Here is a 72,089-nt window from a genome sequence, read left to right on the forward strand (position 1 = left end):
AGCCAGTGGGTCTTTTTCCATCTATGCACTTTCCTCTTTGGCTTATGTATGCAACTGTATAACTGTATAACTGTATGAAAACCTTATAACTGTGTTTTTCTGTGGCATAGATTTATATCACCATATTGTTCTGTGATTTAGGAATTAGCTAATAGGCTTGACTTTTATCTTAAAGAACTCTGAATAAAAGTTCTGCTTTTTATTTAGCTAAAAAATGTTAAAGGGCCAGGTACAGTGGCTCACACCTGTAATCCCAGCACTTTGGGAGGCCGGGGCAGGTGGATCACTTGAGATCAGGAGTTTGAGACCAGCCTGGCCAACATGGTAAAACACTGTTTCTACAAAAAAATACAAAAACTAGCCAGGCATGGCAGCATGCACCTGTAGTCTCAGCTAGTTGGGAGGCTGAGGTGGGAGAATCATTTGAACTCAGGAGGCAGAGGCTGCAGTGAGCAGAGATCACACCACTGCACTCCAGCCTGGGTGACAGAGTAAGACCCTGTCTCAAAAAACAAAACAACAAAAATAAAAAGTTAAAGGGTGAGTGTAAAAGGAAAGTATGGGTGTTTATAGGGAATCAAATAGAAAATAAGGAAATTGTCTAACACCTCACTGGCAAGTCTACAAATAAAAATGAGACTGTTTCTTCTGTTTCTTTCCACCTTTTTATTGTCCTTAGGTTCCTCTCTGAAGGCAGAAATGTCAAAATGCTTTGCTAAAACCCAAAAAGTTTCTATGCAACCTACATTTAAAATTATTTCTTCCTACCTAGAATCCCGGGGATCTATAATTCTGCCATCTAAGAGGGAAACATGCCATGTCAGAAAAAAGGAGAATATGACAGCAGATATCGGAATCAGTTGTCAATGTAGTTTTCTAGCTTGTCATGGCTCCTTACACACTATTTGAACAAACCTCACAAATGGAACTAATTTACCATAAAAATGTGCCTAATTTCCATTAAATCTCATTTATTGCTTTACTGAGGCACTGAAGTTACCAATGCAACACTGGTTGACCCTGCAGGGCTCTCTCTAGGTTATGTTACTCCAGAAAACGAATTGTTTATAAAAGAGGCCTTGGAGGAAGGTGTTTTATTCGCATCAGTTGTTTTGCACATTGCTTAAACTAGAGATGTTAGTAGCTTCTGAAAAAGAGCAGTGTTAGCCAGACCCTTAGGGGCAATAGTGAGACATGGAAGTTATTCTGTCATACGCTTGATAGAAGCATCTCGGTTGAGACACATTTCTATCTTGCATAGGACAGGATATAAGAAATCTGTTTTCAGAGGCCTCATGGGATGAAGGAAGGCTTAAGAGCCCTTCATACCTCAGTTAAAATCCCAGAGCTGCTATTTGCTCATTGCATGACCTTGATGAAGCTAACATTCAAAACTCATTTCCTTCTTCTAGAATAGGCATAAACTAACTAACTCAAGGTGTTATTATGAGAATTAATTTTATTTTTCTTTTTTTTTTTTAGCCACTCTTGTCGCCCAGGCTGGAGTGCAATGGTGTGATCTCAGCTCGCGGCAACCTCTACCTCCTGGGTTCAAGCGATTCTCCTGCCTCAGCCTCCCAAGTAGCTGGGATTACAGACACGTGCCACCACATTCAGCTAATTTTGCATTTTTAGTAGAGACAGGGTTTCTCCACATTCATCAGGCTGGTCTCAAACTCCCTCCCGGGTGATCCATCTGCCTTGGCCTCCCAAAAAGCTGGGATTACAGGCATGAGCCACTGCACCCAGCCTGAGAATTAAATTTTAAAATCATATGTAAGGTGCTCATCCCAGATGTGGTCATCAGTATGTAGATAATCAATGCCAGCAATCTTTATGATTACAGTGATGATGATGATGATTATTCTAATTGAAGCACTGCAATTTACCAGCAGTGTGTCTTGAAAGCACATTTTCTTCAATTGGAAAATGAGGATAATAATATTTACTTTGCAGAGTTGTTCTCAGGACTAGCAATGCTGTATGGAAAGTAGCCACAGTATCTAGCCTAGCACAGGTAGAGTCTTGATAACTTGTTGTTCCTGCTATTTTCACTGCCACCTATTATTTACATAACAATCTGTTTAAACTTGGGAGGAGCCATGTTTCATATAAAGGCTGGCTTTTCTTGATATGAAAAGTTTATACACTGTTCTATTTGATAAATGTTCACTCAAGAGATAGATTAGATTTCCCTTTGTCTCTGTTCAAGCTACCCTAGGGATAATTCGCAAAAGAAAGTTGTGGCTAAAATCAAACCAATGTCCACTACTAACAGCAGGACTTATTTGCACTACTGTGAAAAAGACACACAAAAAATTCTCCAGCTAACTGAGATACGTACCGTCAGCAGTTGGTCAAAGCAGGAAATCAGCTAGGGTTAGAGGGCCTAGGGAGCATTTTATTCTCTTTGGCCTCAACCTTCTAAACATCTTATTGCCACATACAGTTTAGTCATAGAAGAATAGGCTTTATTGGAGTAACATTTTGCAGAAGCTGTTAGCCATCTGGTCTGCCACATTAGACACCAGATTCTTGATTCAATTATCAGTTGGAGCCACACGGTTCCAGTATATCTCTTAATGCCAAAATACATCCTTTTCAACTGAGAAAAAGAAAGGAAGTTAGTGGAAAATGCAGAGCTGGCAATATGGGAGAAAAACACGTAGGTGCTTTGGAAGTCCAAAGTTCCGCCTTATTTTGACTCTGCTCTATCAGTCCACCTTTCCCTACCAATTCAACGTCCCAGGCATCAGTGGCTTCATAATTCCTTCACCAGAATTAATGATGTCCTTCTGCAGATCTCTCCAGGCTCTAGAATTCGAAAGACATTCTCTTCAACTTGGCCATTTTTTTCTCAACCAGACATGTTTCTAAAGATTTTCGAATTGATTGATATAAAGTTAAACCTCCTCTTCAGGGAAGTTAGGCCTCTTTATCAACTGTTCTCTGATATATCAGTTTCATTTCCCTGTCTTAGCCTGGGTCTCCTGAGACAAGGTGAGAGGAATTTAGGGGCAGTAATCCTAAATAACAAGAGTAACAGACTTTGTAGAAAGAAATTGAGGAGGCCAGGGGTAGTGGCTCACGCCTGTAATCATCCAAGCACTTTGGAAGGCTAAGGCGGGCTGGGCCAGGCTAAGATAATCTCAGGTGGGCTCAGTCCTATGTCCTTGGTCATCTTATGGATTGGCCAGGTCTGACCGCTTTAAATTGGTGTTGTCTGGGATGAATGGGACTCCTAGAGCCCCTTTCCACGTAGTGTCTACAGCAAGCTAGTAAGGGTTTGTTCCCACAGTAATCTGAGGGTTCCAAGAAAGTAGACAGAATGATGGAAACTTACTGAGCCTTTGGCTCAGAATTCATACTATGCCTTATCTCCCACAGTCTGTTGGCCTAAATGAGTCACAGGGTGTATTAGTCCATTCTCACGCTGCTAATATAGACATACCTAAGACTGAATAATTTATAAAGATAAGAGGCTTAATGAACTCACATTTCCACATGGCCATAGAGGCCTCACAATTATGATGGAAGATGAAGGAAGAGCAAAGGGACTTCTTACATGGCAGCAGGCAAGAGAGAACTTGTGCAAGGGAACTCCCATTTAGAAAACCATCAGATTTCATGAGGCTTACTCACTACTACAAGAACAGTATGGGGGTAACCACCCCCAATGATTCAGTTACCTCCACCTGGTCCCACCATTGACACATGGGGATTATTACAATTCAAGGTGAGATTTTAGTGGGAACACAGCCAAACCATGTCACATGGCCAGTCCAGATTCAAGAATTACAGAGATAGACTGCACTTCTTAGTGGAAGGGAAAGAATGTGGTCATTTTTTTGCAACTTGCCATAATGTTGTAATAACTTAAAAAGATAAAACAAGAACTGGAAACTAATCAAGGAAGAAGCCTGATATGGTTTGTCTGTGTCCACACCCAAATCTCATCTTGCACTGTAGCTCTCATAATTTCCACATGTTGTGGGAGGGACCTGGTGGGAGATAATTGAATCATGGGGGAGGTTTCCCCATAATGTTTTCATGGTAGTGAATAAATCTCACAGGATCTGATGGTTTTATAAGGGGAAACCCCTTTCACTTGGCTCTTATTCTCTCTTGTCTGCCTCCATGTAAGATGTGCCTTTCGCCTTCCATCATGACTGTGAGGCCTCCCCATCCACATGGAACTGAGTCCATTCAACCTCTTTTTCTTTGTAAATTACCCAGTCTCGGGTGTGTCCTTATCAACAGCATGAAAACAGACTAATCCAAGGCCAGTATGCAGAAACAGCAGGAAAATTAGATAAAAAAAAAAAAAGAAGAATCTTTCTCAAGTGTCAAAATAGAAAAGAAGGTATCTAAATACCTCATCCATCATTAAAGCTCTTCCCTATACTCAAGTCTCTCTCTGTCCCAGTTTCCAGAACTATCTTCTTTCTACTCCATGTGTTAGCCAAAACATCTCACTCTCCACAGATGCTTTTGCTTCTAAGTTTCCTTCTGTCCAGAATATATCTTTCTACCAAACTGCTCAATATTTCAATATTTCCTTTCAAATTTCAATTTATGCATGTTCTTCACATGTACCCCAAAACCTAAAATGCAATTCAAAAAATTCAATTTATTCCAAGTAATTTCTCTTCCATGGAAATTAAAAATAGAAGTAATAGTATTTATGATTAGTTCATGATTATAGTACTTATGATTCTTTATCATGTTTCAGCTACTGTTCTAAGTGTTTTGTATGAATTATGTTACCTATTCCTACAACACCTTCTCAAGGTAAATACCATTAAAGATCCATTTTCAGAAGGGGAAAAAATTCCATATCTTCCTGACTCATACTTTTCACAGTCTGCATGTTAACTTCCACTCTAAAGTATCATTTCTCAATTCTCCTAAAGATGTGATTTCTCTAACTTTTGGCTTTTTATTTTTCTTTAAACACACTGACAATGGCAGGTATTGGTGAGGGTGCAGAGCAACTTACACACTACAGGTGGAAATGTAAATTGTTATAATCACTTTGGAAACCAGTTAACTATTCCCTCTAACGTGAAGGTATACATTTCCTATCATCAGAAATTCAAACACTGTGCTAGCAGATACCAAACAAATGCATGCATATGCACTAAGAAACAGATCCAAGAATATCCACCACATTTTTTAATAATCCCAATCTTGAAATAATTGAAGTATCCATTAATAGAAAATGGATAAATAAGTCCATATATTATAAGATGGAGTACTATATTGCAATAAAATTTAACAAACTACAAATATATGATGAGCATAGATGAACATTAAGCACTTAATGAGTGACAGACACAAGACACAAAATTAGAGTGAAGAAAAAGAAGGCAAAATGAAAGTTCATTGTTTGGGGATGCATGCTTAGGAGAGAAAACTGTAAACCAATGCAAAGAGGCTGTTAACTTAAAAGGTAGTAAAGCTCTTTCTCCATAGGGTAGAGAAGAAGTAATGTCTGGGAGGAAGCATTTGGGGACCTTAGAGGTTCTGGCCATGTCCTATTTCATGACCTTTCTGGTGGTTCCATGAGCATTTGCTTAACGATCATTCATTAGGCTATACAATCTTATTTTGTACACATTCCTATATGCATGTTATATTTCACAATAAAAATGTTTAAAGAAGAAATAATAAAGATATTTAGTTATCTCATATGATATGGAGGCTAAAAGTAGGTAGTTTAGCATTCAACATGATCACACGACTGCCTCTTGGAACTCTGTCAGTATCTCTTGCATTAGTTCAGATCCTCCAAAAGCAGACATGAAGATGGGATTACATATGTAAGAGATTCACTTGAAACACCTATTAGAGAAGAAATGAGAGAGAGATAGAAGAGACAAGGGCAGTCTTCAGACAATGATATAAGTTCTGACAGTGTGAAGGTGAGAAGAGAGAAAGGGTTGTATAAGTAGAGTCTCAGGATGCAGGGACATTTTAAGATGCTTCAGCCAGGCAAATGAGACATATTCAAGCTAAAGTTGCCCTGTGGAAGATACCCGCTCTTTGCAGAGTTTGACCTGCCTTAATGTCCCTGCCGTTCTCAGGTATTGGATGAGAGCAGCTTATGGGAAATGTAGCCTTTGAAGAAATGCAGTGGTAGATTCAGAGCCCAGCAGCTATGCACCAATTACACCTTCCCCACAGCAGGAGATCTGAGCAGCACATTTCCATGACCGCTAAATCTTCTAAAAGTGATGTAAATTGTGAAAAATCAAATATAGCAATGCAAATAAATAAGAAACACAAAACAATGTGAATTGCATAGTTACTAAACTTATAGTGTAAATATGAATAATTGATACACTAATGAAGTTTTATGATAATTTCAGTCAGTAAATCCTTGAATATTTATATGATATTATATTACTATTATTCTCATTATTACTATAATATACTGTTATCCTGCACTGAAGACTAGGGAAACTAGATTTCACATCCACTGAGTTCTACCTGAGATTGGCAGGTAACCTATGGAGTGATTGTATTAGTCCGCTCTCATGCTGCTATAAAGAACTGCCCCAGACTGGGTAATTTACAAACAAAAGAGATTTAATTGCCTCACAGTTCCTCATTGCTGGGGAAGCCTCAGGAAACTTACAATCATGGTAGAAGGGGAAACAAACGTCCTTCTTCACATGATGGCAGTAAGAAGAATGAGAGCCGAGTGAAGCTGAGCTTCTACCCCTTATAAAACCATCAGATCTCATGAGAAATCACTCACTATCACAAGAATAGCATGGGGGTAACTGTCCCTCCCATGACATGTGGAGATTATGGGAACTACAATTCAAGATAAGATTTGGATGGGGACACAGCCAAACCACATCAGTGATTTCTATTCCTAAAGCCCCAAGAAGTCAGTTGAACACTTCTATTCAAAGCATTTGGCTTTGTCTTTCAACCTTGATAACCAAGATGATAAAGAAAATCAATCTTTGCTGTTGTTTGAGACAGAGACCCGCTCTGTCAGCCAGGCTGGACTGCAGTGGCGTGATCTCAGCTCATTGCAAACTTCATCTCTTGGGTTCATGTGATTCTCTTGCCCCAGCCTCCCAAGTAGCTGGGATTAGAGGCACCTGCTACCATGCCCAGCTAAGTTTTGTATTGTTAGTAGAGATGGGTTTTCAGCATGTTGGCCAGGCTGGTCTGGAACTCCTGACCTCAGGCGATCCACCCACCTTGGCCTCCCAAAGTGCTGGGATTACAGACATGAGTCACTGCGTCTAGTGATGTGTCAATCTTTATTGGCGTCCTAGTCTAGAATTTGAACAGCCTAGTGCAGGAGTCCCCAACCCCCAGTACCAGTCTGTGGCCTATTAGGACCTGGGCCACACAGCAGAAGGTGAGCCACAGGCTAGCAAGCATTACTGCCTGAGCTCCACCTCCTAACACGTCAGTCTCCCATCACCCCCAGATGGGATCATCTAGTTGCAGGAAAACAAACTCGGGGTTCCCACTGATTCTACATTATGGCGAATTGTGTAATTATTATATATTACAATGTAATAATAATGGAAATAAAGTGCACAGCAAATGTAGTGCACTTGAATCATCCTCAAACCGTCTTCTGTCCCACTTCCGTGGAAAAACTGTCTTCCACAAAACATGTCCTGGTGCCAAAAAGGTTGCAGACCACTGGTCTAGAGAAAAGTGACTTTTGATTACAGGCATTTAAACTGAAGTTGCCACATTGTAACAGAAAGTAAACAAGCCATCAACCCAATCCCATGTAATTTAATGGTAATGATAGAGTGTTAAGAGAATAATTAGTTCTAACAATAGAAACTCCTAACTCGTTTGCCTGAAGCAGAAGGAGAAAAGAGCAGGCATTCATACTCACTTGGCTCAGGTTTCTCTGGAATTGTTTATTCTCTCATTGTGTTTGTCATACCATGATTGTGCTATTTAGAATTCACTTTCAATAGCAGACTAGGAAGCCTCTAGAAATAACAAAAGTCAATAGTGGGGGACATTGAGAAAACTGGTGTGTGTTTCGTGGTGGCTGTTGCTTCACTGAAACTTATTCATCCTTGGGTTATGCCATGGTTTAATAGGGAAACGTTCATGTTTCAACCTTGAACTTGCAATTGTGCATCTGTTTCAATAGTCCAAAGGTCCACTAAAATAGAAAGAAAAAATTTTGTTGGAAATAAGGTCAGAGGTGCTTTATTATATTTTGAAGTAAGTATGCTGCTGCTTATTTACCATTTATTATTATTATTTTGAGACAGAGTGTTTTTCACCTGGGCTGCAGTGTAGTGGCATAATCTCAGCTCCCTGCAGCCTTCACCTCCCAGGTTCAAGGGATTCTCCTGCTTCAGCCTCCCGAGTAGCTGGGACTACAGGCGGCACCACAATGCCCAGCTAATATTTGTATTTTTAGTAGAGATGGGGTTTTGCCATGTTGGCCAGGCTAGTCTCAAACCCTAGCATCAAGTAATCTGCCCGCCTCAGGTTCCCAAAGTGCTGGGTTACAGGCTGGAGCCACCATGCCTGGCTTGCTTACTTACACTAATAGCCCTTCATTTCCTTGAGATTGTTCTCAGACGCCATGGAGGCTATCATTTTAAAATGTAGTTACCTGTGTTGGAAACAAAATTGCAGCATTTCCTTTTTTGAGGAAATGAAGTGAAAAAGTGAGCCACTGGGTTAGTCTCCAAGTAAAGCAAGTTAAGAATTCTTGTCCCAGTGAGAGAGGATGAGTTTATTTTCAGGCATTACATTAAATGAGAACATTTTTCTCATAACTGTAAGTGCAAGAATAAGGATGTCTGTGGATATTGGAAAGCCAGAAGAGCCCTTGCCAGAGCAGTCCTGACGGATGAACACCCTACCTGCTAGGGAACGTGAAGGAAGCCAATCCCTCCCCACCATCATCTCTGCTCCTACACTGGCAGTCACAACACAAGCAAGCGATTTAGGTAGACCAATTGGATGTTCTTGCTCAAGTCTTTGAGTTATGAATAAGTAACACAAAGAAAACAAACAGTCAGAATCCATTCACATCCACAGTAATGGTGACAGTGTTGTGGCAAAATCACCGTTGACTTGCCAGGCCTCTTTGTCCTCTGTCGCTGCCCTGGTTCTTGCCCCTTCATCAAAATTTTCCTGCAGTCTTTAATTGATTTCTGGAGATCTCCATCCTCCTAATAAGATTTCTTCTTCCTTAAGATTACTATGAAAGCAGTTTTGCAACAAAACGCAACCTAACTGAACACCAGCTAAGCAGGCAAAAGGGAGGGTCAGGCATGATGGGTCACGCCTGTAATCCCAGCATTTTAGGAGGCTGAGGCGGGTGAATCATGAGGTCAGAAGTTCAAGACCACCTTGATCAACATGGTGAAACCCTGTCTCTACTAAAAATGCAAAAATTAGCCAGATGTGGTGGTGTGTGCCTGTACACCCCAGTCTAGGTGACAGCGTGAGATTCTGTCTCAAAAAAAAAAAAAAAGTGGCAAAGGAGAGCTAATATTCTAATCCCAGTGTAGGATCAGGTCACTAAGCCAGAGCTTGAAGCAAAAGCTCAGTCACAGAGAGTTAAAATAAACACCAGTGGGAAGACAAATTGCTTGGGCTCCCCCTAGGCATCTGAATACTAAACTCTCCAACAGTTTAGCTAATTCCCTTGCCATCAGCTGGTGAAGATGAGCGTGCCCGTGCCGTGTACCCTCTGCTCCAGGCAAGTATAACTCAGGAATTGGCTACTAGTGATCCTGCCAAGAGTAAGTCAGCATGTGCTGGTCTCCATGGGAATGGAACCAGAGAAAACAGGGACCGAGAAACTGTGAACGTCACTGGTAAAACTCTAGAGCTAGCAAAAGTTAATAAGGTCAAGAATGGCCACAGAAGGAAATGTCTTCACTAAGTGGGAAGGTGCTTCTTCAGTTAAGACAGAAGGAAAAGGTGGAAAGCTGGGGAACGTGGCAGCAGGACTGGGGATAAGAATATGTGAAGTAGGTTATATTGGTAGTTTCTATTTTCTGTGGAAACCAAGAAGCCAGGCTGCCTGCTAAGAATGAGGGACTGAGAGAAAGGATAGAGGTTTGAAGATTAGGAAAATGTTGTCAATGGTCAATAAAGGGAAAGAAAGTATGAATAAAGGAAAAAAAATGGTGGCCAGACACAGTGGCTCATGCCTGTAATCCCAACACTTTGGGAGGCTGAGGCGGGCGGATCACTTGAGGTCAGGAGTTCAAAACCAGCCTGGCCAACATGGTGAAACCCCGTCTCTACTAAAAATACAAAAATTAGTAGGGTATTGTGGTGGGCACATATAATCCCAGCTACTCGGGAGGCTGAGGCACAAGAATCTCTTGAAGCCAGGAGGCAGAGTTTGCAGTGAGCTGAGATCGCACAACTGCACTCCAGCCTGGGCAATAGAGCAAGACTCTGTCTCAAAAACAAAAAAAAGAAGAAGAAGAAGAATGGTTCATAAATCCAGGTGAATTGAAAATAACAAACAAATGAATTCAGTCTACTCATGTGCTTCTCCTCCAGCAACACCCTGCCCAGAACTGTTAGCTGTGAAAATAATGGTCAGATTACTTAAAAGCTAAGAATATCCAGAATTAGCAGAAAGCAAAGGGGTAGAGAGAAGTGAGAGTGTTGATAAGGGGACCATTGGGATGATGAAACATAGGTTTTTGGCGTATTCAGGGAGGGAAGTGAGATCGGAAGAAACTGGACAAATGTGAAGCCAGGAAGGAAGCCAGAGCAGGGAGGGTGTGATGAAAACGAAAAACACGTTATGTGGGGAGGAAGCAGTACAGGTGGGAGAAGTGACAGGATAGGGCTTTGTGGTCAAAAAGTAAAATCACAGGTGTTTAGAGAATGTGACTTAAGAAATGAGTGCTGGGGAGACATGGAAGTAAATGTCATTCACTGTACCTGATCCCAAGAATGTTGAATTCACCCAGGATGATGGCAGGATTTGAGGAGAGAAGACATGTATCTGTTGTCAGGTGTCTAAATGGGTATAAAACAATGAACGAAGAGTCAAGGGGACAATGGCAGGAAGAAAGCAGCACAACTGGTCTCGCTCTGTCGCCCAGGCCAGAGAGCAGTGACAAGATCTCAGCTCACTGCAACCCTCCATCTTTTGAGTTCAAGCAATTCTCCTGACTCAGCCTCCTGAGTAGATGGGATTACAGGTGCGCATCACCACACCTGGCTAGTTTTTGTTGTTTTAGTAGAGATGGGGTTTCACCATGCTGGTCATGCTGGTCTCGAGCTGCTGACCTCGTAATCCACCCACCTTGGCCTCCCAAAGTGCTGGGACTACAGGCATGAGCCACCACCCGGCCCAAAGAAATGTTTTAATTATCACAACTGTCACAACTGGAAGGCTAGAGGTGTGATGGGTTTTGAAGGTGGTTGATTTGAAGACAACCATAGCATCAAACTTTGTTTTCTTCTTATCTCAGAGCTTCAGCCTAACTTGACCTTGAAGTCTTAATTAAGATGGCTTCCAGGGCTGGGTGTGGTGGCTCACGCCTGCAATCCCAGCTCTTTGGGAGGCTGAGGTGGGGGGATCATGAGGTCAGGAGTTGGAGACTAGCCTGGCCAAGATGTTGAAACCCCGTCTCTACTAAAAATACAAAAATTAGCTGGGTGTGGTGGCACATGCCTGTAATCCCAGCTACTCAGGAGGCTGAGGCAAGAGAATAACTTGAACCTGGGAGGCAGAGGTTGCAGTGAGATCACGCCATTGCACTCCAGCCTGGGTGACAGAGTGAGTGAGAGAGAGAGAGAGAGAGAGAGAGAGAATTTCTTTGATGTCTAGTTTGTTGAGGGTTTTAAACATGGAAGGATATTGGACTTTATGAAAAGTTTTCACTGCACGCTAGCCTAGGCGACAGAGCAAGACTATGTCTAAAAAAAAAAGAACTGCACAAAGGACTAGTCGCAAGCAGACACAACCAAACACATCCAGGCATAGCCACTTCATTGCCCACCTTGCATCCCAAATACGTCTTTGGCATCCCCGAATGCTCCTTTACATCTCTATGCTTTTGAAGATCCTTTTTCCTCTACTAAGAATTCCTTCCCCCTGCTTTTCTAACCAGTGTTCCCTTTTCTTCTTGTAGGAAATCAAATATTCCCTGCTCTGAAGTTTTCCCAGACACCTCAAGCAGCAGCTCTCTGTTCCTCTGCGTTCCTGTAGCAGGTCCCATCTGCCTCAGTTGAGGTACTTCTCACACTGTTTTGTGATCATGCGTTTCTGTACTTGCCTCTCCTAATTAGAGAGCAACTTCAAACAACTTTATTCACTGTTTTATTCTTAGTGCCTGAAAAGTAAAAGGTATCTATGTTTTTTGACATACAGATCATTTATCTTTTAAAAATACTTGTAAAGTTATAATTTGCTATGTGAAATCACTTCTTCCTACTTTGATAGCTAATTGTCTATTATTCATTATCAGTATAACTCATTATATTAACACACTTAGCTAAACTCCACAGCAGCAACAGCCAAATATTTGGCACTTTAAAAGAAAAGTCCAGTATTTTCTGACTTTCTGAACTTGATACGTTAAAAACTCTGACTGATTCCGGTGGCTTGCGCCTGTAATCCCAGCACTTTGGGAGGCCAAGGTGGGCGGAAACTCAGGAGTTTGAGACCATCCTGGCCAACATGGTGAAACACACTGTCTCTAGTAAAAATACAAAAATTAGCCTGGCATGGTAGCATGAACCTGTAATCCCAACTACTCAGGAGGCTGAGGGAGGAGAGTCACTTGAACCCAAGAGGCGGAGATTGCAGTGAGCCGAGATTGCGCCACCGTACTCCAGCCTGGGCAACAGAGCAAGACTCTGTCTCAAAAAAAAAAAAAAAAAAAGTAAGTAGTTAAGTACACCTTTGTGAATAAATCATTTCACTGCTCATTTGCAGCAGGAGATCTGGTATCACACGGCCACAATTTGTGACATATGCAGCTGATTGGCAGAGAAACATGGTGCTAAATGAGGTGAAGTAAAGCAAACCAGTAGGGCAGGATGGAAGTGTCAAAACTGATTGACTGGTATAAATTTTCAAAATGTGTGGTCAGTATTCCTGGAGGCCAAACCCATTGGGTGGCTTGTTTGGAAAATAACAGCATAACCTTCTTAAGCAATTGTTTTATTGTATAAAACTACTGCATTGGGAAAATCAGTCACCGTGTTTACTTCATTCCTCTGCTAATAAAAGATAAATTTTTTTTTTTTTTTTTTGATGATAAGGAAATCTTAAATGCTGTTCTCAGCTGAGAGAGGCTGAGAGAACATTGGGCCAGTTACTCCCACAACATACTTCTGAGAGCACAGAACTCCCATGTGATCTAGGGTTGCTCTTGTCTGGCCTTGTTATTTCCAAACTATGTCACCCCTTTTTCCATTAAGGAATGGCATGAGTTGAGCTTTAGATCTTGAAGTAAGGTTCATCTCTGTTTCCAAATATCATGTGAGAAATAGATGTAAAATGTAAAGCTTTCTCCTCATTTCATTCCAAATCCTGGTAGTAAGTAGCTGATAGACTGGGAAGGAAAGGAGGAAGGGAACAGTTTTTGAGTCCATATTATGTGCAGACAAGGCTTTTAGATTGCAACTTCCTCCAGGATAGAGATAGTGTCATATTAAACTTGAATATCTAGCATAGTTTCTGACACCTGGACAGATGCTCAATGAACGTTTATTTAGTGAAACAATCTAAATCCGTTTCAGATATAATCTCATTTAATCCTCACAACCACCTTGAATTTGGAAATATTTTCTTCATTTAACAGAGAGGTTAAGTAACTTGCCTAAGCTCACACTGAAAGGCCTGGTTTACAAACTAAGGATGTAAAACCAAAGGTCATCTTAGTCATTCAGACAAACGCAACTTTTTGTGTTAATCTGTCTAGGAGCTGGGGGAGCAAAAAGAAAAGCGCAACATTTTATAGATGAAACAAAACATTCACTGAATTTTAGTGACTGTTTTTTTTCATAACACATTGCTGTAAAAGTGAAAATCAAGAAAAACATATACAGTTGTTCTTAAAACATTCTAGATAGTGAGTTTGACCATACATACACTGACATAAAGGATTCAATTCACTCTTTTTTTTGACTCGAAGTCTCACTCTGTCACCCAGGCTGGAGTGCAGTGGCATGATCTTGGCTCACTGCAACCTCTGCCTCTCAGGCTCCGGCAATCCTCCCACCTCAGCCTCCCGTGAAGCTGGGACCACATGTTGGCACCACCACACCCAGCTAATTTTTTTGTATTTTTTGTAGAGAAGGGGTTTCACCACGTTGCCCAGGCTGGTATCAACTCTCAAGCTCAAGCAATCTGCCCCCCTCAGCCTCCCAAAGTGCTGGGATTACAGGCGTGGGCCACTACACCCAGCCTCAATTCAACTTTTATTAAGAAGACTTTGAGTATCCTGCAATGTGGCAGGAACAAAAATGTCCGGGTGATAGATCTGGCAGCTCTGAATCCCAGTATGTGGTGAAGTTAAAAGATAGCATCAAAAATCATAAACTAGGCTGGGCACGGTGGCTCATGCCTGTAATTCCGCACTTTGGGATGCTGAGGCAGGTAGATCACCTGAGGTCAAGCGCTCGACACCAGCCTGGTTAACATGGTAAAACCCCATATCTACTAAAAATACAAAAATTAGCCGGGCATGGTGGACATATGACATAAAAACTCCACACAAACTAGAAAGAAGAAGGTTATTGACAAAGAAACAAGAGCAGGAGCAAAGGGCAAAGTCGCAAAAGGTCTTGATGTAGAAAAGGTAACTATGAGGAATTCTGTAGGGTAGTTGCTTGGAATATACGGGATGAAATAGTAGGATATAATATGGGAAATGCAGATTATTGAATGTGAAGGGTTTCATTCACATCCATTTGTTAAAACGATAATGATGATTCTTATTTTTCTTTTTCTTTTTTTTTTTTTTTTTTGAGACGAAGTTTCATTTCGCCTAGGCTTGAGTGCAGTGGGCTCGATCTCTGCTCGCTGCAAGCTCTGCCTCCTATTCAAGTGATTCTCCTGTTTCAGCCTCTTGAGTAGCTGGAATTACAGGCTCCTGACACCAGGCCTGGTAAATTTTTGTATTTTTAGTACAGACTGGGTTTCACCATGTTGGTCAGGCTGGTCTCTTGAGCTCAGGTGATCTGCCCACCTCTGCCTCCCAAAGTGCTGGGATTACAGGCGTGAGCCACCGCACTCGGCCTGATAATGATAATTCTTTTAAATTTTTGTGTCATGTATGCAGAAGAAGACTCAAGTGCACTGGCTGACCCATGGCATCAGTACACATCAGCTGTTGGCTCACTTCCTTTAACCTCCAGGGGCTGTTTCCCAGCCTGTCGGTTTCCTTCTCTGTTACTGACCATTATAGAAGAAAAAATGAGTCCAATAATTGAACCTTGACCCAAACTCAAAACAAATAATTTCAACAGCATAAAAACATTTTATTCCCCTAGTGCTCTAATGAGGTAAGCATTTTTGTATCTGAATGAACCGCCCTTCTTCCCATGATAGGAAGAGTTAATGTACAAGAACTTAATAATTAAAAAAAAACACATGGGACAGGTTACATACAGCATGCAGGTTAACAAGATGGGTGGATAGGTTGGAACCCTAAAGCATAATTAAAACAGCTTAGGCAATTACCAAGCCTTGAGAACTGAAAATTAGATTTCATATTAAGAATATTCATGTGTTTTTCAGAGCAGTGCTAGAATCAGTGATTATATTTGAATAGGTAATATAAATTATAATGTTGCCTAACAGTTAAGAGACTTTTGAGCCAAATACTCCCACCACATGTCTTTCCTAAGAGCATGGACAGTCCCACAAGCCCATGCGTACCTAACAATGGCATGTGTACATGACATCATAATTTCACTTATCAAGGGAGGAAATGAGTCACACCTGAAGTTGCTTCATGTCATTGAAGGCAAGCAATCTGTCAATTTCAAAATTGTGGGTGCAGTTTATTTCACTAAGAGTGTGTAGGCTAAAAATGCACATCCTATTCTGTTCTACTGAAGCAAGAGAGGATAGTTATCTTCTGCTGGTCCACCTTCAAATCCAGTTCTTCAACTTGAGGAATTTGTGTTACTTCAAAACAGCAGAACACTTCTGTCTGCCACAATGTTCTCTTTGGCCATGGGTATGCTTCTAGGATTCCATTTCCTGATGTTGTCCTTCACTTCTTTTTGGGCAGGTGCACCTGAGTTTCAAACATATCTCATGCCTCCTAAGTTGGTGCAGGTAGACTCTGTCTTCCTTTCCCTTTGATCTCTGAACCAGTTATTTCATTTCCTAGCACATTCGTCTAGACTCGGTCTTATGGAGTGTCTGCCAATGAGAAACATAAATGTAACAATGTCCAGGTCTGCCAAAAGCATCTGTATTCCAAACAACCTTTGTCCATTCTTATTTCCCCAATTTGGATAATTCCACCTACATTTAATCCTCTCATCAGCCTATCGTTCATCCCAAACCTGATATCTTTTGTTTTTGTTTTGTTTTGTTTTTTGAGACAGTTTAGCTCTTCTTACCCAGGCTGGAGTGCAATGGCTCGATCTCGGCTCACTGCAACCTCCGCCTCCTGGGTTCAGGCAATTCTCCTGCCTCAGCCTCCTGAGTAGCTGGGACTACAGGCATGCGCCACCATGCCCAGCTAATTTTTGTATTTTCAGTAGAGACGGGGTTTCACCATGTTGACCAGGATGGTCTCAATCTCTTGACCTCGTGATCCACCCGCCTCAGCCTCCCAAAGTTCTGAGATTATAGGTGTGAGACCTGATATCTATTTATTTTGTCCGGGCTAGCGCCTCTTTAGTGCATATTATCCTACCTTTTCTAGGGGTCTGCAAATATTCTAAGCATTATCTCTAATAATACATACTTTACAAACTTACCTACTTACCACAAACATATCATTTTGAGACTCACGTAACAGGGGCTGATGCATTCTGCGCTAAATAATTAGCACAGTCTTCTCCTGTCTCAAGTCTGTCCGTATTATCTAAACCCTCCTTGTATATAGCTTTTTCAGCCTTCGGGGGCTGGTTCCCCTCTGATTATTATTTGCTATCTGGAGCTTTCAGAGGCACATCTTAAAACTTGCCAAGTTCCTTGTTTTATCTGGTAAAGTCAGTGCAATATGGCATCTATAATCTTGCCTCTCTTCTATTATTGGAAATCTTCCAGCAAAATTTCTTTTTATTTGCCCCATCTTTGATAGAAGTTAGGTCGAATGAAACAGAAAAAGGAATTTATTGGAGGGAAATTTGGTTGTCCACATCTTCAGGAAGACTAGAGAACTACATTCAGAATAGGCGTTAAAAAGAGGAGGCTACACCATGAAAACCACCAGAACCAGTCCAGTGAAGACACCACTGCATCGCAGAGCCACTGCTGAGACCATCCACACGGCCAGCATTGACACTGGCCCTATCGCTACCTTGGGTGCCAGCATGCAGGCCAACAGCCCACAGCCGGAGAGATGTCCCCAGTGCTTTTGACCCTTTGCTTCTGTCTCCAAGTCTGAGGCTCACAGGTCTGATTGTCACACCTAAGTCATGGGTTCAGGCCCCTGCTTCAAGGGAGGTTGAGAGGTAAGTTTCAAATCTATTCGGATTCTACAGTGGAAGATGAACTCTGCCTCCCAGCAAGACCAATAGTACAGATATTCAAATAGTAAGAAAGGGATTCAGATAACAGACAAACGGTAGGGGAAGTCTGTTATGTTCTGACTGCTGTCCTCTACCTTACAGAATAACCAGCAGACCACCTATCTGTGTGCTACACTATGGCTAGGGTCCTTACAGGGAATATGTCTTTTTATTTTCCTTCATCTAGCACCACAATTCCCAAATTGTGCTCTAAGGTACTCTCACCCCCACCAGGCACCACAGAGAACTCAGAAGACCCAGCAGCATATTTTAAATTTTTGAGGACAGGCTGGGTGCAGTGGCTCACACCTGTAATCCCAGCACTTTGAGAGGTTGAAGCAGGCACATCACTTGTCAGGAGTCTGAGATCAGCTTGGCCAACATGGTGAAACCCAGTCTCTACTAAAAATAGAAAAAACAGCTCGGTGTGGTGACATGGCCTGTAATCCCAGCTACTCAGGAGGCTGACACAAAAGAATTGCTTGAACCTGGGCAGATGGAAGTTGTAGTGAGCTCAGATCACACCACTGTACTCCAGCCTGGGCAACAGAGTAAGGTCCTATCTCAAAAAATAATAGTAAAATAAAATTTTTAAAAAGCAAGTTTTTGAAGGCAGCACAGTAGCATCTATCAGACACCACTCAGTCTCTACCGCAAAGTGGTTTGCAGTTTCATTAGATCATGCTACGTTCCCTTCAGTGGCAGCCCTTTCTTTGCAAGGCTGGATTTTCAGCAGTCACTACAATTTTTTTTAAGTACTACATGAAGAAGCCGGGCGCAGTTTCTCACGCCTGTAATCTCAGCACTTTGGGAGGCCGAGGCAGGCAGATCACCTGAGATCAGGAGTTCCAGACCAGCCTGACTAACATGGTGATCTCCATTAAAAATACAAAAATTAGCCAGGCGTGGTGGCATGCACCTGTAATCCCAGCTGCTCAGGAGGTGGAGGCAGGAGAATTGCTTGAACCTGGGAGGTGGAGGTTGCAGTGAGCAGAGATCGTGCCACTGCACTCCAGCCCCAGCTGGGTGATGGAGCAAGACTCCATTTTAAAAAAAAAATGTGAAATAGGAAATGAGAGTGCCATGTCCACTCTGATTCCAAACTTGTCAGGTAGATTGTGCCCCACAGGCACACACATCCCATTAGTAATTCTGTTCATTCAAGAATGAAACTAAGTATTACTTTTTCTTCATATTTGTATATATTTGCTTTTCAAATAGCTACTTGATTGTTAAAATGTTAACTACTGCCAGGCATGGTGGCTCACACCTGTAATCCTAGCATTTTGAGAGGCAGAGGTGGGCGGATCACTTGGACAATAGATTGAGACCATCCTGGCCAACTTGGTGAAAGCCCATCTCTACTAAAAAATACAAAAATTAGCTGGGCGTGGTAGCATACACCTGTAGTCCTAGCTATTCAAGAGGCTGAGGCAGGAGAATTGCTTGAACCTGGGAGGCAGAGGTTGCAGTGAGCAGCAATCTCACCACTGCACTCCAGCCTGGCAACAGAGCAAGACCCCATCAAATAAATAAATAAATATTTAAAGGTGTTTGAACCTAATAACTTAATACATGTAATTGCTGGGGATTTTTTGGCAGGGAGTGAAGCGGGATTGTTTTTGTTTTTGTTTTTTGGCCCGATGTCGTGAAAAAAATAAAAACACTAATGGCACCATAAACCAAAGGAGCTTGGGAAACTCCAAACTAGCACAATGTCTACTGATTTTAAAAATTAATGTTCTATTTTCACAGTCCTGCATTGTTCAAGAGAAGCCTCCACTGTCCTCTCTCAAAGAAGAATAACTTCTGAGTAAAGACAAGGAATAATAGGAAACTGTTATTATATTATTATTATAGCTTCTCACTCATATGATAGGCGGCAAGTAGTTGATTAGAATTTCCAAAAGCAGATAACACAGCTGGGAGACGACACCAGGAGATAAAGACACAGAGGAGAATACAAGCAAATGCAGAAAGTCCCCAAAGAACAGAGTCAGGGAACCTCCCAGCCTTCAAGAAAAGGGACTCATGGGCCGGGTACAGTGGCTCACACCAGTAATCCCAGCACTTTGGGAGACTGAGGTGGGCACATCACCTGAGGTCAGGAGTTCCAGATCAGTCTGGCCAGCATGGTGAAACCCTGTCTCTACTAAAAATTTAAAAATTTGCTGGGCGTGGTGGCACAAACCTGTAATCCCAGCTACTGAGGAGGCTGAGGCAGGAGAATAGCTTGAACCAGAAGGCAGAGTTTGCAGTGAGCCAAGATGGTGTCACTGTACTCCAGCCTGGGCAATAGTGAGACTATGTCTCAAAAAAATGAAGAAAGAAGAAAATAGAAAAAAGAAAAGGGTCTCATGTACCCATTACCTAGCAGAAGTGTATGATATCACCGCTGGCAAGCACAAGGATGTCTATATATCCAGGAGGGAGAGTTTGAATAATTCTTCTGTGGAGAAAATATAAGCATGAGGCAGAAATTGTCCAACTTTGGAGAGAAGAAATTTGCTTATTGACATTTCTAAAAATAGTGTCATGTTTAGGGATGAGTTTCAAAGGAGAATGCAGATAACGACAGAAGAACTCTAAAACCTTGCACAAGTCCTTGAACCCAGTTTTCTCTTCCACAGAAGTAGTATATGTATTCGGCATCTAGCCTGCTAAAACTCTTAATCTGTGTTGGTCTGAGATTTTTGGTGTCCTCAAAAGTGAATTTTATTTGTTTGTTTGATGTTTGTTGTTTTTTCTGTGACAAAGTCTCACTCTGTCACCCAAGCTGGAGTGCAGTGGTATGATCACAGCTCACTGCAGCCTTGACCTCCAAGTTCAGATGATACTCCCACTTCAGCCTCTTGAGTAGCTGGGACCACAGGCAAGCACCACCATGCCCAACTGATTTTTTTTTTTTTTTTTTTTGTAGATATGAGGTGTCACTATGATGTCCAGGGTGGTTTCCAACTCCAGACTCAAGTGATCCTCGTGCCTTTTCCTCCCAAACTGCTGGGATTACAGGTCTAAGCCACCATGCTGAGCCCAAGTGTGAATTTTGTACATAGAAAAATTATTTCAATGGTTACTTACTAAAATTAATTCAATCTATTAAAGCTATAAATTTTAAAAACCTACTTCTTTATTTGGCTTTTAAATTTGTCTTGCTGAGTCTCTTACTCTCCCTTGCTTTGACGGAAGCCAGCTGCCATGAGCTGGTCCATATGGAGAGGTCCATATGGTAAGGAAGTGAGGGAGGCCTCCAGCCAACAGCCAGTAAAAAACTGAGGCCCTCAGTCTAACAACCCATGAACAAGTGAATGTTGCTCAAAATCACATGAACGATTTGAGAAGTGGATCCTTCCTCCGTCAGGCTCTTTGATCATAGTGACTCCTGTTGGACCCCCTTGACTGCAAGATCCTTAGGCAGAGGCATCCAGGTAAGCTGCAGCTGGATTCATGTCCAGTCAAATTATGATTTATTTTAAACTTAAGTTTTGGAGAAAACTTTTTTTTTTGAGATGGAGTCTTGCTCTGTTGCCCAGGCTAGAGTGCAGTGGCACGATCTCAGCCCACTGAAACCCTCACCTCCTGGGTTCAAGTGATTCTCTTGCCTCAGCCTCCTGAGTAGCTGGGATTACAGGCATGCACTACCATGCCCAGCTAATTTTTTTTTTTAACTATAGGTGGGGTTTCATCATGTTGGCCAGGCTGGTCTCAAACTCTTGACCTCAAGTGATCCACCCACCTCCACCTCCCAAAGTGTTAGGATTACAGGTGTGAGCCACCGTGCCCAGCCTTGGAGTAATTTCTTTTTTTTTTTTTCTTTTTGAAGATGGAGTCTCACTATGTCACCCAGGCTGGAGTGCAGTGGCACGATCTTGGCTCACTACAAACCTCCACCTCCTGGGTTCAAGCGATTCTCCTGCCTCCGCCTCCTGAGTAGCTGGAACTATAAGCGTGAACCACCACGTCTGGCTAATTTTGTATTTTTAATAAAGACAGGGTTTCACTATGTTAGTCAGACAAACTCCTGACCTTGTAATCTGCCCACGTCAGCCTTCCAAAGTACTGGGATTACAGGCATGAGCCACCGCCCCCAGCCTGGAGTAATTTGTATGAAGTAACAGGTAACTAATACAGAAACTAAAAAGGACATGGCGACTAAATGCAATGTGTGACCCTGGATTGGATATTGTAGGGAGGAAGAGATACTAAAAAGACATATTGGACAATTGCCAAATTTGAATATTGACAATATGTTAGGTAATAATATTAAACTTCCTTAGTAGGATCATTGGACTATGATTATGTAAGGAAATGTCCTTTTGGTTAGGAAATTCACATTGAAGTATTTAGAAATAAAGCAAAATGATACCTGCAAATAGCTCTTAAATGATTCACGGAAAAATTAATAGTAATATGTATTATAAGTAGAGAGTGATAAGACAAATGTGGCAAATTGTTAATTTATGAATCTGGATAAAGGATATATATTTAAGAGATTGTTAATTTATGAATCTGGATAAAGGATATATATTTAAGAGATATTTGTACATTTCTTGCCACTAATCTGTAACTTTGAAAGTATTGTTTAAGGGCTTTTTTAAGTAGTGAAGAGAAGCAATTTTTCATTTGTGGCTTAAACCTAAAATGTGTTGTTTCAGAATTTTGAAATTAATTAAGACTTTCATTTCTTTAGTAAGAAAAAAGAGACTTATTTTCTTTTAATAATGATAGTCTTTCCCTTTTGGTGCTTTTAAAACCAAAAACAAGTATAAATATATTGTGCCCATTGTATTTTCAGGAAAAAAATTAGATTTGGCTAATTTAGATTAAAATGCTATGTACAATTTCTGTATTTAAATCCTACACTTACTCTGAAGTAAAGTGTGTTGTTTAAGTAAAGAGACTCAAGAGAACAAATTGAAAGGATAACAATGCAATTCAAAGGCCTAACTTGTGCAAAAAGTCAAAATTTGACTCTGGTACGTTCCTGACATTCTATCTTGACAACACTTTGTGATAACCTGAGTTGTCACCATATTCACCTTATTTCCTAAGCCAATCCAAGGATATTTTCTGATTAAAAGTTTTAGATCACAAGAATTTTATTTTATTCTTTTTTCTCTTTTCTTTTTCTTGCCTTAATGCTTTTATCCCATCACTTGAATATTTTACCTTTTAATTTTTCACATTTTCAAGTGAGTGTCATGGAGGCAAATGTCCATTATCCTTCATACCCATCTTCATTTCTTTTTGACCCTTCCTCATGCCACTTTCTTCTTTTACCTTTTTAGACGCCTTGCTTTCCTTTCTCTCCCATTGCTTTCTCTATCTCTTTGACACCTTCCCTTTTGCTTCCTCCATACTTACCCCACTTGGTGGTTTGGATCTGTGTCTTCACTCAAATCTCATGTCAAATTGTAATCTATAATGTTGGAGGTGGAACCTGGTGAGAGGTGATTAGATCATGAGGGTAGATTTCTCATGAATGGTTTAGCACCAGCCCCTTGATGCTGTTCTTATAATCCTGAGTGACTTCTGCGATCTGGTTGCTTAAAAGTGTGTAGCGCCGCCCCTGCTCACTCTCTTGCCTCTGCTCTGGTCATGTGATGTGCCTGCTTCCCCTTCATCTTCTGCCATGATTGTAAGTTTCCTGAGGCCTCCCCAGAAGCCAAGCAGATCCCAGTATCATGTTTCCTGTACAGCCTGCAGAACTGTGAGCCAATTAAACCTGTTTTCTTTACAAATTTCCCAGTCTCAGACATTCCTTTTTTATCTTTTTTTTTTCTTGAGACGGATCTTGCTCTGCTGCCCAGGCTGAAGTACAGTGGTGAGATCTTGGCTCTGCAACCTCTGCTTCCTGAGTTCAAGCAATTCTCCTGCCTCCAGCCTCCAATGTAGCTGGGATTACAGGCACTCCTCAGCCTCCCATGTAGCTAGGATTACAGGCATGCAGAACCACGTCCAGCTAATTTTTGTATTTTTAGTAGAGATGGCGTTTCACCATATTGCCCTATAGGCTGGTCTCAAACTCCTGACCTCAAGTGATCCGCCCACCTCAGCCTCCCAAAGTGCTGGGATTATAGGTATGAGCCACCACACCTGGCTAGATATCTGTAATTTATTTTCAGATGATTCAGAAAGAAAGAGAAGGGACAAGAGATTGAGAACTTTGAAAAAATTAGCAAGTAGCAAATTTCATATAGGTGTATAAATTCATTCTGGTAACTTTCTATAGGCTTATAACTTTTCAAAACAAAACGTTGAGGAAAAAGCAATTTTCTAAAAAGAAGAGCCAACCAGGCATGGTGGCTCATATCTGTAATCCTAACACTTTGAGAGACTGAGGTGGGAGTATCACATGAGGCCAGGAGTTCAAGACCACCCTGGGCAACATAATGAGACCCCCATCTCTACTTTAAAAAAAAGAGTAAATTGCAGTTGTGAACATTTTTAAATTAACTATATTTTTATTAATGATAACTTCCAAGATAGTTGTGGGCAGTTTTATACAATAATTTAAAGAGTTTATTGAAAATAATAATAAATAATATTTATATTTATTATTTATTTTATTTTATTTAGATGGCACTAAAAGGGGAGAGAAACACTAGCTCAGATAAGTTTAAAAAAAAAAACTGGTTTGGTGGTTTGGTACCTCTCAGAGGAAATAATAGCATAGAGACTTGGTAAGTTTAAACCAGATATAATGGACAAGTGTCCAGGTTCTGAACTTGTAAGATCAAATGTTTTCTCATAGTATTGGAGGCAGCTGAGACAGCCTATAGGCAGAGGGTCAGTTTTGAGGTGATGGCTGTGATCTAGGTATGATATGATAATAAATAGTAATAGATAAATAACAGATATCTCTGTTTACCCTAATAAGAATCCAAAGACAAAGACATTCTCTCGAGTATTCTTACACAATCACAATACAATGATCAAAATCAGAAAGTTTTAACATTGATACAACATGACTTTTCTGATATTATTTTCTCAGTAATATTCTTTTTAGTCAAGTTTTTACCATCTAGAGTCAAACATTGCATTTGGTTGCCATGCCTTTAGTCTTTTTCATTCTGAAACACTTCCCGATTCCTTCTGCCTTTCGTGGCATTGTTTTGCAGGGTATTGGTCAGTTGTTTTGTAGAACAGCTCTTGCCTTGGGTTTGTCTATTTCCTTATGCTAAAATACAGACCATGCGTTTTGGAAGGAAGAGAACAGGAATAATGTGCCCTTCTCAGCACATCACATCTGGAGGCTCCTGATGTCCATTTGTCCCTTTTGGTGATGGTAAGCTTAATCACTTCCTCACAGTGAAAGTATCTCTTTCTGCCTTGGTGACTAATTAGTAGTCTGCTTTATAGAAGCTCTATTCATAATTACCAGAAGCTGAAATAAATTCAAACATCCTTCAGTGGATGAATGAATAAACAAAGCAATGCATTCACACACTGGGATACACTGAACAACGAAAAAGAACAAACTAGCCAGGCACAGTGGTTCACTCCTGTAATCTCAGCACTTTGGGAGGCCAAGGCAGGTGGATCACCTGAGGTCAGGAGTTCAAGACCAGCCTGGTTAACATGGTGAAATCCTGTCTCTACTAAAAATACAGGTGGTAAGCACCTGTAATCTCAGACACACAGGAGACTGAAGCAGGAGAATCGCTTGAACTTGGGAGTCGGAGTTTGCAGTGAGCCAAGATCAAGCCACTGCACTCCAGCTTCCACAGAGCAAGGCTCCATCTAAAAAAAAAAAATAATAACAACAACAAAAAACTATCCAGACACCTAACAATTTACATGAATTCCAAAGGCATTAGCTGTGTTTAAAAAAAAAAAAAAAAAAAAAAAAAAAAAAAAAAAAAAGCCAGCCTCAAAAGATACACTATATGATTCTTTATGTGACATTCTTCTTGTAAAGACAAACCTATAGTGGCAGAGAATAGATCAGTTAGGGGAGGTATGACTAAAGATATTGCACAAAAGAGTCCTAAGGTAATAGAACTGTCCTATACACTGAATGTGGTGATGATTACATAAATCAATACTTGTGTTACAATTTGTAAAACAAGGCCAGCTGTGGTGGCTCATGCCTATAATCCCAGGCATGAAAAAAAAATTATAAAACGATATACCAAAAAATAAGTCAATCTTATAATTTGATGATTTTTCTTTTCTTTTTTTTTTTTTCTTTAGACAGAGTCTTACTCTGTTACCCTGGAGTGCAGTGGATTGCAGTGGAGTGCAGTGAAGTGCAATGGTGCGATCCTCAACCTTTGCCTCCCTGGCTCAAGCAATTACCCCCACCTCAGCCTCCAGAGTAGCTGGGACCACAGTGCCGTTCCACCACGCCCAGCTAATTTTTGTATTTTAGTTGAGATGGGGTTTCTCCATGTTGGCCAGGCTGGTCTTGAACTCCTGACCTCAGGCGATTTGCCTACCTCAGTCTCCCAAAGTGCTGGGATTACAGGCATGAGCCACCACACCTAAGTTAATTTTACAGTTTAATGATTTTTCTTTTTCTTTTTCTTTTTTGAGACAGAGTCTCACTCTGTTGCCCTAGGAGTGCAGTGGAGTGCAGTGAATTGCAGTGGCGTGATCACAGGTCATTGCAACGTCTGCCTCCCTTACTCAAGCAATCCCTCCTACCTCAGCCTCCTGAGCAGCTGAGACCGCAGGCCCATGCCACCATGCCTGGATAATTTTTATATTTTTTTGTAGAGACTGGGCTCCACCATGTTGCCCAGGCTGGTCTCAAACTCTTGGGCTCAAGTGACCCGCCCACCTCAACCTCTCAAAGTGCTGGGATTACAAGTGTGAACCACCAAGCTTGTCTTGTATGTATGATAACTTTTAAAAATAAAATTTAAAATAACTCACCTGTAAGAAGATACTTGAAGACTGTGTGAGCATTTTGTTTCCCTGATAAACACAATGACTTATATGTAATTCAATTCTTTCTTTAATTCTCCACCTGAGCCCAACTCTCCACTTCTATCTATGGCAATTATAGCACTTGTAGTGGCATAAAGACTTACAGCACTTGTAGTTACTCTCCTGTGGTGAATCACTCCCCCTTTCCTACAGACTATCAAATTGACATTTACAGGGACCATATCTTAATAACAACTTCTAGAACAGTGTCTTTCTCATATAGGCATGCTTGGAGAATTTATGAATGAATGTGATTTGGTGGCCACCTCTTATGCCAGTGTCTATGCACCTACAGAGACTTCATGAAGTCCTGGCACATTTGTTTAATTGTTAAAATTTTCAATTATGGGTATAATAGAGGCATTAAAGAGCAAATAAGATTCTCTTCTCATTACAGATATAGGCTTTCATTCTGGTAATCATGTTACACACTTTACCTTTGCATCTGTCTAGTGCAGCCATTAGTTGGCCACAAAATCTGAATTAAATATTTCATATTAAATTTTAAAACTATGATGTGCAGATATTTTCCCCTAGTATGAAAACTTAAGTTGTTAAATCTGTAGAAAGGCTGAAGAACTTAATGAGGTTGCTTTATGTTAATTGCTAAGATGTTAAGGTGGTGTGTTAAGGTGATAACGGGGAAGTGTAAGGAAAGAGAACTGACATTATTGAGCACCTACTGCATGCCAGTATCTGCATCAGGTGCTTTAAAAACATTCTTCCAGTCCCCACCCAACCCTGGACACAGGCTCGATTATGCCACTGCAGGGTGTGGATGGGAAATGAGCTGGTTAGTTCTCTAGAACACATGCCTAAGATGCCCTGTGCCCCATCCCTTTGGTCCACTTGACAATTAGTGCCACTAATGTGAACAGTGGCATGCATGCTGCAAGTGTGCCACCTCCAGTGGGTACTGTAGTGTCCCTTGGGGACACCCGAGCAGGGTCATGGCCTGGAAGTACAAGAGAGTTGGTAAGAAATGGTGGATGGACGTCAGCAGACAAACATCCCAGCCTTCTTGACTTTCTGTGGAACAATGCTGAAGACACTCTGTGAAGTTCTACAGATGATACTGAGTGCAAGTGGGCCTCATTTTTCCATAGAGGTTACCAACTGAGTAGCACATTCTTTATAGGCTTTCTCACTTCCTTGTCTGTCTCTTCTCATACCTCACTTCTGCTTCTTGGGGTCAGTATCATCAGTCATTAGGTAAATGCAAATAGACTACCTGCATCCAAGTCCTTTGCCTTAGACTCTGCTTTGCAGGAACCCAAACAAAGACATACAACAATATTAGTCATTCTCCTCTTCCTTTAATAACGAAACCCCCGCCGGGAGCAGTGGCTCACTCTTGTAATCCCAGCACTTTGGAAGGCCGAGATAAGTGGATCACAAGATCAAGAGATTGAGACCATCCTGGCCAACATGGTGAAACTCTGTCTCTACTAAAAATACAAAACAAAATTAGTTGGGTGTGGTGGCATGTGCTGTAGTCTCAGCTAATCGGGAGGCTGAGGCAGGAGAATTGCTTGAACCTGGGAGGCAGAGGCTGCAGTGAGCAAAGATCGCGCCACTGCACTCCAGCCTGGCAACAGAGCAATACTCCATCTAAAAAAAAAAAAAAAAGAAAAAAAAAAAGAAACCCCAGGTTTTAGCTGTGGCTAGGGCCATTGAGTTATAGATTACATTTTCCCAGCATCTTTGCAACCAGATATGACCATGTAACTTTTTGCCAGTGGGATATAAGTGCTTTTTTTTTTAACAAGCCTTGACTTTAAAATAAATAAAGGTGCATTTTCTTATTCCTTTGGCCATTCCTGCTGTCTGGGATGCAAATGTAATGGCAGGAGCTAGAACAGCCCTCACAGATGCAGCAATAGAAGCCTGTTTTGAGGATGGACTGAGCTGTCTGTCCATCCTACCTGTTCTGCTTCACTGAGGACTATTTTAGGAGAGAAAAACAAATGTCTTTCTCTTTTATTTTTCTCTCTTGAGACAGAGTCTCACTGTCACCCAGTCTGGAGTGCAGTGGTATGATCTTGGCTCACTGCAACCTCCGCCTCCTGGGTTCAAGCAATCTCTGGGTCAGCCTCCTGAGTAGCTGGGATTACAGGCACCCACCACCACACCTGGCTAATTTTAATGTCTCTCTTCTTAAGCCACAGTATTGGTGGGATCTTTCTTCTAATGTAGCATGGCACACATATATGGAAATTGGAACGACGCAGAGATTAGCATGGCTCCTGTGCAAGGATGACACACAAATTTGTGATGTATTCCACACTTTTAAAATAGGAGGAATGAATAAGATTTAGTGTTTGATAGCACAGCAGGGTGAATATAGTCAATGATAATTTAATTGTACATTTAAAAATTACTAAAAGAGTATAATTAGACTGTAACACAAAGGATAAATGCCTGAAGGGATGGAGACCCCACATTCCATGATGTGATTATTACAAACTGCATGCTTGTATCAAAACATCTTAAGTACCCCATAAATATATACACTTACTATTTACTCACAAAAATTGAAAATTAAAAAATAAAGTAAAGTAGCATAGGCTGTATCCTTGCAGTGGGTAAGACATTGGACAAGGTCACACAGCATTAGAGTAAGGTGTAGAGAGAAGGTTTGCATTCAAATCTGTGGGACTCCACAGCTAGAGCTCTTAGTGAGCCCTTCATTTACTGCAGTTGTGTGACTTGCCTCCTATGTGTTGGGGTAGTAAAAAGGCTGAAACATATTCCATTATTGATGACACCTCACAGAAGAGATTTACCTTCCTTTTTCCAAGACGGAAAGGAAAGGTTAATTCTAAGTTCCATCAAAATGCAAATGAGGCCGGCTGCAGGTGGCTCACACCTATAATCCCAGTGCTTTGGGAGGTTGAGGCGGGAGTATCACTTGAGCCCAAGAGTTTGTGAGCAGCCTGGGCAAGATGGCAAGATCCCCGTCTACACACACACACACACACACACACACACACACACACACACACAAAAGAAAGAAAATAAAATTAGCTGGGCATAGTGGCACAGGCTTGTAGTCCCAGCTACTTGGGAGACTGAGGCAGAGGATTGCTTGAGCCCAGGAGTTGAAGGCTGCAGTGAGCTATGATTGCACTACCTCACTCCAGCCCAGCCTGGGTTACAGAGCAAGATCCCATGGAAGGAGGAAGGAACAAGGGAGGAAGGAAGGAAGGAAGGAGGGAAGGAAGGAAGGAAGGAGGGAGGGAGGGAGGGAGGGAGGAAGAAAGGAAGGAAGGAGGAAAGGAAGGAAGGAAGGAAGGAGGGAGGGAGGGAGGAAGGGAGGAAAATACAAATATAAATGAAAATGAAAGACATCATGATGCTATGAAGAGAGCTTAAATCTCCTGAGGTCAGAATTGTCTTTTTTGTAAGAACCAAAGCAAAATATTTAATCATCGATATGAGCGAAATTGTGCCTCCTTTCCCCCATCCACCACCCCAAATTCATATGTTGAAGTCCTAACCTCAAGTACCTTAGAATGAGACTGTGATTGGAGGTAAGGTCATGAAAGAGGTGATTAAGTTAAAATGAGGCCATTAAGGTGGCCCCTAATCCAGTCTGACTGGTGACCTTATAAGAAAAGGAAATTTGCACACACACAGAGACCTCAGGATGCCTGCACAGAGAAAAGGCCATGTGAAGAGGCAGCAACCAAGCCAAGGAAAGAGGCCTCAGGAGGAACCAGCCCTGCCAGGACTTTAATCTTGGACCTCTAGAACTGCAAGGAATATTTCTGTTATTTAAGACGCTCAATCTGTGATACTTTATTATGGCAGCGCTAGCAAACTAATAGTCACTCTCATCAAGGAAGGATATAGCATGTTTCCACCAGATGAATAATGAAGTAAATGAATAAATGAATGATCATGGTGCCATGCTGCTAGGGAAACAACAGGAACATTATGCTCTATAACATGCCATTCATTAAAATACATTTTAATTCAGCTTAACTGAGGGAGAAGAATGCTAGTGTGACCTAGCTTGGATAAGTGTAGTAATTAAAAAGAACACAAGAGTTTGCGAGTTTTCTCAGTTTTGCTAAACATAAAATGACATTGTCCTGGATGCATCTGTAGCTGAGTCAAGAAATCTGAAACGATGCAACAGCAGAATTCTGAATCTCAGGCTGAGTGGCTGCATGAATTTCCAAGAGTGATGAGGTTCTGAAATGAACCATTAAAATGTTATCAAAAGTAGGCCACAGCTGGAGGTCAGAGGAAAAGGTTACATGAGGTTATGCAAGCCTAAAAGAACAACATTTCATGTCTGGTTTTTTAGTGAACCAATTATTTCCATGGTTATAGGAAGCTTCAGATCTGTGGTGATCTGCCCTCCTCAGCTTCCCAAAGAGCTGGGATTACAGGCATGAGCCACTGTGCCCAGCTGTAAATTCCTCTCTTTTTAGAGAGGAATCATTTTAGTTGCTGATACCGTTATCCTCCTAGTCACCCAACTGGAATTTCATTTTTATGTAGAACTGAGGACAAAACCTTCTCTGCCATCTCTTTTCCTGGAACAGTATCCTGAGTTTCCAAGTAATTCATGTTAAAGTTGTTACCATTCACAACTATATCTGTATAAAAATTATCTTGCTACTATACAAGAAACAAAATTCAGTTGTAAAAAAATTGCAATCTGAGGCCAATATAAGGCACAATTGCCATCCATAATCTCTATATCAAATTTGTATTCAAACAATGTCATAATGTTCATTGTTTTAATTTATAAAATAAGTTTATGTTAATTAAATTTCCTTTTAATCTAAATCTAATTTCTAGATTAAAAAGAATATCTTTTAATGTTGGAATGCTCTCTCTCTCTCTCTCTCTCTCTCTCTCTCTCTCTCTCTCTCTATATATATATATATATATATATATATATATATATATATATACTTTTTTTTTCTTGAAATGGAGTTTCACTTTTGTTGCCCAGGCCAGAATGCAATGGCAAGATCTTGGCTCACTGCAACCTCTGCCTCCCGGGTTCAGATGATTCTCCTGTCTCAGCCTCCCGAGTAGTTGGAATTACAGGCATGCACCACGACACCCAGCTAATTTTGTATTTTTAGTAGAGATGGGGTTTCTCCATGTTGGCCAGGCTGGTCTTGAACTCCTGACCTCAGGTGATCCACCCACCTCAGCCTCTCAAAGTGCTGGAATTATAGTCATGAGCCACTGCGCCCAGCCAGAATGCCATATAAAATTTAATTTGGGGAAATGTCTGCTGCTAAAATTATGTGGAAAAAATCATTTATCTCTAGAATACAAAGCAAGATAACAGGACAAGAATCTACTTGCCTCTTCAGCTCCATCCCTTGCTACTCAGTCACATCATGCATCGTCTCTGGAAAATCATCTTTTTTCTCATTCCGTTCCTTCTTCTGCCATCCTCTCTCTACAATATCCCTGTGTTCGCACTTGAGGTCCACATATCCTTGAAGACTCAATTCAGATCTTGCCAAAAATATTTTCTGGCCCACCAAGGGTGCGATGTAAGGATGGAGCAATGGTGGCCGCACGTTTGGACAAGGGGGGAAGGGGTACTTATGCCTGACGGGGGTCGTCCCTACTTCTGTGTCATTCCCTGTTGGCTAGAGTTAGACTGCATGAGCTAGACTAATCCCAATTGGCTATTTTAAAGAGAGCAGGGGTCTGAGCTAGAGTCGCAGGGTGGGTGTTTTGGTGGGAAGGTTGGATACAGGTGGGTGAGAGCAGAGGTGACCTAGGTCAAAGAAGGTGACCAGAGCAGGTGACTCTCCTGGCCAGAGATACCTCTTTCAAGCATCTCTTACGTTAAACAGAATTATGAAACACTATTGTTTTGGACTGGGCTTCTGCATTAGGCCCCAAGGGATGAAACCAAACCAAAATGGAGTCACTTGTACTAAATGCCACATCATCAAAATGAAACTTTAAGGAAGTGGATAGATCTTAACAGAGCAGTTTTCCCTGAAAACTGGAGATTCTAGTCTACCTGAGTCAGCTATAATAAGGGCATTTCCCTTTGCTTAAACTCGTATAAAAAAGTAACCTGAAGGAACCTGATGTTTACCAGTCAAGCTTTTTTTCTATGGTTCTGTTTCCTTGTTCCCACCTTACAAGACCCACTGTTCACCATTTGCTCATGAGAGCTTTCAGTACATTTTATGGAATGAAGGCTGCCCTGATTTATGAATCCCAGATAAAAGCCCATATTTGATCTATAACTAAATTTGTCATAATTTTGTCTTTCAAGACTTATAATAACATATGTTTTCAATTTTTACATTTACATTTCCCACTAAAGTGAGTGTCTGGGGAAGAGATTATGCTAGAGATAGACTAGCACATGGTGGACATTCAGAAATATTGAAGGGAAGGGGAGGGGAAGGGAGAGGAGGGGAGAGGAGGGGAGGGGAGGGGAGGGGAGGGGGAGAGAGTGTTACAAGTAAAATTTTGATGCCACAAAAGAAATAGCACTGAAAGATAAATCCTCTCGGCAAGGCAGTTTACTTCTATAGAAGGGTGCGGCATAAGGATGGAGCAATGGTGACCACAGGCTTGGACAACGGGGGAAGGGGTACTGACGGTGGTTGTCCCTACTGCTGTGTCATTCCCCTATTGGCTAGAGTTAGACCACACAAGCTAGACTAGTCCCGATTGGCTACTTTTTTCTTTTTTTGACCTGTGTCTAGAAACCAATTGGCTATTTTAAAGAGAGCAGGGGTCCGAGCTGGAGTGGTACAGTGGGTGTTTTGGTGGGAAGGATGGATACAGGTGGGTAAAAGCAGGTAGCCAGGGGTGACGTATGTCAAAGAAGTTGACCAGAGCAGGTGCCTGGAGCAAGTGACCGGATGAGTCAGGTTGGAGCCGGGGCTAGGGGAACAGATGTGAACTACTGATTAGAACCGGTGGACAAGGTTGTTTACTGGGGAAGTTAAACTTTAAAATAGAGAATTAAAGAATAAGGGAGCTGAACATACTGACATACTGATTCTTTGAAGAGAAACTTGGGGTTCACCATAACAAGAGGGAAGGGAGGGAGAGAGGAAGAGAGGGAGAGAAGGAGGGAAGGAGGGAAAGAGGGAGGAGAGGAAAGAGAAAAAGGAAGGAAGGAAGGAGGAAGGAAGAAAGAAGGAAGGAAGAAGATAATTTTATATTAAAAGGCTCATAAATGAGGCAAGTTTTGCTGTTATGGTATGATTTGAAGGAAATATTAGCTGACCTATTTCTCAAAATTATGTTTAATATCCAGATTTCGGCTAACTGAATTTCCCACCATAAGAGATTCTTTTTTGGGAGGGTTGGGGAGAGAGGCCAAGAAAGTACTCTAAAAGCAACCATTTAAACTGGAAATACTCCTCTGCATCTAAAATATGACAGATGTCTCCAAGTTAACCAGAGGAGAGAAGGGCCTGGGAAGAAAGGACAAAAAAGTAGAGGGCGAGACCCATTTCATGCCAGTTTCCCAGAGATGGTGGGAGAGGAGGGACAGAACAGTACAGACTCATCAGGAACAATTCAGTGCCCAGTTATGACATGTTTCAACACTGCCTTTTTGTGGTTTTTCAGCAACCCTGTGAGATGGGAGAGTGTCACACGTTTCTTCATTTGGAGAAACTGAGCTCCTCAAAGATTAAACAGAAGCAAAATTAGGAACAGCAGCCAAACGGTTGAATTGTCTTCTCTCTCCTAGAGCAGTGCTCTGTGGAAGGGACAGAAACTATGTTGCCTCCCTAATGATAATGTGCTGATTCTGTTTGTTTAACTAAAGCTACACCAGATTAGCAGACCATAATTACAGCTAAAATCCTTGTCTGTGATACAGTTGACAGAATGTCTGTTTCACTGAGCTGAACTCCCAGGAAAGGCTTTACTCAAGGTTAAGCCAGGCTGCCTGAAAGCAATAGTGCTGCTTCAGTGTCACACTGGATACTTCATCTAAGCAGCAGGATTTCCTACACTTGGATTTTAGAGGGTTTACTTTGATTTCTTGGGGCGATAAGAGTTTGCTCCTCTTTGAAAGGTGTTAGTGGCCACACCATCATAAAACCTTAAGAACTTTTTTTTTGTGTCTGGATAGGAAGATATCTGCGTTTTTCTTATTATACAACTTTACTAGGACTTCTTTTAGGGAATACCTCCCTCCATCCCCCATTCTTGGCCTTGCCTTTCAGCTTTGCAGAACGCAATGAAGTCTGTCATTAATAGTCTTTCCTTTATCTAGTCAACTTTGAATTTTATGCTTAATTCTTTGAGACCTGGAAATGGAATTGAGTGTGTTTGTTTCATCACTGGTGGTTTTCTACAGTGGATTGAGGAATGTTCTCATCTCTTGCCAGAATCTTTCATATAGTTACTGCTGTCTTCCCTATCAGGTCCCTTCCCTATTCACTCTCATCTACTTTGTAAATCATAAAGCAAATTGTCAATGAATTTGGCTAAAAGTTCAAGAAATAAAGCAAGGGGAGAAAAATAAGCTGACAGCAGAGTTGAGAGTAAAAGGGGAAGCATTCGAATGGGTCTGTTTTGCTCCCCTGCCCAAAACCAAACCAGACGTTCCTTAAATAGAGCCCACAGTTTGTGGGCTTTCTAATGAATAGTGGCCAAGAGGCAGCCTCACATGTGAGGCATGCTATTACCATTTTTTTCTTCATTCCCTCTCCTTAATTAGGATCTTTAAAGGGAGGCTGCCCTCAGATTCTGACAAACAGTATTAACTTCCTCAGAATGCAATGCCTGATCCTGGAGCTATTTTCAGGAGGGGTTGCATTGAGTCTGTGACATTGTCTATATTTCTAGAATGTAGAGAATTAGCTGTGGAGGTTATAAAACACCTATTCCTGAAGGCCTGAAGAACTGATTTTAGTAACCCATAATAATATGGCAGGGAGATAGACTTGATTGGTTTTCAGTTTAACAGTTTGGCTAACATCTACAATAAGATACATTTTACCTGTACCAAACACACACACACACACACATACACACATTCATGAAATAATATTTATCTCTTTTCCATGCAATTCCTTCTATTTTCCGTTCTAATTTATTTCAGTTTCTAAATGCAAATCTCCACCCACTGAATTAATTCTCTCATACTAAGGAATGGCAACCCACTGTTTGAAAAGCACTCAATGGGACTCCTTTTATTTTTCTAACCCTGTAATTCAATATAGAGAGATTCTGAATTGAGGACAAGCCTGATGAGTTTGAGGTATGGAATAAAGGAATCTGATCGGCTCTGGGTTTGTTGTGTTTTTAAATCTTCCTCTGTGTGTTCATTCTCTTCACCACAGAGAGGACTCTATTATCTTTGTTCAAAGAGCAGACAGTGCTCTAGCTGTTTTCCCCTGCTTAGCTTTGATCCCTGCAGCCATGCTCAGCCCTTCCCCCAAGCCCTCCCTTCCAGATGGCTTGAGGCTGTTGAGACTCTAGGGGTTTTCGGGGCTGGGAGCCTGCTAAGTGTTCACTGTTCCCATCTTCAACCTGCTCCATCCCCCAACTGCATTTCATTCCAGACCTACCACGTTAATAGGATTATTGTTCTTCTCTCTTATTTTGTTATTTCATATGGGGTGAACCACTTTGTTCCTGGAACAATTTTTAGTTGGTTGCTGATATAACAAAAATGGGTGAAGATTTTATTTTAGGAATAAGTGTTCTTCATCAGCCAGGATTTAATCTGGGAAGAATTTATTCACTCTCAAATTGGTTACTTTTTGAAGTGACTTAAAAATAAGATTGTTGTGGCTAGGTGTGCTGGCTCACACTTGTAATCCTAGCACTTTCAGAGGCTGAGGCAAAAGGATTGCTTGAGCCCAGGAATTCAAAACCAGCCTCAGCAACCCTCTCTCTATTATTAAAAAATTTTTAGATAAGATTTTTTTAACAGATAAAGGCACAGCATATCCTCAGGCGCAACTGATGTTTTAAGCATGTATCATCATCAAATCAACCATATAACATTTTAGCTTCAAATTTTAATTTTGGTTAGAAAGATAAAATGATAGACTGATTATATCATTTACTGTATGCCTTATATTCAACAACATTTACTGAGTACTTATTAGATACAGCACATTTATTGACCTCAAGATATCTAGACCTTTAGAAGAGAGTTTTTTTAATGCCTACAAATAGCCATTATATAAAATAAGATTTTAATATGTGACATATACACAGTATAGTACATAGCCTAATCATAATGTCTCTTCCTTTTCAGAACTCATAAGAGTGAAAAGAGAAAGTAATCATTCTTAGTGCATCTGTTTTTTCAAGATATGAGATTGCCAAATTTCTCTATTGTTCATTTTAATTACATGCATGATGGATTGATTGAATGAATGCTGAGTATCTATTTGGTGTCATGTACTATAAATGTGATGAAATAGTCTTCCTATTGATATTTCTTGGGTTTCTTGACATATGTCTCAAAATAATTGACTTCCCAATAACTGGAATGCATGAGGGTGGAGAGAGACTGAAAAATGGAAAGAAAGAGGCATGAAATAAGGCTACTTCGGACTCAGGTCTTTCCTTCCTCTTTGATTGTACAAAGCCACATTATCCAATAGAAATATAAAGTGAGGCCAGGTGTGGTGGCTCATGCCTGTAATCCCAACACTTTAGAGGCTGAGGTGGGTGGATCACCTGAGGTCAAGAGTCCAAGACCAGTTTGGCCAACATGGTGAAATCCCGTCTCTACTAAAATACAAAAAAGTAGCCAGATGGTAGCACACGCCTGCAATCCCAGCTACTTGGGAGGCTGAGGCAAGAGAATTGCTGGAACCTGGAAGACGGAGGTTGCAGTGAGCCGAGATTGCACCACTGCACTCCAGCCTGGGCAATAAAGCAAGACTTCATCTTGGGGAAAAAAAAGAAAAAAAGAAAGAAAGAAAGAAAAATAAAGTGATATAAAATATAAAAATTTAAACTATAGTAGCTATATTTAAAAAAGTCAAAATAAACAGTTGAAATGTATTTTCAACAAAATACCTTCTATAACCTACCTAAAATATTACCTTTACAATATGAAATCAATGTAAAAAATATTAGTGAGATATTTTACATTCTTTCAGATATTTTTGGACTATTGTCTTCAAAACATGGCATGTATTCTTCACCTACAGCGCATCTCAGTTTTGATTAACCATATTTCTTGAGTTCAATAACCACAAATCACTAGTGGTGGTTATAATGAACGACATAGCCTAGATGAAGAAGCAGAAGCCAAGAAAAATCTAGATAGTTTAACATTTAGAGGAAGGGACTCTTAGTTCATGGGGAGGGAGGAATCTGAAAACCAGTTTTTTCTTTATACTAATGGTGAAATGGGAGTTGCCAACTCAAGATCCACTCCTTTCTCTTCCAGCCTCTCAGATGTGGGGAAATGAGATAGAGCTGGAGTGGAACCTCTCCTACTTCTCTCCAGCACCCCACAATTAAATCTGCTCTGAAGAAAATAAAAGTAACTCTACAGTCCTCACATTAGTATCGTGCCTTGCAATTGATCAATGATTCCATATACAATAGATCATTGGATATTTAATCATACTGAGAGGTAGTCAGTCGAAGTATTACTATCCTCACTTTATAGATGATCTGGAGCTCAGGGAGATAAAGACTTGCTCCAAAGTAGCACAGTTAGTATCCAAGTGTTTTGAAACTTAATCTAGTGTATGTCCCACTAAACCAGAGTGGCCTGCCAAAAGGAAGTTAAGAGAATATTTACAGAAGTATGATTTTTTTTCTTCTCTGGACACATTTCATCTACTCCACCCCCTAAGGAGGGGAAAAAAAAAAAAAAAACCGCTGGTGATTACTTTACAAAAGATTGCAGAAATAACCTCTTGGCCATTTGAGCTTTTAACTGGGTTTTTTGGGTTTTTTTTAAGTTGGACTTCAACGCCTAGTGTAGCAATTTAGAACATCTAATTATTGACAGCAAGTCAATATATTACAAAGGCAGAGCTTTTGCATTGGCCCTGAAATGTGTTGCAATCATTTTTGTCTGGGAAAACAACCACAAGTGGATCGGCAGCATGGCTGTTATATGAGATGCTGGCTGAGCCCAGGCCCTAGGCCATTGGCTCACCTACCAACAATACCTCCCTTTCAGGCAATGCCAATTGTTTTATGAGAAGATCACAGTTCTCTGGAAGTGAGCTTTTGTGTTTTACTCTAGTCAGCAGGATCCAACTTTACTACTGTCATGGAGGGAATTACAGCAATTCTATCAACTTTTGATGCAACCTTCTTCTGACACTGTGTGAAACAGACTGGAAGGACTCTAAGGATGGAGACTTCAATGCTCGAGAAAAGGAAATCTGTCTTTTGAAAGGTCTCTAGAACAGAGAATATGCAATACGTTTATTACTTCAATTTTAGAAACATAATGGGCTCTAGAAACATTCTCATTGATCTGTTTCTACTGCTCCTGTTTTTTTTTCTGCTCCACCCAATTGTCTTCCTATTTTTATCTCTTTCTCCCACTCTGGAGCCATGTTGCTTGGTCAGGTCACCATTCAAAATAAATGATTTTTCTCCCCCTCTTTCATGTTGTACCGATTTTCTTAATTCTTGGCTATTACTTTTCTCAATTAACCTTTGGCAAATCGTAATGAAATTAAATTTAGCTGGTTGTAGAGAGAAAGAGTCATTCTAGAAGTTTTTTGTGATGGTCTGGGAGTGAATTAAAAATTATTTTGATAGCCTTCAGAATGTGGACAAAAATAATAATAATCCAGCTGGGAGTTAGTTTATGCAGTTTATCTCAGTCACAGTAAATTCTTGGGCATCTCCTTGTAGCTGCCACAGTAATGCTAATAATGACGACTTCTTGCTTGAAGTGCTGAGTGTTGAATCCTTTGCCCCAGTTATGTGTCACATACTGATTTCTTAACAGTAGACAAATACAGGAAACACAAAAGGAAGACTCCATGGCCCACTAAGCCACTTCCTTTGTCTAGTTTATCACTCAGTTCTATCCCTTCTTTCCTTCCTCTGTGGGAAATTGGAGTTCATCAATGATAATAACAAACTCGCAGAAAAAATATTAAGATAGCCAGAAACTTTTGTAGCAACCAGCATTTTTCTTAGAGGAGGTCAAAGCCTAAAGAAATAAATGTATCAGCCTCTGTTCTTATCTTCCCCCAATAACTCCTTCTCTTTAAATCCTACTCTCAGAAACTAATAATCAGGCATTATGGCAGATTATTTAATCCACTGGGCCAATTCATGTAGCTTATTAGCTATCTTTCTCTAGACTGAAAAAAAAATAGCCCAATTATTTACTAGCAAATCAGGAAAGTAGGCAAAGTTCTTTAGCAGTTTAATGTTACCATAAAAGTCTGATTCACAGAGGCACACACATTTATAGCATTCTCATCTGCACATGTTTGCACACCCACATGAGAGAAATACCACCTATGACAATGTGGCTATCACGTCTTTTATAGCATACATTCTACTATAAATTTGTAGGGATCAAGGGAAAACTTCCCCTTTGCCCTCTGAAGGCTTACTGAAAAATCAACTGACGAAAGGCAGATTAATAGGAGAAATGGCATACAGATGTGTTAGGGTACATGAGAAAGAATCATAGAATGATTGTCCTATATCCCAATGAGGTACAGATGGTTGTATACACTTCTTAGGGGAAAGAGAGAGAGAGAAGTGTAGTTGATTTTCAGGGGATTTCAATGGGCTCGGAGAACATACAGTGGCCTGGGATAAAGTCTTTTGGGCCAGCAGAGCAGACAGTGGCTTGTGACCAGTCTGTCCTGTAGTGTTGATAGAATTCAGTCTTTCTTCCTATGAGTTCAGTTAATAAAAACTCAGGGAAGGGATCAGAGGTGATCGTTTTCTCTACTGTCAGGTCCAAACTGTAGACAGATAAGAAATTTCAGAGGACAACTTCATCCTGCACAGAGGATTAAGAGACAGGAAAGGGAGGCTGTCCAAGAGACCTCTTCTTCAGTTCAGCTTCTTCTGTTACTGAGAGGCTTCTTTTTCAGTTTAGCATGTCAAAGTGCCATATTTTGGGGTATCAGTTTCTAAGCTCCAGCACATTCAAAGTACCTCAAAAGAACCAGATGCTGCTAAGATATTTCATGGGTAAGGTTCTGTCCTCCTCTCTGTATCCTATATTTAAAATTCAAGTGGTTTCTCTTTCTAGGTTACCATGTAACTTTGTTGGTTAAAAGTGCTACTCATTTAAAATGTCAAATTACATAGCTGGAGAACTGGCCTACTTGATTCACATACTCTGCCTTTCTCAATCCCTGTAATCCCAGCAGCATGCATTCTGTCTTTTCAACGCTCATATTAAAAGGTAGCTTAAAGACTGTCTTAAGGGTTGAAACACAAGAGTATCTGCAAACACTGATCCAGCTTGCAAAATACACAGAAAAGTAGTAAGAAAAATGATGTAACAGCCCATGCAGTCTGTATAGTGGCCTGGTTTCAAGACTGAAAGCAGTCTGAAGGTGTCTGAAAAAAGTCTGAAAGTGTGTGTGTGTGTGTGTGTGTGTGTGTGTGTGTGTGTATGCACCCATGCCTAACAGCTCATGTTTATCTTTTTTTTTTTTCCTTTTCTTCTTTTTGATACAGAGTCTAGTTCTATCACCTAGGCTGGGGTAAAGTGGTGCAATCACAGCTCACTGCAGCCTCAATCTCCTGGACTCAAGCAATCTTCCTGCCTCAGCCTCCCGGGTATCTGGGACTATAGGTATGTGCCACCACAGTCAGCTAATTTTTTAATTTTTATTTGTAGTAGAGATGAGGTCTCACTATGTTGCCCAGGCTGGTCTTAAACTCCTGGCCTCAAGCAATCCTCCTGCCTCAGCCTTCCAAAGTGCTGGGAGTACAGGCATGAGCCACCCAGCCCAGGCATGTTTGGCTTTTTCCTTTTTTAAAAACCTTGAGGCCAGGTGTGCTGGCTCACGCCTGTAATCCCAGCACTTTGGGAGGCTAAGGTGAGGAGAGCACCTGAGGTGAGGAGTTTGAGATCAGCCTGACCAACATGGAGAAACCCCATCTGTACTAAAAATACAAAATTAGCTGGGCGTGGTGGGATGTAATCCTGGCTACTCGGGAGGCTGAGGCAGGAGAATCACTTGAACCCAGGAGGCAGAGGTTGCAGTGAGCTGAGATGGCGCCATTGTACTCCAGCTTGGGTGACAGAGCAAGACTCTGTCTCAGGAAAAAAAAAACTTCAACTTTTATTTTAAATACAGGGGTTTGTTACCTGGGAATATTGCATGATGCTGAGGTTTGGGTTTCGAATTCCATCACCCAGCTAGTAAGCATAGCACAAGATAGGTAGTTTTTCAACCCTCCCATCCCCTACCCTGTAATAATCTGTAGTGTCTTCTCCCGTCTTTATGTCCATTTGTGATTAACTTTCTTTCATTGTTTTACTAGGTCACTTCCCAGAATGTATATACCCACACACATTGAGAAAGTTTTTAGTACTAGAATTGCCCTGGGTGATTGTATTGGAACAGGTGCCAAAACAGGAATGTTCTTACCTGAAACACTGCTGGGGTTTGCAGAAAGGCACTAATCCACCCTTCTTACAGTTTGTTCATGCCAAAAAATACAAAGAAAGATGTAGCTCCCCGAGGGAGAGGGAGAGAAGCTCTTGCCTCATGTTAAATGAGTAGAACTTAAAGTTATGAACTAAGATGAAGAGAAAACATAAAACAAATATTTTTCAAGGAGTAGTAAAATATTAGAACCCTAAAAGATCTGACGGGCACATTTGCCTTGCTTTTTTCACCCTTATCATCACCATACAAGCTTATTTCATTAAAAAAAAAACCAGTAAACATAGAGAAGCGTAGAAAGCATTACAATCCCCCACAATTCCACCTCCTCAACATGTATACACTTATAGACTATGGTTCCATGGAACCTGATTCATGTGGAACCTGATACAGATGAATAAATTTTTCCTACCAAAATATCATAAATTATATTTTGTTGCAGAAATTGTCTTTTTTACTTAATAACAAATCACAAAAACCTCTCCATGTCAGCAAATATTTACCACATCATTTGCTGGTTTTTTGGGGGGGGTGGTTGTTGTTGTTGTTTTGAGACGGGGTCTCGCTGTGATGCTCAGGCTGGAGTGCAGTGGCGTGATCTTGACTCACTGCAACTCTGCCTCCTGGGCTCAGGCAATCCTCCCACCTCAACCTCCTGAATAGCTGGGATCACAGGTGCGCCACCATGCCTGGCTAATTGCTTGTATTTTTTATAGAGACAGGTTTCACCATGTTGCCCAGGCTGGTCTCCAACTCCTGAGCTCAAGCAATCCTCCCACCTTGGCCTCCCAAAGCGCTAGGATCACAGGCCTGCACCACTGCACCCAGCATACCACATCAGTGGGTACATAGCATTCTCTTAAGTGGATATATTGTAAGTTATTGAACTAATACCCTATGATTTATTGCTTGAGTACTTTTCAACTTCTATAATTGTAATTAATTTTACAATAAACATCCTTCCAAATACACTTTTATGCATGTATCTGACTTTTCTTTAGGGAAAATTTTCAGAATTGTCCTTGATAGGTCAAATGTAAGACATTATTTTTTATTTATGCTTATTTAGCTTTTAAATAAATAAAATTCCAAATTACCCTATAGAAGAATAGTGCCCATTTGTATCTCACTATCAATCTATGAGATCTTTTTCTCACAGTTTTGCCATTATTTGGAGATGATTTTCAAACAGATGAAAAATAGATAGGTGACCTGATAGGTGATAATTTGTCTTTTACCATCTTAGTATGTTTTACTTCATCGGTAAAGTTGTACATTTTCTTTATGATTACTGACCACTCATATTTTTTATTTTTTGAATTGCTTTTGCCCTTTGATTTTTTGATTTGTCACTTTCTCACTGAATTGTAAGACCATTCTATTACAATGATTACTAGAACTTTGAACTCAAAAATATTGCAGACATTTTTATAAAATAACCCAGATTTGGCTGGGCACGGTGGCTCACACCTGTAATCCCAGCACTTTGGGAGGCTGAGGCGGGGGAATCACCTGAGGTCAGGAGTCCGAGATCAGCCTGGCCAACATGGTGAAATACTGTTTCTACTAAAAACACAAAACTAGTCAGCCAGGTGTGGCAGCACATGCCTGTAATCCCAGCTATTCAGGAGGCTGAGGCAGGAAAATCACTTGAACCCGGGAGGCAGAGGTTGCAGTGAGCCGAGATCGCACCATTCCACTCCAGCCTGGGCAATAGAGCGACACTCAAAAAATATGTAAATATATAAATAAATAACCCAGATTTCAACCCAGATTTCAGGTGTCTCCTAATTTGAGGGACCAGGAGGGAACACCATGACCATACAGCTGCCTTTGTGTTCATCTCTTATATGGTGACTACCAGGATATGTGAACTCAGTATGTCTTCGAAGCTCTTAAATAATCCTCTCATGCAAAAACCTTAGTGAACATGTAAACATAACTGGGGTCTTCACAGAGAGGGTGGAAAACAGGTTTTGCAAAACACATCTCACAGAAAAAAAAAAATCCCTCATAGACATGTCTGTTCTTATTATCTGTTATATCTGGAACTGGGGTAGAAAGTGGTTGGCAAACAAATCAGTTCTTCTCCTCAACTTGCTTCCTCAAATTTGTCTTGATGCCCAGCCAAAGGGCCCTTCAGTTGCCAGAAATTGCCCTCCTTAGAAGAATATTTAGCAATCATCTAAACTTGTTTTAAACATGCCCTTTGAGATAGCATGCCCAGCTCCAGTGGTTTGTATTAGAATATTCAGATCCTTTTCTATTAAATTCTTTAAGTGTTAACTTCTCTTCACCTAGTTTCTGCCCATTTCTTGTCGATTTTCCTTCTGGATTTTTTTTCTTATCTTTCTTTCTTTTTATTTTTTGTCTCTTTGTTTTGGTTTTGGGTTTTTTCTTCTTTCTTTTTCTTATTTGAGACAGAATTTCACTCTTGTTGCCCAGCCTGGAGTGCGATGGCATGCATGATCTCAGCTCACTGCAACCTCCGCTTCCCGGGTTCAAGCAATTCTCCCGCCTCAGCCTCCCTAGTAGCTGTGATTACAGGCATGCACCACCACACCCGGCTAATTTTTTTATTTTTAGTAGAGACAGGGTTTCTCCTTGTTGGTCAGGCTGATCTCGAATCCCTGACCTCAGGTGATCCACCCGCCTCAGCCTCTCTGAGTGCTGGGACAACAGGTGTGAGCCACCACACCCAGCTGATTTTGGGTTTTTTTTGAGACAGTCTTGTGCTATGTTGCTCAAGCTGGTTTCAAACTCCTGGGCTCAATCCTGCTGAGCAGCTGGAATTACAGATGTGTGCCATCATGCTCAGCTCTTTTTCTAAGCATTTTTCTTCTCTGGTTGCTACTGCAGTTGGTAACTTTACTCGACTACATTATCTAATCCACTCTTCTTTATATATAGAAAAACTATTGATTTAGATACATCGTTGTGTGTAAAGTCAGCTACCTTCCTGATTTATCTCATTGTTTTTTCTGTTTTAATTGATACTATTATTATTATTATCATTATTATTGAGATGGAGTTTCGCTCTTACTGCCTGGGCTGGAGTGCAATGGCACTATCTCGGCTCACCGCAACCTCAGCCTCCCAGGTTCAAGCAATTCTCCTATTCTCCTCCCTCTGCCTCCTGAGTAGCCGGGATTACAGGCACGCACTATCACGCCCGGCTAATTTTTTTTGTACTTTTAGTAGAGACGAGGTTTCTCCATGTTGGTCAGGCTGGTCTCAAACTCCTGACCTCAGGTAATCCGCCTGCCTCAGCCTTCCAAGTGCTGGGATTACAGGAGTGAATCTCCGCGCCCAGCCAATATATTATTATTATCTGCAAACAATGGCAATTGTGTCTCCTTCTTTCAAGTATTCATACCTCTTACTTTCTCATGCCTAATTACATTGAACAGTACATCTAAATTAGGAGTACTAGTAGTGATGATGGGCTTCTTTGCCTTCCACCGCAAAAACTTTTAATGCCTCCATGAAAAACAATACCAGCTTTGACATATAGTTTAAACATAAACACATATACACACACAATTTTAATTTCAAATAGTTTACATTTATTCCTATTTAGTGATGGTTTAAGTTCCTTATATGTATATTTGCTTCATTTGCTTTTTTTTAAAAACTAGGAAGAACTATTAGATTTGTCAAGTTCTTTTAGATACCAGTCTACTGACCCATACTAAATTTGAATTATTACCTTTTTAAACACTTAAATAAGTTTAGACATGCTTACGGGCTGTTCATTCTATTGTACTGATCTACAAGTCATTTCTAACACCAATACAGAATAGGTCTATTTATTGAACATTTTAACACATTATAATAGCTAGAAATATTAGCCCTTCTATTTTTCTAATCTTTAAGATTTTCTAAGTCAGTCATGGTGGCTCACGCCTATAATCCAGCACTTTGGGAAGCCAAGTTGGAAGAATCACTTGAGCTCAGGCATTTGGGACCAGCCTAGGCAACACAGGGAGACCTCCCATCTCGTAATAAAATAAAATATTACAATTAATTAATTAAAAAATATATTTTCTTGGTTCATGTGTCTTAATATCCTAACCATTATTATATTACTATCATGTAGATAGCCAAAATTAATAAGATAGTTAGAAAATAATACAAAATAATTTGGGGTACTTTTATTTAAAAGTTAAAATATATCCAGTACCGTGAATTCCAGGAGAGGCAGAAGTCAATATGAGCTTAATAAGTGATGAAAATTACCACAGATTTATTTTTTGCAGGTATAGAAGATGAGAGAGAGAAAAAGAGAGAAATTACAGAGTGATGAAGAAGGCAGACATCATGCATTATGATCAAGGGTCATTCATTTTAAGCTGAAACATACATGTGTAGAAAGTACCCTTGTACTTATAACACCAATGACTGTGAAGAAAAATAATTTAGCCAAATAGTTCCTAGGACAGGAAAAATAAGAAACGGTATTTTGAGATAAGAAGTCAAGCTCTAGTATAATAATGATATTGGGTCAAAGAAAAATCAAAACAAATTTTAAAAATCTTACAACATGAATGAAAGTTTCACCAAATCAGGAGTCTATTATAAGCATGTTTGGAATTATTTTCTTCCCAAAGAGTTTATTTTTGTTTTAATTTATTTAAATAGTAAACACTTCTGAAAACACGTAATTAATGTCAAACTGGTTCTTGCAAAAGATGAGGTGGAGCAATTCTATTAAGCTACAGGGAGGTGAAGAGAGAATATCTGATAAATGAATTTCAAATAATGTCTTTCACAATATGCCTCTCCATAACTTCTGCATCCTTGTCATCCCAAACTGCCCACATTAGGTTGAACTCCTTGCACTTCTCAGAGGACATCTTCCCTGCCACCCTGTGATGTCAGTGGGCTGGGGGAGGTCCCCAAACACCAGTGGGACCTCGAGCCCTGCCAGGGTCCAGGAACCTGACACCATCCTATAAGGAATTCAAGGACGAGTCAGAAAACAGTGACTGTACGGAGATTTACTGCAAAGTGAGTCTCCACAAAAGTGGAGTTCAGGCGTACTCAAGAGAGATCACTCCCAACGGGCTTGGGGCTGCTACTTTTACGGGTTTCTTTAGCCAAAGGGTGAAATATTCGTGATTACTGGAAAAAGGTGAAGATTTCTTGGGACTGTGGTGCCACCCATTTTTACACTACAAATGGGCGCTCCCAGAGCATTGGTGGGTCATGGCGTTGGTGGGTATGTGAGGTAGCATGTTAGTGAACGCACAGTGAAGTCCTAGTGAGGTCTAGGTCAAATCCAGCAGCACCGTGTTGGGTCCAGTCAGCCTTAGCCAGCTTTGTCTACACCCTGGTTTACAAAGTATCAGCCCCTAGCATATACAGCTATTTCAACAGTTTCCTTTTTGCTAGTCATGTGAAACTGCTGCCTGGAATTTTCTATTTTCATACAACCACACTGTATTATTCCTGTCTCACTACCCTTCAACTTCCACCCCGCTTTCCCCTAGATACTTGTACCATACTCAGTTTCGGACATAGGGTTGTGGAAATCATTCCCTGTATCCCGGTCTGGACAGGTAGCTCTTCCCTTGCTGCCACTGCATCTCATGCACCCCTCTCTGAATCACTGATTTTCCTGACTGTCTCCCTCTGTGGAGACACTGTGGAAGGCTTCTTAATTGTACATTCACCATTTAGCATATGGAAGCATTAAAGATGTTATTAAAAAAACGTAAACTTTTTTTAACATCTTAAGAAATGTGGGCACAAGCTCTGCTCTCTACTGTATTTATTTTTCTTAATACCCTTGTGGTTAAAATGTCACAAAACAATGTCACATAATGTCATTAATACCATATCTTGGCCGGGCGTGGTGGCTCACGCCTGTAATCCCAGCACTTTGGGAGGCCAAGGTGGGCAGATCACAAGGTCAAGAGACTGAGAACATCCTGGCCAACATGATGAAACTTCTTCCTCTACTAAAAATCCAAAAATTAGCTGGATGTGGTGGCATCTGCCTGTAGTCCCAGCTACTTGGGAGGCTGAGGTAGGAGAATTGCTTGAACCCAGGCGGCAAAGGATGCAGTGAGCCAAGATCGCACCACTGCACTCCAGCCTGGCAACAGAGCAAGACTCTGTGTCCAAAAAAAAAAAAATCATATCTTATGGGTATGATATTAATAGTCATATCCAAACCATTAATGAATCACATCAAGAAAGCCCTTCTCCTTTAGTGTCTATAAAGATTATAGAGAAAAAACAGTGCAAGTCATTAAGTATAAGAATAAAGGAATCAACCGGGCACAGTGGCTCACACCTGACACCCCCACACTTTGGGAGGCTGAGGCAGGAGCATTGCTTGAGCCCAGAAGTTTGATACCAGCCTGGGCAACACAGGGAGAGCCCCGTCTCTACAAAAATTTTTAAAAGAAAGAAAATAAGGGAATCATAAAGTTGGAAAGGTACATGAAAATCATTCATCCTGGGGTTTCTAACTCAGACTGAGCTTTAAATAAAGTGCCAACAATGCCCAGGTCTTATGCTAAGAGAATTTGATTACGCTTGTCTTATGTGGTCAAGGAGTAGCTGTGTGTGTGTGTGTATGTGTTCGTGTGTAGATAGGGTCTTGCTATGTTGCCCGGGCTGGTCAAAACTCCTGAGCTCAAGCAATCCTCCTGGCTCAGCCTCCCAAATTGCTGGGATTACAGGCATGAGCCACCATGTTCAGCTAAGTAGTATTTTTTAAAGTGCCCCAAGTTCTTCTAATATGCACCCAGAATTAAAGACACCCCATTTAATCCTACTTATTCATTTTCCTGATGAGGAAACATGAGAGGTGATGTGACTTAGAAGAGTGAGTAAGGAACACACTAAGAACAACTAAAGTTACTCAACATAAAATGTTCTCTTTCCATCAGATCACAGATTTATTATGGAAGGAATGACCAGAAAATCAAGAGACGTGCAAGAACTGGCTTACTTAGATGACCACTGTGGGTGAGATTAACTAAACTGAAAGGAAAGCAATCGAAAGCTGTATTTGCTGGCACTTCAAATAGGAGTAGTGGGAACTAATATGAAAAGAAAAAATGGGCAGGTGCAGTGGCTCACGCCTGTAATTCCAGCACTTTGGGAGGCTGAGGCCAGCGGATCACTTGAGGTCAGGAGTTCAAGACCAGCCTAGCCAATATGGTGAAACCCCATCTCTACTAAAAATACAAAAGTTAGCCAGGAATGGTGTAGGGCCCACCACTGTAGGGCCAGCTACTCTGGAGGCTGAGGCAGGAGAATCACTTGAACCCGGGAGGCAGAGGTTGCAGTGAGCCAAGATTATGCCACTGCACTCCAGCCTGTGCAACAGAGTGAGATTCCATCTCAAAAAAAGAAAAGAAAAAAATTATTACAGTTGGCAGGCAAAGGAGGGATCTGTGCAGGAAATGACTTGGCTGAATAAATAGAACGAGCTAAGACTAGATTATCCCAACATGAGATTCATTTCTAAATCAGACTTAACAATTGTATCTACTTGTTTCTTTCCTATCTGTATAAATCTGACACTAGTAGTGAGCGTGGATTTATAGTTCTCTGCAAATCTTACCCCTGAAAATGAGAATATAGAAGTCTCCCTGGTTCAGAGGAACTAAGGATTGAAATTACATTGTTGCATGAGGTCAAATTCTTCTCAGGTTTATCTTACACATTGAAAATATTAAAAAATAATAAATTGGAGATGTCGATGAGGGGTTTCACCATATTGGTCAGGCTAGTCTCATACTCCAGACCATTATTCACCCGCCTCGGCCTCCCAAAGTGCTGGGATTACAGGCATGAGCTACCACGCCTGGCCTAGACTTACTATTAAAGCTAGTTTTGGCTGAGTGCACTGATTCACTCCAGCATGGTGAAACCCTGTCTCTACTAAAAATACAAAAATTAGCCAGGAGTGGTGGTGTGCACCTGTAATCCCAGCCACTCAGGAAGCTGAGGCAGGAGAATCACTTGAACCCGGGAGGTGGAGGTTGCAGTGAGTGGAGATCACACCACTGTACTCCAGCCTGGGCGACAGAAGGAGATTCCGCCTCAAAAAAAAAAAAAAAAAAAAAAAGTGCAGGGGTGGGGGAAATAGGGGGCAGGGAGAATATAATAAAGGATTAAGTAGCAAATGTAAGGTAGGAAAGGGTGGTCCAAAAACAATTATCTGTTCCAGAACTTGCTTCCTAATAAAGCAAGGTCCTCAGGCCATCTTCTCTGAACCTTGATTCCACTGTATTTTCAGTTTGTGAAGAGTGATTTAAACAAGTTCATTTGAGCTATCAAATTCATACTGTTTGAGAAGATTCATAATCTCAAAGAGAGCTCTTACAAAGGAGGAATTACCATGGCAAACACATGCGCAAACTCCAGATGGCTGAGACATGTTTGGGGAAAGTAGGCAGTCTCTCCTGACTGGGAGGGAATGCTACAAGGGAGGCAAACTACAATCTTCTGTGATAAAGGATGGTCAATTAGTCACAGGGTCACAAATTCTGTCCTATAAATCTTCGTTGTACTTAAGAAGCATTTGGGACCCCTTGAATTTTGGTTCATAATTTATGTGCAAGAAGATCTTACTTGGTTTCTCAGATAGCGGAATAATGAGCGAATAAAAGTCCCAAACTCCAAAAAGACATTAACTTAGGGTAGCTGAAATGGGGAGAGTGCATGAGGAGGGGAGCAATGAGAGTTGGAGAAGCAGCTTTTTTCTTCTTTCCGTCGCTCAGGGTGTCAAAGTGAGGATGTGGTGGGTCCTCTGGTGAGAAATTCCGGATGTCCTCGGGTCTACCGATAGGAGTTGTGATCAACTGTGCTGCCAACACAGGAGCCGAAAACCTGTAGATCATCTCCATGAAGGGGATCGAGGGCCAGCTGATCAGACTTCCCGCTGCTGTGTGGAGGAGCAAATGGGACTAGATCATGGAGGGCCTGGAAAGGTAGGATTCTTTTAAACAAGTAACTAGAATTGACAAATCATTTTTAAATACTTTTAATTCAAATTTTAATTACAAAACTAATCATTATAAAAGTAAAATAAGTTTATTAAAAATTTAAATATATCAAAATATATCATGTAAAAGTGAAAGTTCACCCTAACCCCAATTCTCAGAGGTACCTGTGACTCATTTAGCCTGTGTGCCTGTGTCTTCCTTTTTTTTTGAGACAGATTTTTGCTCTTGCCCAGGCGGGAGTGCAATGGCGCAATCTCAGCTCACTGCAGCCTGCGCCTCCTGGGTTCAAGCAGTTCTCCTGCTTCAGCCTCCCGAGTAGCTGGGATTACAGGCAACCACCACTACGCCTGGCTAATTTTTGTATTTTTAGTAGAGACACGGTTTTGCCATGTTAGCCAGGATGGTCTCGAATCCTGACCTCAGGTAATCCACCCGCCTCAGCCTCTCAGCCAATTTAGGATTTTTCAACCTCTGTACTACTGATATTTTAGGCTGGATAATTTCCAGTAGCGGAAAGAGGAGCTGATGACCTTCGCACTGTGGGTTATGTAGCAGCATCTCTGGCTTCTACCCACTTCTACCTACAACAAAAAATATTTATAGACATGGCCAAATGTCCTCTGGGAGGCAAAGTCACCTGGGTTGAAAACCACGTCTAATTTACTGCTGACTGTCTGTCACCCAGCACAGCATGCAATAAATATTTGTTGAATTGAATGAAGTGAATGCATTTAGGAAGCCCTCAGTACGTGTTTGCTATTTTTATTATACTATTTTCCAACTATGTAAGTTTCTACACATGTGACATCCAATTATGTGTGCTTCACTGCAAGTTGCATTTTTTCTCTTAACAATCTACCTTGGTCATATTTTTATATCACCACCACCATTTCATACACTTGTATCTCAGTCGCTTTCTAAGGAGTCACAATAGTTTTAGAATTCATTTATTCAATTTATTATTAATGTACATCTAGGGTAATTTCAGTTTGTTGCTATTATAAATAATGCTACAAAGAACATTTTTCATTATGAATTTAAATTTAATGACACATCCAGAGCTATGCAATGTATCATGTCTTAATTTGGAAAGGGATTTTATATTAGGCAGGGTTCTCCATGAGAAACAGAACCAATAGGATGTATATATATATAAGAAGTTTTATAAAGAAATTGGCTTACACAATTATGGGGGTTGGCGAGTCCAAAATCTGCAGGGTAGATCAGCAGGCTAAAGACCCAGAAAAGAATTGATGCCGCAGTTCAAGTCCAAAGGTCATCTGCTACAGATTCCCTTTTGCTGCAGGGAGCTCAGTCTTTCGTCCTATTCAAACTATCAACTGATTGGATAAGACTCATCCACATTAGGAAGAGTAACCTGGGCTGGGCTTGGTGGCTCACACCTGTAATTTCAGCACTTTGGGAGGCCAAGGCAGGTGGATCCCTTGAGCTCAGGAGTTCGAGACCAGCCTGGGCAACATGGTGAAACTCCATCTCTACAAAAAAATACAAAAATTAGTTGGGCATGGAGGCACATGCCTGTGGTCCCAACTATTTATGAGGCTGAGGTGGGAGGAGTGCTTGAGCCCAGGAGGTCAAGATCGCAATGAGCTGAGATTGTGCCACTGCACTCCAGCATGGGTGACAGAGTGAGACCCCGTCCATCTTCACACTGCTATAAAGAACTACCTAGCACCAGGCATGGTGGCTCATGCCTGTAACTCCAGCACTTTGGGAGGCCAAAGCAGGCGGATCATGAAGTCAGGAGTTTGAGATCAGCCTGGCCACCATGGTGAAATCCCGTTTCTACTAAAAACACAAAAATTAGCCGGGTATGGTGGCATGTGCTTGTAATCCCAGCTACTCAGGAGGCTGAGGCATGAGAATTGCTTTAACCCAGGAGGCGGAGGTTGCAGTGAGTAGAGGCTATGCCACTGTACTCCAGCCCGGGCAACAGAGCAAGACTCCATCTTGGTGGGGAGGGTAGGAAAGAACTACCTGGGACTGCAAACTTTATAAAGAAAATAGGTTTAATTTACTCACAGTTCTGCATAGCTAGGCAGGTCTCAGGAAACTTACAATCATGACAGAAGGTGAAGGGGAAGCAAGCACCTTCTTCACAAGGTGGCAGAGGAGAGAGACAGAGAGCAAGGGGAAATGCCACAGTTTTAAACCATCAGATCTGATGAGAACTCACTATCACAAAAACAGCAAGGGGAAACCACCCCTATCATCCAATCACCTTGTACCAGGCCCCACCCTCAACATGTGGGGGTTACAATTAGCGATGAGATTTGAGAGGGGACACAAGCCAAGCCATATCATCCTGTCTCAATAAAAAGGAAAAGTGATCTGTCCACCAACTTCAGTGTCAATTTCATCCAAAAACATGCTCATGGAAACATCCAGAATAATGTTTGATCACATATCTGGGTACCATGACTCAGGCAAGTTAAAGAAAATAAAATTAGCCCAGTGCAGTAGCTCATGCCTGTAATCCCAGCACTTTGGGAGGCTGAGGCAGGTAGATCGCTTGAGCCCAGGAATTCAAGACCAGCCTGGGTAACTTGGAGAAACCTTACTTCTACAAAGAGATACAAAAATTAGCAGGGGATGGTGGCATGCACTTATAGTCCCTGCTACTAGGGAGGCTGAGACAGAAGGATTGCTTGAGCCTGGGAGATCGAGGCTACAGTGAGCTGTGATTGTGGCCCTGCACTCCAGCCTGGGTAATAGAGTGAGAGCCTGTCTCAAGAAAAAAAAAAAATCCATTCCAAATCAAGTGTGCTGGTAAAAAAAAGAAAATGTATCACATATAAAATTAATCATCACAGATTCCTTGTCCACACATCAGCAGAACTGTCTAACCACCCGAAAGAGAACTGTCACTATGAACTGTGTACTAACCAGGAGCCTGGACTGAACAACCTCTCTATGCATGTGAGGTTCTGAGTCTGTGTAGAGACACCATCTGAGAATGATGACATATGTCTTTCTCTTTCTTCCTAACCGTGGCTACAGACTAGTCTATTTTTGTGGTTTATGTGCCTACTGTTTATTCTGTCTTCTTGGGGCTGTCAGGCACTCAACTGACACTTCTTGATGCTGTTGCAGTGTCTGCCTTGAGCAGCTAGTGATGGATGTGAAAACCCTTTGTATAATTGTTCATGCCAAGGAAATGTGCAGCCACGTGCTCCTGTGGTCTCCTGTGGCTTAAATAAACCCTGATAGCCAAGCTTAGTATCATTACGTCTAAAATTAAAGTAAACAAATAATGAGTGAGGGCTTGAGTGGTTTTATCATGGTTGAAAAGTACCGACTGACTTAATGCATGAATCTTTTAACACCTATTTATATGCATAAAGATCTGGGGGGATTATTCTAGTTTCCCATCTGGGTTCTAGATAAGTGAGATTGTTGGGCGGGAGAATTTTACAGATTGTAGGTTTGTTGTTGTCTTAAGGTAGGTAGCTGCCCTTTCTGCCTAAGTTATCTGTGGAGCAAGAAATCAAATATACAAATTAATGCCATAAATAAGCAAACAAATAATTCTCTAATCTCAATCAATACTTCTCTACTTGTGAATTGAAGAATTAATACAGTGTCTTTGCTGCTTGGTATGAGGTTCCTTTACCTTTAAAATTAGGTTCGTGTTCATGAAACAAGGTTAGAAATTTAGGGAAGGGAAAAAAATCTATTTAAAAATATATGACTATTTATTTTTTGCTACCACTTTTTAGAACCTGGGTATTAAAATACATAATAATTAGGAGTTAAGTGCATCCCATAATCTGTCATCATTCGCTCACTTCAAGAGGCCCATCATTAACCTTTCCATTAATTCTACGTCTTTTAGATCTTCCTAAATCAACACCTACTCTAAATGACTCCTCCAATTAAACCCGAGTTTTGCATCTGCACTTTCTCAGTTCTAGTCTGAAAAGCCTACAATCTTTTCTGTCTAGTCCCCATTTCTGCCTCACTCCAGAATCTGGCTTGAAGCCCTGGACTTTCTCAAACTTGATTGCTGGCAAGCAAGTCTTCCATCAGACAGATCCCTCACATGTCTGTGCATTAAAAATAGCTAATATGACTCACTGGCACTCCTTACTTAGTCAAACTAAAGGACAGCATCTGTGCCTCAGGGATAGGAGAGTGAAGAGAGCAGAATGTGAAGAGGGAAAGTACCAATATTCAAAAATCATTTTCTGGACTTCATATTGATGTTAGCTGTGTCCTTGGTATTTCTATCAGGAAATATATCTGCAAGTGATTTTATGTAGAATTATTCTTTCTTAGCTGATCTATCTGGGGAGGCATATTTTCAAGAGCATCTGATATGGCTAATCCAGCACTGTCATGTTTATTCATGGGTTCCACTGTTTAGACTAATATTATCATAATGGCCCTGGTTTCAAAAATGGCTTTTGTCAAGCTCTTCTGGCTTTGGTACAGAGATGGACCTTTTAATTCATTCATTCCTTCATTCAAGAAATGATTATTGGCTGGGCGCAGTGACTCATGCTTGTAATCCCAGCACTTTGGGAGGCCAAGGGGAGGATCGCTCCAGCCTAGGAGTTTGAGTCCAGCCTGGGCAACATAGGGAGACTCTGTTTCTGCAAATTAAAGAAAAAAAAAAGCCTAGGCATGGTGGCTTACACCTGTAATCCCAGCACTTTGGGAGGCCCAGGCAGTTGGATCATGAGGTCAGTTGTTCGAGACCAGCCTCACCAACATAGTGAAACCCTATCTCTACTAAAAATACAAAAATTAGTCAAAAGTGGTGGTGGGCACCTGTAATCCCAGCTACTCTGGAGGCTGAGACAGAAGAATCACTTGAACCCGGGAGGCAGAGGTTGTGGTGAGCCAAGATCACACCACTGTACTCCAGCCCAGATGACAGTGTGAGGCTATGTCTCAAAAAAAAAAAAACATAAAACAAACAAACAAAAAACCTATGCTGAGGTAAGAGGATCACTTGGGCCCAGGAGGTCAAGGCTACTGTGAGACATGATCATGTCACTGCACTCCAGTCTGGGCGACAGAACGAGATCTTATCTCAAAAACAAAAAACGAAATTATCATTGAACGTCTGCTAGGGCTGCCATGTTCTCCAACTCGTAAGGGCATCATTCTCAGTATACTCTCTGGAGTTGAGCTCTAGCAGAGGCATTCCCTTCCGGGGTATATTTACTGAGAGAGATAGAAAGGTATGTATCACATAGTCGTCCTATGCACAGCCCTCCGGGGGGATTGAGAAACATTTTTCAGTTTTCAAGTAGATTACTGGACGTTTGTTTGTTTGTTTGTTTTGAGATGGAGTCTCGCTCTGTTACCCAGGCTACAGTGCAGTGGCATGACCTCAGCTCACTGCAACCTCCACCTCCCAGTTTCAGTCAATTTTCCTACCTCAGCCTCTCGAGTAGCTGGGACTGCAGGCACGTGCACCATCCCCAGCTACATTTTTTGTAGTTTTAATAGAGACAGGGTTTTGCCAGTTGGCCAGCTGGTCTCAAACTCCTGATCTCAGGTGATCCACCAGCCTCAGCCTCCCAAAGTGCTGGATTTACAAACTTGAGCCACCGCACCTGGCCAGATTATTGCACATTTGTTACTCATTTATACCTACTGGTTATTCATTAAAACTAGCCCAGGTTTATGTTTTTATTGGCCTTGTCTAGTGGCTTTCTCCATGTCCAGAGACTCTCTCTGTTCCTGATATGAAAGCACACTTAGTAATCAAACGTAAGCACAGGACAGGCAGAGATTCGAAACCAACTATGAACCAGGCAATAAAAATACGGACTTTCATGTAAGGTTTCTGTCTTGTAAATGTTGATAGTGCTTATCAACCAAAGGAATAAAGTCCAGCCCTGCACCCAACACAGCTGACAATATGATCTTTGTAATCCACAAAATGTCAAGTGTAATTATCCTGATCATTCCTTCACTTTTTAAGAAAATCAAACTAGGACAAGAGAAAAAGTGTGTTTCTTTAATAGAACCAAGCCAGAAAGGTCATAAAATCTAGTCGTGACAGGTTCTCCTCTCAGTAAGAAAACTTTCTTCCCTAATAGTAACTGACCTTTCTCATAATTTTTTTGCCCCTGTCAAACATTTCTAAGACTTAGCACAACTACTTTTGTTAGGTGGATGGAAAACAACATGTGATTCAGGTAGAAATAATTCTTCAAGCAGAGGAATTTATGTAACTGTGCCTTTAACCATTCATTAAGCAGTTTTTTTTATGTTGGCCTACTTGTAATGTGTATTAATGTCAGTCTTCAAGAGGAAACAACATTCAGCCTTTTCACTGGTTTATAATAAGAAATCACTATTTCAAATGACCTTCCCTGAATACCACTCTCTACTGAGTGCTAGGAGGAGTGTGGACAAAGATGAGTAAGACACTGCCCACGCTCTCTGTGTGCATGCAATCTGGGGCCTGTGATGACAACTACTCAAAGAACTCAGTCAACTGGCAAACTAACAAAGGCTATAGCCGTGGGTGAACAGAGTGCCTTGAGAACATGGGAAGATTAATTCCAACTGGAGGATTTGGTAGGGTGTATAGCGACCACGTGGGGATGTCAGAGCAATGAGAAAACAAGAAGATTAAGGGATGAAGAGAGACCTGAAACATTTAAGAATGGAAATCTGGTTGCAGAATTCAGACTTAACCCATGTAAGTCCTGGGACTTGGAAGTAGTAATGCTCAGATTTGTGTTTCCTTAGCAAGATCTTATGTGTTCTTCATTTCATACAATGTACAACCTAAAATATATTATTTAAGGTCTACAAAAATCTCCTAACCTACCTTCTGTTGCTGATCCTCTTCGCCATTTTGTTCCTGTAAAAAAGCGCTCCTCTCCCACCAAATGCACTTTCTCTCTGACCCCCAGCATGTCTTGAGTTCTGTCACCTCTGTTTCACTCCAGCTCTGCTACTAGCCTGAAATCCTCGTCCAGTCTTTGCTAGTTATTCAGTTTATACACTCAGGCTGTTTTTTGTTTCTTTTTGTTTTGTTTTTTGTTTTTTTTGTTATCTGAGACAGAGTTTTGCTCTTGTTGCCCAGGCTGGAGTGCAATGGTGCGATCTCAGCTCATTGCCACCTCTGCTTCATGGGCTCAAGCGATTCTCGTACCAGTTAATTTTGTGTTTTGTTTTGTTTTGTTTTGTTTTGTTTTGTTTTGTTTTTTGTCTCTTGCTCTGCCACCCAGGCTGGAGTGCAATGGCACGGTCTCGGCTCACTACAACCTCCACCTCCCAGGTTCAAGCGATTCTCCTGCCTCAGCCTCCCGAATAGCTGGGATTACAGGTGCCCACCACTACACCCAGCTAATATTTGTATTTTAAGTAGAGACGGGGTTTCTCCATGTTGTCCAGGCTGGTCTTGAACTCCTGACCTCAGGTGATTCTCCCACTTTGGCCTCCCAAAGTGCTGGGATTACAGGCATGAGTGAGCCACTGCACCCAGCCTCACTGAGCATATTAATTGAAATTACATATATATGCATTAACACATATATATGTAATTAATATATGATAATATAAACATACATATTTTTAGAACCGAGGGTCTAGTATGTATTAAGCAGTGTGAGAGATAGAAAAGTATAACATATCAGCTCACAGCTTGATTAGCTTCGAGAGAATTTTTCCAGACAAGAAGCCCAGCCTGTGAAATTTGAGGGTAAAATATTCCAGAGTAAGGAACAACCTTGTAAGGACAAACTTGTAAGGAAAACATTCCAGAGTAAGGAACAATGCTCCATGGGGAGCATCCCAGAGCCCCTCTTCAGAATGACGCCTTCATTTCCTCAATGACTTTTGGTGGCTGATGTTCTCTGGGATGAAAGAGAACCACCTTACCCAAGGGCAGTCCACTTCAAATAACTACTCAATGACTAGGTGAGGGATGGGAATATGGGGCCTCACATCTCGTCTCAAGGATCAGCCTAGCTGCTGATCTCTTTGTGAGACTGGCTAAGGGCTTTGTTGCAAGTGCATCACTTCTGCCCAATCCTATGTCCTTCACTCCTCAATAACCTTTCTACCTGCAAGTCCTCATCTCAGAGTCCCTGAGAAAGTGGACATAAGATATAAGATAGTAAAATATATAATGATGATGTAAAAACAGCCACAAAAAACAATGATAACAACCTAAAACAGTAGGGTATATAACAATAAAAGAGAGATGAAATTTTGTCTAGAGAAAACCTTGAACTCCATGGTACGGAATTTATTCTTTTTTTATTTATTTATTTATTTTTTATTTATTTATTCTATTTTTATTTATTTATTTTTTATTTATTTTTTGAGACAAAGTCTCACTCTGTCACCCAGGCTGGAGTGCAGTGGTGCGATCTCAGCTGACCGCAACCTCCGCATCCCATGCCCAAGTGATTCTTGTGCCTCAGCCTCCTGAGTAGCAAGGATTACAGGCGTGTGCCACCACACCCAGCTAATTTTTGTATTTTAGTAAAGATGAGATTTCACCATGTTGGCCAGGCTGGTCTTGAACTCCTAATCTCAGGTGATCTGCCCACCTCAGCTTCTCAAAGTGCTGGAATTAAAGGCATGAGCCACCGTGCCCAGCCTGGAATTTATTTTTTATCCTATGAAACTGTTGTTTTCAAAGTAAAGGGGCTAAAAGGATGATAAGAGGTATAGGAAGAAATTATTTTTTAATTATTCATAGTTTTATAAATGTCTTTTTTCTATTTCATAATGTAGATAACATATTGGTAAAACAACACATCTATATAATATGAAGTATATATATTTGTGTACATTATATATATGTATGTATTTAATAATGTGTGTGTATATACATATACACACACATATACATACACATATATACTTTGGTATGTGCTCTAATTTTTTCTTTTTTTTGTTGTCCAGGCTGGAGTGCAATGACTCACTGAAGCCTCAACTTCCTGGGCTCAGGCAGTCTGACCATGTCAGCCTCCCAAGTAACTGGGACCACCATGCCTGGCTAATCTTTTAAATTTTTATGGAGACAGGGTCTCAGTATGTTGCTCAGGCTGGTCTCAAACTCCTGAGCTCAATCAATCCTCCTGCCCTGGCCTCTCAAAGTGCTAAATTATACAGGTGGGAGCCACCACACCTCTAATTTTTTTTTTTAACCAGTAGATGTATGCAATTAAAATTCAAGACCGTACTGTAAACAATGGGAGATTCATTGAGGTCTTATTTGCCAAGGAGGATATGCTTAGGATATAAATTATAATAATGGTTCTCAACTTTCAAGCCAGGAAAATCCCCTGGGAATTATTAGAAAATACTGATGACCAGACCACATTCCAAATCAATTACATCAACTCTCTGGAGTAGGAACCAGCATCAGCATTTTTTTCTCTTGGTGATTCTAATGTGCCAGGGTTAAGAACCACTGAATTAAAGTTATGATCAAGTTTGATCTGTATTAGCTAATGAAATAGTATAATTTAATATTAAGTATTAATTAATTAAAACTATTAAATGTTCTCAAAATTTACAGAGGAATAAAAGCTAAATATTTAAGAAGTTCCTTTACCTTAAGTATTGAAAATAAATGGTTTCTCTCTTCACCGATTGTTTTTACTTCCTTATAAAGCCTAGCTGTCACGTGATCCTCCTGACTCTACCGAAGTCAGAGAAGTAAAAAGTGACTCACTCATTAAGAGACCTTTTACATAAAACACTTTCTTATCTGTTAGAATTTGAGTGAGCTTTCTCAACCTCTCAGCTTGTTTTCCCAAGTTTACACAATAATAAAATACACACAATGACCCTCTTATTCTTTTTTTGCCCTCCAATTATTTAGTACTGATTAGCTTTGAAATGCAAATAGCCCTATCAAATAGCAAGCTACTTGCCTTCAACCTGACTAAGGCTGCATTAGAGTGAAAGTCAAAACTGTTTTATGCAAAGAAAAAAATAGTCTGTCCAAAGTCCCGTAGATCTTCAATTTTTTCAGGATTATATTCAGGATATGAAATTCTTTGTACTAACAGAATATCTTTTCTTCTAAATTCTTTCGTTTCCAAACTCCCAATCCTGTGTTGACTTACAGTTAACCCTTTGCTGACCATTACTTTCAAACCAAACACAATGCTTTCAGCATTTGTATTTATATCACAACATGACGCATGCTAGTAAGAGAGGGAATTTTTACAGAAAAATCTTATCTAGCCTATTACATTAGGACCACTATTTGTTTCTCTTAAACAAAGAGTAACAACTTCAGGGCTGCAAAATACCTTTGAGATTACCTAATTCAACCTCTTCATTTTACAGATAGGGCAAGGTCTGGCATGCCTTTACTAGGTCACTGTTTGGGCTGAAGGAAACAGGGTTGGGTTGCTGAATAGTAAATTCCTGGTGGAATGGAAACTGAGCTGACATTGGCAGATGGGTATTAAACCAGCTGGAGTCCTCTTCCTGAAATTCAAGGCTTGAAAGAGTCAGAGGCTGACAAGATACCAAGACTGAGGCTGATCTACTCTCTCTTTCTTTCTTTCTTTTCTTTCTGTCTTTCTTTTTTCTTTCTTTCTTTCTTTCTTTCTTTCTTTCTTTTTTTTTTTTTTAGACAAGGTCTTGCTGTGCCCCCCAGGTAATGATCATAGCTCACTGCAGCCTGATCATAGCTCACTGCAGCCTGATCATAGCTCACTGCAGCCTCAAACTCCTAGGCTGAAGCTATCCTCCCACCTCAGCCTCCCTAGTAGCTGGGGCTACAGGTGCACACCACCATACCTTTTTTTTTTTTTTTGGACAGGGTTTCTTTCTGTCACCCAGGCTGGAGTGTAGTGACGTCATCAAAGTTCACTGCAACCTTGCCTTTCCCAGGCTCAAGTGATCCTCCCATCTGTTATAAGTAAAAAATAAATAAATAAATAAAAAATAAAAATTTCTATGCTGCAAAAGAAATAGCACTCGAAGATAAATCCTCTCAGTAAGGCAACTTACTTCTATAGAAGGGTGTGGCTCATGGATGGAGCAATAGCAGCCACATGCTTGGACAAGGGGGAAGGGGTACTTATGCCTGACAGGGGTCATCCCTACTGCTGTGTCATTCCCCTATTGGCTAGGGTTAGACAGCACAAGCTAGACTAATCCTGATTGGCTATTTTTTTTTTTTTGAGACAGAGTCTCACACTGTCGCCCAGGCTGTAGTGCAGTGGTGCAATCTTGGCTTACTGTCTGACTGGCTATTTTAAAGAGATCAGGGGTCTGAGCTGGAGTGGTAAGCTGGTTATTTTGGTGGGAAGGACGGTTACCGGTGGGTCAAAGCAGGTAGCCAGGGGTGATTTAGGTCAAAGAAGGTGACTGGAGCAAGTGACTGGGATGAGTCAGGATGGAGCCAGGGGCTGGGGGAACAGATGTGAACTACTGATTAGAACCAGTGGGAAGGTTATTTACTGGAATTACAAGGAAGCTAACACTTTAAAATAGAGAATTAAAGAATAAGAGAGTTGAACATACTGTCATACTGATTCTTTGAAGAGAAACTTGGAGTTCACTACAACACACCTCAACCTCTCAAGTAGCTGAGACTATGGGTGCACGCCACCACACCCAGCTAATTTTTGTATTTTTTGTAGAGATTGTGTTTCTCCATGTTGCCCAAGATGGTCTCAAACTCCTGGGCTCAAACGATCCTCCTACCTTGGCCTCCCAAACTGGAAATTACAGGTGTGAGCCACCATGCCTAGCCTGCCTGGCTAATTTTTAAATATTCTGTAGAAATAGGGTCTTGCTATGTTGCCCAGACCAGTATTGAACTCTTGGCCTCAAGCCACTGGGATTACAGGTAAGAGACTAGGGACTGCCCAGTACTGGCTGGTCCCATGTGATCTGGTCAAACTGGGCACTCCTCTGCAATATCCTTGCGAAGAAGCTGAATTAATACTTCAGTGGCAGAATTAATACTTCAGTGGCAGACCTAGGGCAGAAATGCAAAGCTTGCCACCAGCTAAGGAAGCACCATCCTGTTTGCTTTCTATTTAAAATTATCTGCCATTAGAAAATTGAACAGTTGCCAGGGGCTGGGGGAAGGGAGGCATGAGGAGTTATTGTTTAATGGGTGTGGAGTTTCAGTCTGAGAGGATTAAATAAGTTCTGTGGTGGTGATGGTTGCATAACAATGTGAATGTACTTAATGCCACTTGCCACTGAACTGTACATTTAAAAATGACTAAAATGGTAGTGTGTGTGTGTGTGTGTGTGTGTGTGTGTGTGTGTGTGTGTTCTTTTTAGAGGCAGAGTTGCATTCTGTCACCCAGGCTAGAATACAGAGGTGCAATCATAGCTCACTGCAGCCTCAACTTCCTGGGCTCAAGTGATCCTACAACCTCAGCCTCCCAAGTAGCTGGGACTAAGGTGCGTACTACCACACATGGCTGTGTTTCTTTGTTTTAGTGTTTGTTTGTAGAAATGGGGTCTCATTTGGCTGCCCAGGCTAAATTGTATGTTATCTATATATTACCACAATAAAAGTACATCTGTTATTACCTTCCTTTCTTTCTTTCTCTCTCTTTCTTTCTTTCTTTTCTTCTTCTTTCTTTCTTTCAGATAGGGTCTTGCTCTGTTGTCCAGGCTGGAGTACAGTGGCATGATCAAAGCTCACCACAGCCTCTAACTCCTGGGCTCAAGCGAGCCTCCTGCCTCAGCCTCCTGAGTACCTGGGAATACAGGCACGTACCACCATGCCCAGGTAATTTTTTTGATTTTTAGTAGAGATGAGGTTTCCCTTTCTTGCCCAGGCTGGTCTCAAACTCATGAGCTCAAGTGATCCTACTGCCTTGACCTCCCAAAATGCTGGGATTACAGGCTTAAACCACCACGCTCAATCTGCCATTAGTTCTTAAATCACCATCTCTGTCTTTCAAATAAATTTCTCAAGCTGGGCACTGTGGCTCACACCTGTAATCCCAGCACTTTCAGAGGCCAAGGCAGTTGGATCACCTGAGGTTAGCAGTTCAAGACCAGTCTGGCCAACATAGTGAAACCCTGTTTCTACTACAAATATAAAAATTAGCCAGGCAGGGTAACAGGTGCCTATAATCCCACCTACTCAGGTGGCTGAGGCAGAAAAATCACTTGAACCCAGGAGGCTGAGGTTGCAGTGAGCCAAGATCACGCCACTGTACTCCATCCTGGGCGACAGAGCAAGACACCCTTTCAAAAAAAAAAAAAAAAACCTCATTCTCATGTATTTTTTTAAATGGCGAAATATTCAAGAAGTCTATATTTTGAGAAAAACATTGCCAGACTGAAAATTACCTGACAGTAAAATCTTTGAGTAAATTTAAATTTTAAAAATTTTGTCAGAAGCAATTGGTACTCAAAGAACACAAAGATTTGTAAATTTCAGGGAAGCTAAAGTTTTCTAACAACCTCAAAAATTGTATTTCCCAACACTACTTTCCCCAAAGAGAAAAGTTTTTATTTGTTTGTTTTTTGGGTTTGTTGTTGTTGTTGCTGCTGTTATTTTTTGAGACAGAGTCTCACTCTTGTCACCCAGGCTGGAGTGCAATGGCGTGATCTCCACTCACTGCAACCTCTGCCTCCCAGGTTCAAGTGATTCTCCTGCCTCAGCCTCCTGAGTAGCTAAGATTACAGGCGCCAGCCACCACACCCGGATAATTTTTGTATTTTTAGTGGAGATGGGGTTTCACCACATTGACCAAAACTCATGACCTCAGGTGATCCACTTGCCTTGGCCTCCCAAAGTACTGAGATTACAGGTGTGACCCACTGCGCCCAGCCAAGAAAAGATCTTAATACATAAATTAAATATAGAACAGTCTCCTTTTCTTTCTTTTTTTTGACAGAGTTTCACTCTTGTTGCCCAGGCTGGAGTGCAATGTTGCGATTTTGGCTTACCGAAATCTTCACCTCCCGGGTTCAAGCGATTCTCCTACCTCAGCCTCCTGAGTAGCTGGCATTACAGGCATGCACCACCATGCCCGGCTAATTTTTATATTTTTAGTAGAGACAGGGTTTTTCCATGTTGGTCAGGCTGGTCTCAAACTCCTGACCTCAGGTAATCCACCCGCCTCGACCTCCCAAAGTGCTGGGATTACAGGTGTGAGCCACCGCGCTCAGCCGTCTCCTTTTCTTTACAATCCTTCTGATCTTTTGAGAACAGTCTCCTTGTAAGTGTTTCCAACATGTAAAAGAAAGGGGGATTTTTTTGGAATTGTTCCAGTTTGTCATTTAATTGTCACTTTAAAGTGAAGAAGATTGAAAATTAGAGAAGCTAGTTTGTACAAGGTTTGGAAGAACAGGGTTTTGGATTAAAACCTAAACCATCAAACTCCAAATCGACATTGCTAACAACATTCTATTAGTATGCAAATATGTTTCTTGCTTCAGGCTATGTAATAATTATAAATAATGAGGCTGGTATAGACATTAGGTACTGACACTGAATAATTCTCCAAATAACCATGGAGTAAACTGCTTCTACATAGTGGGAAAGAGTCCTCATAAAGCACTCAGCCCTGGAATATCCTTTCAAAAGCAAGATATCAAAAACATTAAAACAAAAAAATTATCAGTGAAAAGGAAAAGACATTTGGTTGAGTGCAGAAGAATCCTACCAAGCACTCAGAGTGAACTATAGCAAATAGACACAGATATATCTAGATAATTAGGCACAATGTAGATAAAAATTCTTGAGTGTTTCACTGAACCTGGAACAGTTGTAGACAGAGACTGAGAAAAGTACAGTTTCTATATTTACTCCCGTATCAGGAAATTCCCACTCTGGCTTGAAGCTGTATGGCTCAGCCTGGAATAAAGACTGGTGTGAGAGTTTCAAGCAGGTGAATCAGAACCAGGACAATAAAGAGAACAAGTGCAGAGCTGTTTATCTTATTTCAGCTACAAGTTTTTCCAACACTCGACTAACAAAGTGTTCAGAATCAATACCCTTGTAATCACATATGGTCTACGTGTCTCGGTTTTCACATGCATCAGGAACTGTACATGTGTACATATGTACACTTAGGAAAGCCAGGCCTTGGTAAAACTATGGGCAAAGGTAGCCACAAATTTGTATAGCCCCAGATCTGCTCCTTCTTTTCTCTGGGAACTCCAGTTTTCCCATAGTCCTCCAGAATTGTTCTAGGAGGGACTAGAGCCTATTTTTCATGAGCAATTGGGTCTAGATATGACTCAGGTGACTTTCAGTCTGCAAAGTAGCAGCTGTGATGCCAGTGTTTGCTGAAAATGCTGTCACTGCTGTTGAACATGCAGAGGTGTGCCGTTTTGGGGCCAATGTCTGATGTAGAAGAAAACGTGTCCTTTGTCTGATCTATGAAGTCAGATGGCCAGGGTTCAAATTCCAACTTTGCCATTCACTAGGTGTATTAGCAGTGACATAAGTTTGTGTATTTATCAAATGGGATTGTCATAGCCCTACCTCATAGGATTGTGGTAATGACAAATAACATAATGCATATAAAATGCCCAGTTAATATTTATTGAATGCTTATTATAAGCTAAGCAAAGTGCTAACATTGCTATTATTTGTAAGAAGCAAGCAGAAGATGCCACTCTCGGCAGTGTTCCATGCAGCAAATTGCTCTGCCAGTTTCTACTTAGTCTTTAATTGCAGCCGCTTGCTTTAGGATCTAGACTGCTCCTGAATAACACGAATGGTAGAACCTGTGCTACACTAAAAAACATCTTCTGGGCCAGGTGCGGTGGCTCACACCTGTAATCCCGGCACTTGGGAGGCCCAGGCAGGCAGATCACAAGGTCAGGAGTTTGAGACCAGCCTGGCCAACATGGAGAAACCCCGTCTCTACTAAAAATACAAAAATTAGCTGGGCATGGTGGTGTGCAGCTGTAATCCCAGCTACTTGGGAGGCTGAGGCAGGAGAACTGTTGAACCCAGGAGGTAATTGTTGCAGTGAGCCGAGATCGTGCCAGCCTGGGGGAGAGAGCAAGACTCCATCTCAAAAAAAAAAAATCATCTGTGCACATCCATATGTGACTGACTCCTGGGGTAAACCAAGTAGGATGCCACCAATATCTAGGAGGTATAATAAATTGTATCTAGTTTACGAATTGTAGAACTGCAGAACAATAGTAATTTTTTGTATCTTTTTTGAATGACCAATTAAAAAATATTATATAAAAAGACAGAAACAAAACCACAATTTTCAGAGACTTGCAGGTGTTGTTAAGAAGGGTTTGGTGTGTGTCCCCTCCTAGTCTCATAAGGTGGAGCCTGGGGGAGACATTTTGGTCACAGAGGGCAGATCCTTCGTGAATGGCTTGGTGCCCTCCAGATGGTAACGAGTCAGTCTCATTCTGTTGCACCATGTGATACCAGCTCCCTCTTCACCTTCCACCATGATTGTAAGCTTCCTGAGGCTGTTACCAGAAGCAGATGCCAGCATCATGCTTCCTGTACAGCCTGCAGAACCGTGAGCCAAAATAAACCTCTTGCCTTTATAAATTACCGAGTCTCAGGCATTCCTTTACAGCAGTGGAAACAGACTAATACACCCAATTTCAAAGAACACCGGTAAAGTGTCACTTACAGAAAGGGGCCTGACGAGTCACATCTAACATACATTAAGAATTTTATTAATTACTCCTAAGACTTTGTCCTGTAGACCTACTTTCATACCTGCACACATGGGTATATGAACAAAGATAAGCGTTGAGGCAGTGCAGCATGTATGCATATATGAATGGAAACAAATGTCTGCAGAGAACAGGGTAACTAAATCATGATACTTTTAAAAACAATTGAATAAATATGTTCTGATATAAAAAATTTTCAGTATCAATAAGTGAAAAAAGTAGATGTTAGAAAGTATCTCTAATATGCCTCGAGTTATGTTTATGTGTGAGTGTTTTAAAATACGTATATATATCTATCTATTTATTTTTATTTTTATTTTTATTTTTTTTGAGACAGAGTCTCGCTCTATCACCAGGCTGGAGTGCAGTGGCGCTATCCCGGCTCACTGCAACTTCCGTTTTCTGGTTTCAAGCAATTCTCCTGCTTCAGCCTCCCAAGTAGCTGGGACTACAGGCGCACACCACCACGCCCAACTAATTTTTTGTACTTTTTAGTAGATATGGGTTTTCACCATGTTGGCCAGGATGGTCTTGATCTCTTGACCTCGTGATCTGCCTGCCTCGGCCTCCCAAAGTGCTGGGATTACAGGTGTGAGCCACTGCACCCTAAAACAATTATGGAAATATATTTATATATATATATATATATATATATATATATATAAACTGCAAATGGACATAGAATGGACAAAGTAAAAATCAATTACATGTATAATATTTAGGAATTAAAATGATATCCCAAACTTCTCCCTCCTATTGGTTTTACTTATTTTAAACGATATTTAGTATGGCAAAATATCAATGAAAAAATTTCAATAATCTACAAAAATTTGTTGTAAGAATGATGTAAAGGTAAAAAAGGTATTAGACATCAATGACAATTTTCCTTCACTAAACCTGCACCCAGGTTGTCTTTTCTAAATTCCTGTTTATATCTCAGAACTGAAGGGGCTATGTAGTTACTTAGTTATTTAAGTATCATCCATTACTTAGTCATGTCCACAAGGGCAGAGGAACGAAAGCACTTATTTTTCCAAGTGCCTCAGATTTATGAGAATTGAAAGTTATAAAGTATTTATATATTTTTTCACTTCAATATTGTTTATATATTTTTTCACTTTAGTTAGTTTAAACAAATCATAGTGGGAGATAGCTAGGACCCTGTATCATATAGAACGGAAGAAAGTATCTTAACGATTGTTTTATCCTATAAAATAGCTTAACAAAAACATAAGCTGAGTAAATCTCTCAGATAAAATGATCAAATAACATGATATTCTGAAGAAAGTAAAATATTGCAGTCTTAAAGGAAAAAAAAATAAGGACCAAAACAATATTAGTATAAAACCTTTGAACTGATGGTAAATAAGAAGATAGTCATAATGAAGGCAGAATGAAATTGATAAAGATTAAAGGAATTCAATATGAAAATAGTCTAACTGATATTCTGGAAGAAAACTCAACAAATGTAAAGACAATTTTATTCAAAGATACACTTCAAGAAATATCCCTGAAATGAGCCAAAAACTGAATCTGCAGAACAAAATATCACTTCCAAGAAAATTTGATTTAGAACATTCAACTCATAGACAAGCTAATGAGGTTCAAAAATAAAGACTTTTTTTCCAGGCATCCAGATTTTATAGGTAAACTACCACCAAAGGGAGAAAACTTTGGCCGACTGTGACTTCTCCGTGGCAATACTCAATGCCAGAAGGAAAAAAAGGGCAATGGTAGCCGATCTCTAAAATGACCTTCAACGATTCCTGCCTCCTGTATTTACATCCTTGTGTAGTCACTTTTCTCATTTTAACAGGGTTGATCTGTGTGACCAATAGGATCCTGCAGAGGTGATGGTATGTCACACCCAAGACTACATTATAAAACACACTGTAGCCTCTGTCCTGGTTCACTTCATTCTCCCCTGGGCCAGTCACCCTGGTGTAAGCCAGCTGCTCTGCAAAGGTCAACATGATAAGGAACTGAAATCTTTCGCAAGCAATCTCTCGTTGGCTAATGAGAAACTAATTTGCAACAATCACCACGTGAGTGAGCCATCTTGGGAAGTGGAAGTTCTAGTTCTGGTCAGCCCTTGACTGACTGCGCCCCCAGCCCACAGCTTGAATGCAGTCTCATGAGAGATCCTGATGTCACACCTTGAAGCTGAGCTGCTCCCAGATTCCTGATCCTCAGAAACTGTGTATAATAATAAAGATTTGTTGTGTTAAGAGACTAAAATTTCCAGTAATATGTTTCACAGCAATAGATAATTAAAACAATCCTCTAGAAGGGAAATAGCACACAGACCAAAAATATTAAACAATATACGTTGTGACTCAAGAATAACATATTCAGACAAGTTGTTATTCAAGAGTAGAAGTGTATATTTTTATAAATAAAAAATGTTAGGCAATGCAAGATTCATTAAAAGAACTAGGACAGGTGCAGTGGCTCAGGCCTGTAATCATAGCGCTTTGCGAGACCAAGGCAGGAGGAATTGCTTGAGCCTGGGAGGTCAAGCCTGCAGTGAGACGTAACTGCAGTACCACACTGCAGCCTGCAACAGAGTAAGACCTTGTGTCAAAAAGAAAAAAAGAAGAATTACTTGTTAGGGAAGACCAACTGATTAAGAGATTAATCAAAGCAAACATTCAGAAACAGAAATTATAGTGAAAAAACTGGCAGTGAGCATTGAATGACTCTTTTAAATTGGAGAAATGACACTAAGTTCCTATGGAAATTTATTAAAATTTCTACTTTGTATCAATAAAGTAGAAAATATACATTAAAAATTACACAATATACAAATAATAATAATGTCAATAACAAAGTTGAAAGGAATTACAGGAATGCTAAGGTCTTCAATCTTTTTCTAGAAAACTGTTAATTGATAGGTAAAATGCAAAGATTTTATTAAACAAACATACTGACTCCAATTCTTCTATATTTTTTACAAATTTATTGTTAAGATAAATCTTTTAGGAAATAGTATCTCTTTTGGCAAAGAAATACGTTCTAATTTTTTTTTCTATTTCAGCTAACATTGACTTGAGAAAACATGATCTGATTTTGAATTTCAAATTTTCTTTCATTTCACTTGTTTCTTTTCTATTGTAATTTTTTTTTTTTTTTTTTGAGACGGAGTTTCGCTCTTGTTACCCAAGCTGGAGTGCAATGGCGCGATCTCGGCTCACTGCAACCTCCGCTTCCTGGGTTCAGGCAATTCTCCTGCCTCAGCCTCCTGAGTAGCTGGGATTACAGGCATGTGCCACCACACCCAGCTAACTTTGTATTTTTTAGTAGACATGGGGTTTCTCCATGTTGACCAGGCTGGTCTTGAACTCCCAACCTCAGATGATCCTCTTGCCTTGGCCTCCCAAAGTGCTGGGATTACAGGCATGAGCCACTGCGCCTGGCTAGGTTGTAAATTTTAATTATAATTGTATTTAGAAATAGAATGTATATTATGACTCCATTTGTAGAGAAGTCAAAAAGCTTATCCATCACAATCAAGTTGGGTTCATCCCTAGGATGCAAGGCTGGTTTGACATATGCAAATCAATAAACGTAATCCATCACATAAACAAAACCAATGACAAAAAACACATAATTATCACAATAGATGCAGAGAAGGTCTTTGACAAAATTTGCCAGCTCTTCATGCTAAAAACTCTCAATAAACTAGGAATTGATGGAATGTATCTCAAAATACTAAGAGCTATTTAGGACAAACCAAACTAGAAGCATTCCTTTTGAAAATCAGCACAAGACAAGGAAGCCCTCTCTCACCACTCCTATTCAACATAGTATTGGAGGTTCTGGCCAGGGTAATTAGGCAAGAGAAAGAAATAAAGGGTATTCAAATAGGAAGAGAAGAAGTCAAATTGTCTCTGCTTGTAGATGACATGATTGTATAAACAAAACTCCATCGTCTCAGCCCAAAATCTCCTTAAGCTAATAAGCAACCTCACAAAAGTCTCAGGATACAAAATCAATGTGCAAAAATCACAAGCATTCCTATACGCCAATAAGAGACAATCAGAGAGCCAAAGAATAAGTGAACTCCCATTCACAATTGCTACAAAGGGAATAAAATACCTAGGAATACAACTTGCAAGGGATGTGAAGGACCTCTTCAAGGAGAACTACAAACCACTGTACAAGGAAATAAGAGAGAACACAAACAAATGGAAAAACATTCCATGCTCATGGACAGGAAGAATCAACATTGTGAAAATGGCCATACTGCCCAAAGTAATTTATAGATTCAATGCTATCTTCATCAAGCTACCACTGACTTTCC

The 72,089-nt window shown here is 40.8% G+C and overlaps 1 pseudogene; it reads left to right on the forward strand.

Moving 5' to 3' along the window:
• The first annotated feature begins 28,824 nt into the window (after window positions 1–28,824).
• LOC135276412 (U6 spliceosomal RNA) lies at window positions 28,825–28,925 on the forward strand (annotated as a pseudogene).
• Window positions 28,926–72,089: the final 43,164 nt, after the last annotated feature.

Source organism: Aotus nancymaae, unplaced genomic scaffold, assembly GCF_030222135.1.
Source record: "Aotus nancymaae isolate 86718 unplaced genomic scaffold, 86718_ANA_hifiasm-v0.15.2.pri h1tg000022l_1, whole genome shotgun sequence".
In the NCBI taxonomy this organism is placed as follows: Eukaryota; Metazoa; Chordata; class Mammalia; order Primates; family Aotidae; genus Aotus; species Aotus nancymaae.